The sequence below is a fragment of the Brassica napus genome, chromosome C7 (assembly GCF_020379485.1).
Source record: "Brassica napus cultivar Da-Ae chromosome C7, Da-Ae, whole genome shotgun sequence".
In the NCBI taxonomy this organism is placed as follows: Eukaryota; Viridiplantae; Streptophyta; class Magnoliopsida; order Brassicales; family Brassicaceae; genus Brassica; species Brassica napus.
In genome coordinates, this window is record NC_063450.1 from 47,912,007 (window position 1) to 47,971,086 (window position 59,080).

At 34.6% G+C, this 59,080-nt stretch overlaps 5 protein-coding genes, 2 long non-coding RNA genes and 3 pseudogenes across 10 annotated transcripts; 6 read left to right on the top strand and 4 right to left on the bottom strand.

Annotated features, from left to right (window-relative positions):
- The first annotated feature begins 1,066 nt into the window (after nt 1–1,066).
- Nucleotides 1,067–2,432, top strand: LOC106359725 (transcription repressor OFP5-like). Its single transcript, XM_013799371.3, has one exon. It carries the CDS (start codon nt 1,390–1,392, stop codon nt 2,365–2,367), a length of 978 nt encoding a protein of 325 aa, XP_013654825.3. The 5' UTR covers nt 1,067–1,389; the 3' UTR covers nt 2,368–2,432.
- Nucleotides 2,433–3,381: 949 nt separating this feature from the next.
- Nucleotides 3,382–5,696, top strand: LOC111207556 (annotated as a pseudogene).
- A 3,908-nt stretch (nt 5,697–9,604) lies between these two features.
- Nucleotides 9,605–11,366, bottom strand: LOC111208118. The gene is made up of 3 exons (XM_048764318.1): nt 11,126–11,366; nt 10,953–11,041; nt 9,605–9,847 (listed from the first exon to the last, which is right to left on the bottom strand). The coding sequence occupies exons 1-3, from the start codon at nt 11,364–11,366 to the stop codon at nt 9,605–9,607; spliced, it is 573 nt and encodes a 190-aa protein (XP_048620275.1).
- Nucleotides 11,367–13,262: 1,896 nt separating this feature from the next.
- On the bottom strand, nt 13,263–15,731 carry LOC111197727 (heat stress transcription factor A-4a). 3 transcript variants are annotated; one of them, XM_022707009.2, is made up of 3 exons: nt 14,926–15,731; nt 14,468–14,728; nt 13,263–14,384 (listed from the first exon to the last, which is right to left on the bottom strand). In XM_022707009.2, the coding sequence occupies exons 2-3, from the start codon at nt 14,690–14,692 to the stop codon at nt 13,428–13,430; spliced, it is 1,182 nt and encodes a 393-aa protein (XP_022562730.1). In that variant the 5' UTR covers nt 14,693–14,728; nt 14,926–15,731; the 3' UTR covers nt 13,263–13,427. The 3 variants fall into 3 exon arrangements, with proteins under 3 accessions (XP_022562730.1, XP_048618911.1, XP_048618910.1); XM_048762954.1 differs by having other exon boundaries at nt 14,468–15,182; nt 15,259–15,306; XM_048762953.1 differs by having other exon boundaries at nt 14,468–15,731.
- A 1,629-nt stretch (nt 15,732–17,360) lies between these two features.
- LOC111208298 (BES1/BZR1 homolog protein 3-like) lies at nt 17,361–19,879 on the top strand. 2 transcript variants are annotated; one of them, XM_048762955.1, is made up of 3 exons: nt 17,361–17,592; nt 17,692–17,946; nt 18,986–19,879. In XM_048762955.1, exons 2-3 carry the CDS (start codon nt 17,731–17,733, stop codon nt 19,598–19,600), a joined length of 831 nt encoding a protein of 276 aa, XP_048618912.1. In that variant the 5' UTR covers nt 17,361–17,592; nt 17,692–17,730; the 3' UTR covers nt 19,601–19,879. The 2 variants fall into 2 exon arrangements, with proteins under 2 accessions (XP_048618912.1, XP_022563034.1); XM_022707313.2 differs by having other exon boundaries at nt 17,371–17,946.
- Nucleotides 19,880–30,826: 10,947 nt separating this feature from the next.
- On the top strand, nt 30,827–37,696 carry LOC111208119 (annotated as a pseudogene).
- Nucleotides 37,697–43,929: 6,233 nt separating this feature from the next.
- LOC106402364 (aquaporin NIP1-2) lies at nt 43,930–46,346 on the top strand. Its single transcript, XM_048762956.1, has 5 exons — nt 43,930–44,253; nt 44,408–44,632; nt 45,039–45,257; nt 45,764–45,825; nt 45,929–46,346. The coding sequence occupies exons 1-5, from the start codon at nt 44,083–44,085 to the stop codon at nt 46,146–46,148; spliced, it is 897 nt and encodes a 298-aa protein (XP_048618913.1). The 5' UTR covers nt 43,930–44,082; the 3' UTR covers nt 46,149–46,346.
- A 165-nt stretch (nt 46,347–46,511) lies between these two features.
- Nucleotides 46,512–47,646, bottom strand: LOC106402365. The gene is made up of 2 exons (XR_001280656.3): nt 47,128–47,646; nt 46,512–46,977 (listed from the first exon to the last, which is right to left on the bottom strand). It is a non-coding gene; the product is annotated as an uncharacterized LOC106402365 (long non-coding RNA).
- Nucleotides 47,647–49,355: 1,709 nt separating this feature from the next.
- Nucleotides 49,356–52,668, bottom strand: LOC106405143. Its single transcript, XR_001281274.3, has 5 exons — nt 52,147–52,668; nt 51,825–52,020; nt 51,282–51,379; nt 51,064–51,139; nt 49,356–50,969 (listed from the first exon to the last, which is right to left on the bottom strand). It is a non-coding gene; the product is annotated as an uncharacterized LOC106405143 (long non-coding RNA).
- A 414-nt stretch (nt 52,669–53,082) lies between these two features.
- LOC106405608 lies at nt 53,083–58,880 on the top strand (annotated as a pseudogene).
- The last annotated feature ends 200 nt before the right edge of the window (nt 58,881–59,080 follow it).

Below are 59,080 nucleotides of genomic sequence, written 5' to 3' on the forward strand. Positions count from 1 at the left end.
TTGAAGTCTTAAATGTTTGTACAAAATCAGTCAAAGAAATTTGGGAAACTATGTGTTAATTGATAATTATATCAATTAAAGTAAAATTAATTTACAACATTTATTCTTCTTTATCAATATAACAACAAAGGGTTCGTCTCGCTATCAACAAGTTTGAAATAGTCGTGAAATAATAACGTCTTGTCCCTTTAATAATATGGTAGGTCTCCAAAAGACATAAAAAATAATCTGAAATTAAAGTTTGATATCTCATACACAATTTTGTTATTTTTGTAGTGAGAAAGATAATATTTATGAACCAAAAATGTTATTAGCTTAACTAGAATAATACAATAGGCAAAGTTTAAATCACAAAATCAAATGACGTTCAAAAGAAAACTAATATTAAATATTATAATTTTTAAGTCTACATGATTTAGTAAAAAGTATATTTTTTAAAGGTATGAAATGGGGGATTTTCTAATATCCCTTTTCAGATGGGAAAGTAGAAGAGCCTGAAATAAGCAAATTTGATAATGCTTCAATGTCAAGTCTTTACAATATAAGAGAAACAAAAAACTTATTTAAATAATAATAAAAACCTTTAAATATCCCCATTTTGATGGGTATATGACAATAGAAGAAACAAAAAATAAAAGTCAACAAAATTAAATTAAAATCATGGACAAGTTGGTGTGGATGACACAAACCATACCTCAAGGTAGGTGATATATCCTTATGGAGAGATTTTAGCTGTTCTTCAAAATCAGGACCACACATCAACTTCACTAAATCTTTAACTTCCAGATAACTCTAAATTTTATAACTTTACCATCTTCATGATTATAATATCTCTTAGTCTAGGACCAGGAGAGAGCAGGACCAGTACCAATCATATTGTTATATCGGTCGGGCTGATTTTATACCGGTTTTGCTAAATGACTAGAGATGTAATCATGTGAATGTAACAATTGTTTAGCCAAATGAATCCATGAGCTAAGAGCTCCATCTTAAGACAGCTAGTACAAACTAAAAGATAGGATGATTCTTGTGGTTCTTGGGTTTGTCACGTTACTCAGAAAGAAGAGAAAGAGAGAGGGAGCCCAAGTCTTTGACATCAATGAAGTTTGGTTTTTTTGATAGATAAAAACTGGTCCCCTACATTGGTATTAGTTCCATAACATACCCAGAGATTACAAAACCAATACTTAGGCTAAAGGTGGTCACATGATTCTTCAGGCGACTTTGGTTCTCTTTTTTTTCCAAACTGCAACTCGCATTTACCCGTTAAGACAACATCTTTTTCATCTCCCTATTAAACACATAGGCCTAACCATATAACAACATTAACGTCTAGATACATCCCTTTACATTTTTCTCATTTGTTTTCAGATTCTTATATCATTTGGGATGATGAAATGGGGAAAAAAGAAACCTGTTTCTTCTTCTTCTTCTTCTTCTCCAGGGTTGTCTCGTGCTCATCATGTTTCTTGGTTTTCAAAGCTGACTGGTTCTTCTGACTTAAAACTTGCAAAAGAGAAGAAGAAGCAAGATGATGATGAAGCTAGCCAGAAGATGTCTTCAAAATCTTCCTTGGGTTCTACTAAACGTCGAAATGATACTCATGAGAGTAGCAAAAGGTTTCAAAGAGTATCAGCAGAAAAGGAGAACGCTACAACAAGATCAGCAAATATGGAGTCAAATGAGAAGTTTGAAGAGATTATGAGCAGTGTGAGGAAGAAAGTAAGAGATTTCCAAAGAGAGACAATGGATGGAGACAAAGAAACTGTGATCATGACGCCAAGAATTCAGGTGAACAGAGATAGGCAGCAGAGATGTGAGAGACGTGATCAAAAACTTCTCGAACAAAAGCCAAAGAGACCAGAACAGAACACAGAGGTTAAAGTGAAGAAACCAGCGAGAAGGACAGGTACAAGTAACAGTAGAGAGACTCTTGTGGCTCACCAGTGGCAGCATCTCAAGGAAACAAAACTAAGAGAAGTGAAGCTGAAGGCTGACAAACAGAGGAAATCTATGTACCTAAGAAGGGAGCTAGGGACAAAAGAAAACAGCAAGGTTAGAGTCTTTTCACCAAGATCATCTGAAAAATGCAGAGTCAAAGCTATTGAAGACTTGAAGAAGGCTAAACAGAGAGCAAAGGAGCAGGAGATGGAGAATGAAAGCTTTGCAGTAGTGAAATGCTCGAGCGATCCTCAGAAGGACTTTAGAGATTCAATGATTGAGATGATCATGGAGAATGGTATCAATCGCCCTGAAGAACTCAAAGAGCTTCTGGTTTGTTATCTAAGACTTAATAGTGATGAGTATCATGATATGATCATAAATGTTTTTCAGCAGGTGCATAATGATTTATTTATGTTGGTGTAGAATAGTAATATAAAGATCTATGGATGATTAATTATTCTGATTTGTTAAATGTTTTACACTTTCTACTATGCAACTGTGCTATTTCATACTTCTTGGTTATAACGTAAACTGATAGCAAGTCGTTTAGTGGTTTATTAGTCCTCCACCAGCTAAGAACTCATGAACAGCACCGTCGACTTCAGTCATGCTACATCCAGGCTTCTTGCTTACTCTTTGTGCTCTCACCTCCATAACAGTATCCCATCTTCCACTAGAGGCATACAAGTTTGACATCTGAACATGACCTGAAGTCTCCCCTGGATTCAGCTCCAGAAGAAACAGAGGGACTATATAAAATCGTGATGCCTTAAATGACATGTTCCTTTACTTAGAGTAATTTTATTGCAAAGGTTCTTAACATTGAGTATCTCACAAAGATTAAAACAGACAATTATATTTCAACGAATGAGGTTTTAAATGGTGAGATACTCACTGAAAAGCATCTCAAAATATATAGTGCTAAGAATATTTGCAATGGAAGTGTTCTTATGCTCAGGACCAATAAAACGCAAAAAAATAATTACCGGTTTTAAGCATAAATGCATGAGCTTGTTCAATCACCGACACAGATTTGCATGCCAACATCAGGTTTGTGCATAGAGGTTTGCTGTTTTACTCTTTATTCAGTCTTTGAATAATTAACTTTTAGTCTTGTCCCATCTTTTAATCTTTTGGTTTAGTATTTTTTAATCAAACGATACTCAAACTACAAAAAATTGAAAGTTATATCAATTTATATAATTACATCAATAACAAAGAAAACATTTATTATTTATAATTTTTTTTTCTTTTTTTTAATCTGTTGACGTACTAATTCTTTTTAGGGCTTCTTTTAAACGGGTATATATACGCATATTGGATAAAACTATCATATAATAATATAAATACAATAAGCTTTGGTAAGAATATTTAACGAGAGAATTTGCATTGCCGTCGTCGTTATAGCCAGCAACCAATCAAACATCACAAGTCGACATGGACAAAGGAGAGATTCCAGAGAACGCCAACGAGCGTAAGCAATATCAAATCCAATCTTTCAGTTTCTTTTTATTTCTTTTGCTTGAGCTAATCATGGATTCTTTATTCCATGTTTTAACCTAATAATTGCTTTATTGTTCTTTGTTATGCATGGTGATAATAGATTGCCCAGGTCCCTAGCCGAAACTGCTGGAAAATCAGAATCTTGCGCAGGTTGCCCTAATCAACAAGCATGTGCCACTGGCACTGCTCCTACGGGACCTGATCCAGGTTCAAATCTTACTTGTGACAATTAGAACTCTTGTTTGATGCTAATGTGATAATTAAGCGCCTCATGGTGATATTTTTTTTTTCTTCCAGATTTGGTTGCCATAGCTGAAAGAATGGCTACCGTGAAGCACAAGATACTGGTTCTTTCTTGCAAAGGAGGGGTTGGTAAGAGCACATTTAGATATATGCGGGCCAAGCATGCCAAAAATGTTAGGCCTCGAAGGGCAACGGGTTCACAAGAACAACTTCGGATGGTCCCCGGTTTACGTGAACGACAACCTCGGTGTCGTGTCAATATCTCTCATGCACTCCGAGTCTGATGATGAGCCTGCCATCTGGAGAGGTCCACGCAAGAACGATCTCATCAAACAGTTTCTAAAAGAAGTCCACTGGGGAGATCATATTGATTACCTTGTGGTTGATACCCCACCAGGCACCTCAGACGAACACATCACCCTCGTCCAATGTCTTTTAGACACTGGAATCGATGGTGCTATCATCGTTACAACTCCCCAGGAAGTAGCCATGGCCGACGTTAGAAAGGGAGTGAACTTTTGCAAGAAAATTGGGGTCAGTGTGCTAGGAGTAGTGGAGAACATGAGTGGTTTAACTCAACCGTTGAGTGATGTCAAGTTCATGAAGCTGACGACAGAGACCGGCTCTTCCGTTGACGTGACGCAAGACATGATCTCTTGTATACGAGAGAATGCACCAGAGCTTCTAGATGGTGTCTTTGCATGGAGCCAAGTGTTTGACAGCAGCGGAGGAGGTGCTGAGAGAATGTGTGAGGAGATGGGAGTGCCGTTTCTAGGGAAAGTTCCTTTGGATCCACAGCTTGGCAGAGCAGCTGAGCGAGGTAAGTCATGCTTTGAGGCTAACAAGTGTTCTGTCAGCGCGCCTGCGCTTAAGAGCATCATAGAGAAAGTTGTTGCTTCCATAAAGATGAAGGAAGACCTGAGTGGAGGAGAGAACAAAGAGACCCCATAAATCGATGTGACAGCAGCGTTTGAGCAGCCTTTGTTTGTGTTTATTAAGTTTTTAGGCATTACTTCACATGTCGAACAAGATTTTTGAACCACAACGTCTAAGATAAAACAAACAGATGAAAGACAGAAATAACTGAAACAAGAATAAGATTTAACCGAAATCGAATCTAAATAGGTATGTACTGAAGAAAATCTAACTAAAGTACATCATCTCAACATGAACCGACACATATGTTAGGTAATTCTTTGTAAAACTTGATCCTAGATAGGTGGTCTATATATATATCGAAAATAAATTGGACAACAACTCAACAAGATGTGTATTATACTAACTAAGATTGTGAAACCCGTTATGTGAAACACCTAGCCAGAAAGTATTCAGACTTATCTCGATAATTTTTGCGTGCTTCACAGATTTCACAATTTTGGTTTGATATCCAAATTTATCTCTAATAGTTTACATTTGCATCCGTAATGCATGTGTACAGGCTTGTATCTTCTTTAATCGCATATTTGTTAGCCGCAAGCCTGCAACCATCAATCACTTTGCATTACATGTTATTACAGTATGAAAATAGTTATCAGTCTCTTTTTTATATTGTAATTTCAGTCTGTTTTTTAATAAAGAAAGCATGCAAGGTTTCGTTTCTTGATTATTTCAGTACGAAATTCAGGCCTAACAATGCTACACTCATATGCATGGCCATTACCCAACACAAGCCAGCCCTGCAGCAATTTGTAACAAACCCTGCAAAGTATTGTAATTTTACCTGTCTAACAACACCTTACCTATGAAATTTAACGACCACTTAACAACGATCGTTTATGAGGACTTTACAACGAAAGAAAAACTCTACAAATGTCTAAGAATTATGATTCATTGTCGTAATACCCAGCTAATGACAAATGTAGCTGTCGTTTTTTTTAACGCTAGATATATTATGCTATTACTCGGAGATATATGACAGACAATTTTACATTCCTTCGAATTTTTTATAAGTTGTTCCTCCATTAATTTGCATAATTCCATTTTTTCTACGAATCGAAACCTAGACATCCTGGTGTAGAAACATTAATGAACTTTGGTCAAACCAGTGGACCAATAGAGCTTCCACGTGTAGTTGTCGTGCATGTTTTCTTGTAGTAATATCACGAGAGGTAAAAGATTAATTCTAAAATATGATTAAATTGCACACTTAATCATAATCGTACTAAACAAAAATTCAATAAATCGAAAAGGACGCCATTCAGTTTAATTTAAATTTAAACAAGCAGAAGGAAACGATAAATAAATACTTCAAAGGGAAACATAGACTAGACAAAAAAAAAAGATAAGAGCGAGCGAATATTTGGACATTTATTTATATTACTCATCTGTTTTCCTCATACGTTTGGTCTTGGGAGGATATCCTACCTACAACATGTAATCTGAAATGAAACATTTTGAGTATTTGGACATGTATATACATTTTCTTCTGTTGAGAATCTATATCATTAAGAAAAGAAACTTGCCTCGTCATGGTACTTGGATATTTTATATTGCCTTTGCCGGTGAGGAAAGGATTGAGTATGCGAAAGCATTCTGTGCTCCTGTTTGACAACGAGTAGAAAGAGAAAGAGTTAAACAGGTTGTTGCTCAAATGGTTAGACAATCTATTGATACAGAGGAAGCAGAGGGAGAGGATGCGTACTTCCTGTATATGTTCTTTACTTGAGAGATGCTTCTTGAAAGCATCCAGGCTTTTGCGATCACAGTAGCACAATTTGCAACAAAACATTCCGGTAGATGCTGGAACAACCCTTTCACTTTCACTGCACTTGTGAAGAATGTTTCTTTTTGTCTCTGAAACTGGGGAGGAAAAAAATAAAATGAGTAGTGGAAGATGAGAGAACAAACCTGAAAGTAAGCTATCCCAGAGCCACTCCGAAGAAGTGAGCAGGACAGGCATTTCAAAAGGCCTAGCTGAGTAAGCCAAAAAACAGTTGTAGTTACTCCTTTGTAGATCCACGCAAATAAGTGATGAACGGTACTTGCTGGAAGCCACTTCATCCGATATGATCATAATTGAAGCCGGAGCAGGATTATCAACTTTCCATGCCCTAAAATCTGTTGTCATGCGACTGTATTCGACCCCTGTTTCAACAAAAGGAAATAGTTTCAGTGTGGATATAGTTGACACTACAAGAAAACATCGGTATTCTGACGGACATTCCGACGGAAAATGAAATCCTCGGAATTTCCCTCGGAATTTCCTCGGAATATACCGACGGAATTCCGAGGAAACATCAATCCGTCGGAATATTCCGAGGACATTCCGACGAACTAGTGATCGATCGATGCGTTTTTGGACATATACCCATCGATCGATCACATTGTTACGCTTTGGTCCATCATAGTGATCGATCGATGCGTTTTTGGACATAAATACATCGATCGATCCGTTTATAAAAAAACATTCGAGATTTTGAAACCCCAAACACTAGTTCCTCAGAATTTCCTCGGAATATTCCGAGGAAATTCCGAGGAACACTTGATATCCTTGATCGATCGATGGGATAATCTCATCGATCGATCACATTGTTACGCTTTGGTCCATCATAGTGATCGATCGATGCGTTTTTGGACATAAATACATCGATCGATCCGTTTATAAAAAAACATTCGAGATTTTGAAACCCCAAACACTAGTTCCTCAGAATTTCCTCGGAATATTCCGAGGAAATTCCGAGGAACACTTGATATCCTTGATCGATCGATGGGATAATCTCATCGATCGATCACATTGTTACGCTTTGGTCCATCTTAGTGATCGATCGATGCGTTTTTGGACATAAATACATCGATCGATCCGTTTATAAAAAAACATTCGAGATTTTGAAACCCCAAACACTAGTTCCTCAGAATTTCCTCGGAATATTCCGAGGAAATTCTGAGGAAGAAAAGGGTTTCCTCGGAATTCCCTCGGAATATTCCGAGGAAATTCCGAGGAAATAGGGTTTTTAAACCGAAAACAACGTTTTGCGGTTTGAATAACACCTATATAACCCTTATTAAGTGTCTTACGTTCATTATGAAGTCAAAAATTTGTTCATTACCCTATAATAAACACTTTTCCGATTGTATGAACGAAATCCCCACAACATAAGAGAAACACTTATACACTTTAATGAACGGTAAAGGGAATACTTACAATTCGTTTTGAAATTTGTTATTTCATGGTTTATGCTCATCTATACAAAGAATCTTCAATGGTATGCATTACAATTGTATAAGAAATGAAATACGGCAAAAAAAATTGATGTTTTGAAACCCCAAACACTAGTTCCTCGGTATTTCCTCGGAATATTCCGAGGAAATTCCGAGGAACAATATAAATTAATAGAAATACATGCACAGGATATTCTTTTTCCTCGAATTAATGAAAATATTCCGAGGAAATTCCGACGGATATTTAAGTGGCCGTCGGAATTTCCTCGGAATATTTTCATTTAACCGGGCAAACAAGCCGCCAAATATTTCGCGAAAATTGAAATTGAAAATACTGAGGGAATTCCGACGGAAAATATCCGTCAGACCCAAGGTTTTATAAACTCGAACCGCATCTTCTTCCCCATTTCTCTCTTCTTCCCCATTTCTCTCTTCTTCCTCTCCGGCGATCTCTCTCTCCTTCCGGCGTTCTCCACCTTCTCTCGCGACGATCTCTCCGGCGAATCCTTTCCATTCCTTTACAAATCATGTAAGGACCTTATCCCACTCTCTTAGGTCCTATTTGTTAGGTTTTTAAGTAGATTTGATGATTTTAGAAGTTTTTTGATAGATTTTTGTTAGGGTGATTGGGTAGGATTGTGATTTGTTGTGTAATAGGTTTAGAATTGTGATTTGGTTGTGTTGAATTGATTTAGAATTTTTTTTATAAATTGTTTATTATTTTTGTATTTACAAAACTTTATATAAATTCGATTTTACAAAACGTTTTTGTATATAAATTTGATTTTTGGATTTATAAAAGATGATTTCATATTTATAAAAATATTTATATTTATTAAAACTAATTTTGTATTTATAAAACATTTTTTGATTTATAAACACTTTTTTATTTTTGTATTTATAAAAACTATTTTTAATATACAAAACGTTCTTTGTATATAAATTCGTTTTTTGGATTTATAAAAGATGATTTCATATTTTAAAATTAATTTTGTATTTATAAAACATTTTTTGATTTATAAACACTATTTTATTATTTTTTGTATTTATAAATACTATTTTGTATTTATAAAAAGATGATTTCATATCTATAAAAATATTTATATTTATTAAAACTAATTTTGTATTTATAAAACATTTTTTTATTTATAAACACTATTTTATTATTTTTTGTATTTATAAAAAGATGATTTCATATTTATAAAAATATTTATATTTATTAAAACTAATTTTGTATTTATAAAACATTTTTTTATTTATAAAAACTATTTTATTATTTTTTGTATTTTAAATATGTTTTCTATTTCAATTTTAATTTTATATTTTTGAATTTCAATTTAAAAAAATAAATTTATAATTTTTTTTTTGAATTTTGGAAATATTCCGAGGAAGTGTATCCCTCGGAATATTCCGAGTACATATTCCTCGGAATATTCCGAGGAATTTCTATTCCTCGGAATATTCCGAGGAATTTCCGACGAAAAAAGTCCTCGGAATATTCCGAGGAAATTCATTTCCTCGGAATTCCGTCGGAAATTTCCGAGGGATTTCCGAGGAAAGATGAATTTCCGAGGAGTTATTTCCGAGGATTTTTTTCGTCGGTATGTCGTCGGAATAGCGTTATTCCGGCGACGATTTTTCCCTCAGTATGCCGTTGTTTTCTTGTAGTGTGAAAATTATACAACAGGGAAACGTGACTAACAGGGAAGGGTATGTGCAAAAGACTCCGGTGGAAGAGAGCGCAAGAAGGTGGTGATCAGGGGTTTGTTTTTTGGTTGGCATAGGCAGTGATAGAGACAGGACCCGAGTAGCCTAGTTCCTTGAACGCCCTTTCTATACTTGGACGGACCCGAGCATCATACCCCTCAGGAATCGGGCAGTCATTCACGTTCCACAACACCAGTATTTTAGCTGTGGCGTGTTCAGGCGTGGCCGGGTAGTTCCTTGCCCACGTCTTCGTCACACATAACAGTTGTGTGTCCGGAGGCTTTATAGCCTCCTGCCGAGTTGTTGCTCAGATTATGAAACAAATTATTGAGAGAGATATATATAGAGAGAGAGGATGCTTTGCTTACTTCCAGTCCATGCTTATAACTGGAGAAATGATTCCTCGATGTCTTCAGGCTTTGGCAATCGAAATTGCACGATTTGCAATAAAACATGGCAGCAGATGATAATCCACCCGCCGCCACAAGTAGTGGTGCGCCTCCTTCTTCTAGTAATTGCTCCCAGCGCCAATTTGCTTTATAGAGCAGGAATAACTCCTTACAACTCTTAATTGAATAAGCCAGAAAAAGGTGGTATCTAGTGCGCTGTTGTAGGCGGGCCAGATCCCAGGAGAATTCACCTTCCACCCTGGGTTTTAAATGTCGAATGGCGACTCTTGGCGTTAGGAGGGTCGACACTCGCCACACGCCATGGCTTTTTATGGCGATCGCCATGTGTATCCAAAAGCCAAATTACAGTCAGCTTCTACCCCTAATTAAAGCATATATTTCAGAAACCAAAACACCTTATTCATTGATAAAATAAATGTAGAAAACATAAAACACCAAATGAAAACACATATTCAAAGCATAATACCAAAGCAAAACACCAATTCAAAGCAAAACCCGAAATCTAAAACAAAACAAGATAACAAAAAAATGATATACGTAATGAACATCAACTTAAAATCCTATGAACCCTATGTCAAAGAGAGATTTGCATAAATAAAGAAGAGTTACTGCCCGTGTATCTAGCAGAGAAAGCAAGAACTTAGAAAAACGATAGGGTCATGTTACTATTATATAGTACTATTGTTGAAGTAATTAGGGTTTTAGATGGATTAGGGCTTTCTGTTTAGTATATTTAGGGTATAGTACTATTTTACTTAACCATTGTGGATTTAGAAACCAAAATTCTGTTAAACCAACTTGGTTTGTTTCTCAACAACGAAGCGACGCTATGGTCGACACCCAGTAAATAAGAAAAGCGAGCAAAGGCGGTCGACATGTGTACCTCGCAGTCGCATGGCCATGAGGGGTTCTGGCGTTTTGGAGATCGCCACAGGTCGCCACTAGCCATGGCGTTCAAAGCGGTCGCCATTTAAAACCAAGTTCCACCTGATCGGATATGATCATCATTGTAGCCGGAGGTGGATTTTGACCTCGCCATTCCACCATATCCTGATACATGACTGAGCGCGTGCTATCTGTGAATATATGGATGAATTACATAAAATTTCTAGTATATGATTTTTTTGTTATAATATACTAACCATCAGAGAAAGACTAACCGGATTTGGTATGTGCAACAGCGACTCCAGTGGAAGAAAGCCCTCGCAGGACGTGGCAAGGGGTTTGGTTTTGGTCGCCATATGCAGTGATGGAGACAGGACCAGTGTAGCCTAGTTTATTGAACGCCCTTTCTATTCTTGGACGGACCCGACGAGCATCATACCCCTCCGGAATCGGACAGTCCTTCATGTCCCACCACATCTCTATTTTAGCTGTCTTCGCCGCAGCGTTCCCCGACATCCTCTCTAACAAATCTCACACGCAAGTCCTCCCTACGTAGTACTAGGGCTTCTTTTTATGTACACCAAACTAATGCGCCTAATAAAACATAGTATTGGTGGGGGCTTGCTTACCAAATACGGATTTTTTATCTCTCATTTATATCAGGGAAAATATCAGTGTTTTTAAAACCGGACCGGCTAGCGAACAAAAGTTTTTTTGGGTCATGGGTCATTGTGGTTCGACCGAATCTGAATCGGGTTCGATCGGGTTTACTTAGATTAAACTAAAGTTAATGATATTTTATAAATAATACGCATATTTTAAAAAAAATAGATCATATCAAATAAAATGTTTAAATAGCCATAATATGTAGAAAAACTTAAAAACAACAATTAAAATCTAAAATCAATATGAAAATCATATTTAAATTTTATTCGCAAATCTTATCACTCTACATCTTCATCACCTTTTAAAAAAATTATATACTCATTAGGTAAAAGTTATATTTTGAAATACAAATTTTAGAAAAGAAAAATGTTTCAATTATTTAAAATCTTCAAAACAAGTGATCATGAAATAAAAAAAAATTTAAAAAGTGAGAAGTAGACAAAAACAATATCTTCACGTGAATATTAAACTTTGTGAATCTTGTAATTTATGAGTTGTAGAGAAGACAAAAGAAAAAGACGAGAGACGATACTTTATTAATCTTTGATAAATCTTATTTTTACTTAAAAAGAAAAAAAAGTAATTGTTTCATTAACAAAATTTTTGGCTTATATACGAACCGGGGGTTTGGCCGGTTCATTGGGTCGCCGGTTCTCGGGTTTTTGACGGTTCGATAGGGATTTTTAACTGGTTCGATTTTAGTTGGGTTTTAGCATTAACCCAACCCGAATTATTTTTGGTTCATGGTTCAACCCGGTCTGACCGCCGGACCGGGTTTAAAAACACTGGAAAATAGGAAATATAGAATAAAAATTCAATATTATTGTCCTAATATGATGATACCATTGTCTCATTTGTATAACTAGGGTTGGTCCTTCCGATTCGTGTATTTCGTCTAATATTTACTTTTACTTGAAAGAGTTTGGTTAGAAATAATTACTTTTGTGATTACTCTGTTTTATTTTTATCATTCATTCAGATTATCGTATATTCAGTTTCAAATTAACTTAATTTCATAATTCGATTATTGAGATTAATTAATGGAGTTATGTTACGTTTTGTTTTGGTAGTGTAGATTTTTTTAATTTATTTGTTTTATTTTAGGTCATCTGTTTCTATTCTGTTTCTCTATGTTTTTGTTATGTTGTTTTGTATTGCATCTTTTGTTCGGATATTTTCATAGTTGTATTAATTTACGCTTGAAGATTTTTGTGGAATTCATAACATCATCTTTCTAAAAAAAAATTACGTTTATTTTGATTACAAAAACTTTAATCTCTTGTTTTTATCATGAAAACAATATCTTCATTTTGTTCTTCTGTTTATTGGTTATATTTGTTATATCTTGTTATATTCTGTTTTTACAATTAATTTTAAAATGTTCTCTATCAAAATGAAATATATTCGACTATAATTTGGATTATTAATATTTATACTGAAATTATTTTAAATAGAAAATATTTCATAGCCAAATAAAATAAATTCAAGACTTGCAACATTTGGAAAACATTCAGATTGTAAAACCAAGATTGTAAAACTTGGCATGTCAAGCTCTTGGAAAACATTCAGTTTTATCTTTGATATTTATATTTTTCAAGTGTTTCACGAATTTACAATTTTGGTTTGAATGCAACAAAATGTGCATGTCCATTGCGCAACACATTCCATGCCTTGTAACATTTTGCTTTACATCTTTTTCTGCAATATGTTTTAGGTTAAATTTCTATGGTCCTCCTGCAAGATTAATGTTATAGAGTAGTCTCCTGACATGAACTCACAGGACATACATGTGATGATGAAAGACAGACCCAAATGCTTATAACCGAAAACAAAGAAACCAACCTATAGCACAAGAAACTAAAAAAAAAAACAGTCTAAAGTAGAGAGATCCTTGACATATCAACATCTCTATCAAGAAGTCAGATGTCCAAGCTGCTCTGTAATTGTATTTACATTCCTCGAGTTCCACCAACATTTCTCACTCCGATCTTCAGCTTTCTCTGACTGAACTTCCCGTTGCTCGGTTGAGCCAGGGTTCTCTGTCAAAAGCTGCTGCCAGAAGACGTCATTTGCTCCAACTGCTGGAGGAGAAGGATCAGGAGGAACAACGTTCTGTTCTTTTGAAACATCAGGCTCAGAGTTCATGTCGATGGTCCTTGGAGAAGGAGGAGATTTAAGACGTATATCGATACTTAGCTGAATGCAAGAAAGAGGAGGGCTTTCAGGACAAGTAGATGATTCATCCACATCAAGTGTCATCATGTTTCTCGTTGATTGTTGTGCCATACTCTCGCAAGAATCCGACACAAGATTCTCCCAAATCGCTATCGATGACTCCAACCGTTCCACCTGACACTCCGTTGCATCGTGTGAAGAAGTGCTCGTGGAACCTTCCTCTCTCACAGCACCACATGTCTGGTGGTTCTCCTCCAACATCGTCTCTAATCCAACCCTAGGGAACCTTCTTTTCCTCTCGTTTGCTTCGGGCAGACACGGAGATAGATTCAGAGCAAGCTCTGGCTTCTCAAGTACCTGAGAGACAGACGAAACCATTGTCCTCTGACGCTTCTCCATGTGATGTAACTGGTCTTTGAGTTTCTTAACTTGCTGCTCAAACAACTCTCGTTCCTCCTCGTGTTTATGTAACTCTTCAAGCAACACTTGTTTCTCCGTAGTCAGTCTCTCGATCTGACTGTTCATTCTCTGCCGCTCCGAATCGGTCAAAGGGTTTTGCTGAGATTGGAGATTAGGTAGAGAGTGGCTGTGAACAGGTTTGCGTCTATGAATGTTCTTCATAAGATGAGGTTGGCCTCTCACGAAATCGTCATTAGCAAACTCCCATTGCTCTGGATCAGCTTTTCTAAAACCCTTTTGAAAAAAAAAAAAGCATTCAACTAAAAATAAAGATGATTGTATATCAATCAAGAAACAGAGCATAACTAAACACTTACGTAAGTGTTAAGCTGTCGGATAAAGCTTGAGAAGTTGTTGTGTTTGAAGAATTTTGGAAGGAGGTCTCTGGAGAACTCTGGAGGATTCCAGACGATGAAACTCTTGTTGCTCTGACTCCACGAGACGATTGAATCCGATGAGGAATCGTCGACCATCTCGTACGTTTTGGTGAGGAAAGGTGGGAGTGAGGTTGATGATGAACCTCCATGGCTACTCTCATCCATCTCTAGACACACTTCCAAATCTCGTCGCTGTGGATACTACACAAAGATCAGAACTTTCGATTCAGCAACTCCAGAAACAGAGTGGTCCCTCCAAAAAAAACAGAGTGGTCCCTCCAAAAAAAAACAGAGTAATCCCTCTGTTTTGCAATGAAGCTAATCGAACTGAAGCTTCTCAGAAACTCAAACCCTCTAAAATTCAACGAATCTTGATCCCTTTTTGTATTAAATCTCACCTAATCAGATCAAAGAAGAGGCAAAAAAGACAATTTTGATTCTTCTCGAAACCTCTCTGTTTCTCGAACCCTTGTGGGTGGTATTTAATCAGACAGGGAGTTTAGAAACAGCAGTAAGTTGTCTTGTTATTGCATCTCTCTCTCTGGCATTATTGATGCGGAAAAATCAAAGATATATCAGAAGACTCTAGTGGATGGAGGCAGAGAAGACCGAAGAAAAGTAAACGAGTAGATTGACCCGGTGGTTTGATATAACCCTGAGAAGGAAGAATCGTCAAAGCTTTTTTGATCGATAAACGCGTAAACAGTCTCTCCAGCAAAACTAACGCTTACATGAAATGATTCCAAAAAGGTTTGATGAAGTGCGTACGAATCCGACCACAACACCCAAGTTTGCAAAGATTGGGTTTGGTGGAATTTTTATTTTTATTTTTATTTTTATTAACAAATCTTTTTTATGAAAGTGCCCCATGAGACTATGTGAGAGCTGTTTTTAGATGGAGTACTATTTAATTATTATAAATATGTTAAAGTTAGTCAACGAAATGTTATTCATGCAGATCTTGTTTGTGTGTGTTACAAGCATTTATGACCGTAGGAAATTTCGTTGTTATCTTTTGGTATTTATAACTTTAGAAAGTATTTTGATTTTTTTTTTGAGGGCACAAAATCGAAAAGTCTTGTTTGAATATTCAAATGTGATAGCATTTGGTAACCATTGTTTGAATATTCAGCTTCCAAGGCATTTCTTCCTAATTGTCTTGGTAACCGAAAACCATTACATATAATCTTAACCGTAACCCTATTTAGTTATAAGTTCTACTCCAGTTATAAACTTTCTTCTCTGGCTTTCTATTATATAAGTGCGTACGTGCCTAGTTCACTGACCCGTATGTCTTGATGTCTTTGCTATATCCCAAAAAAAAATATCTGCATTCGTGGTTTCAGTCGTGGAAACACCGTATCCTATTGATTAAAGTTTAAATATTTTTACATCCAGGTATGGGGTTGGAATTTTAAGTTGTGCAATTTCTTGCAAATTACGTATTATTAGAGGTCCAAGTTTTAATTCTCAAAAGAAAGGCTTATAAAAGATCTTCAACATGTTGCAAGTAAATCCGGTCAAATTTGAATCTTCATAAGACGGTTCAGGTGATTCAGTTAGACATAGATCCTTATAAGGCATGTAGTTTTGTCGGTTATCGAACCATCTATGTAATATTTTTCATAATTGTAATATCATAATAAATCAGCGTTAAAAAAAAAAGACAAACGATACTGATCCCTAAAAAGACAATAAGAAAATTATACATTCAGTAAACTGATAAAGCTCAGTACTTTTTTGTGTGGAAAGCTCAGTACTTTTTTTGTGTGCAAAGCTCAGTACTTATAAAATCACATATTTATCTATATATTATCTACTATGTGTATTGATAGTCGACATGAAAGAGCAATCACATAACTAAAAAGGTTGAAGCATGCAACTATCTTGTGTTCATTTTTTTCATATTATAACTTATACAGAAAATTATGATATGAAAAATGTATACAGGAAATTGCCAAAATAAACTTATACATGAAATTAATAAAACTGTGTTGATAAGGATAAAATACTTTTCAACTTTGGGGTTGGAGCTGGGTGCAGTGTCTCATTCATATATATTATTAACTCGTGTATACACATACATGTATTACAACTTCTTACATTTTACATAACGTATGTATAGTTGATAATTCATAAACATGTAACACGTATATGTTAATATAGCAATAACTAATGGAGTAAGTCTTAGTTCTTACCACCAGACGTAGTAGATTAGTGGTTATATGTATTGGGTTTTTTTTTTTTTTTTTTTTTTTTTTTTTGAAAAAGGGCTTTTTTTATATGTATTGGTGTTGTTGGGTTCCTAGTTCAAAATCTGGTAAATTGAGTGTTTTGTACTGTCTTTAGTACTATAGAAGCTAACTCTATGCCTGAAAAAGATTAAAACTTAAGGTTCAAACTTCTCTTCGTTTTTAAAAAATTGTTAACATATAATAAAGTAACTAATGGAAAAATAGCAAACGAGTTATGACTCGTGAGCAATGACAAGTCGATAGGAAGCAGATCGGGAGCATCACGTGACCCACTCGATTTAACGGTCATGATTGAACATAAAACCCATTTATGGTCCCCCTACAAAACGAAAGGTAACCTGTCATATTCCTCAAGATGCCGTAATCTCTGCCACGTATCTTGGATTCACAAAGTAGTTGAGCTAAAATCTAGATCAGTAACATAATAATGTTACATATTCGTAGTGCCTCTTTAGACATGGATAGGCCATAGTTGATAACTGCCGTCACTGGATAAGAATAACGTCAAAACGATATATCAGTTAGATTTGTTTCAAAAACAGACATAATAATGTTATAAAAGCAACATCATATTGATATTCTTGCCCATTTTATTTCTTAATTTTGAAGCATGGAACTGTTCAACCAAAAAAAAAAAAAAAACAATTCTTCTTTGTATACAAACCGGCGTCGTTTAAGGTCAACCATATAATAATCTCCATTCTCACTTTATTTAAAAAGCCTGAGCACGTGTAAACAACACTTAAGGGGGGTTATACTTGTAAATTAAAATACACATTTATGGTAATTTCGACTTTTTCTCCACCCCTGGTAAGTGCTTGTTAATTTATTACTCACAACAAGAAGAAAAAAGCGCCAAAGTTAGTTTTCTTATCCGGCGAGTTTTCTCTCTCTCTCTCTCTCTATCAGGTATCAGCTAACAATCACAAGAAGAAGAAGTAAAGGTCGATGACTTCGGGGACTAGAACGCCGACGTGGAAAGAGAGAGAGAACAACAAACGGCGAGAGCGGCGGAGACGTGCGATTGCGGCAAAGATATTCGCGGGGCTTAGGATACATGGGAACTTCAAGCTACCTAAACACTGCGATAACAACGAAGTTCTTAAAGCTTTATGCAACGAAGCTGGTTGGACCGTCGAAGACGACGGAACTACTTACCGGAAGGTAATCCAACAAAACTCTATCCTCTCATCTTTCAGTGAAACTATGAATAGATCTGAGCTTTCGATTTGACAGAACAAAATGTTTTCTGTATTATAAAAATCGGACGGCTGTGAATTAATATTGGCCGGTTTAGTTGTGAATGCAAACGTCAGATACCGTTCTGGTGAACTGAAACAAAAGCATGAATGTTGTCGTAAGTAAGATTCGCTGATGCTTAAACACTCTCTGTTCACATTCAGATCAGAATATTAAAATGTAATGACTAGTTTACCCTAAGCTAGTTACAATGTCTAACAAGAATTTGTCTAGGGTGTTATCGTCATTTGGACCATCTACTCGTTTTGTTTCAAGCAGTAGCTTTTTCTTTTTTTGGCTATAAATTTTCATTTTCTGTTTTTGTTTGGTCCCCTTTTGCTTTAATTAAAAACTTTAGTACAACGATCGAGGAAGACTTTTTGCCCTTTCCAGCTGGCGACTCTTTCTCTGAAATTTCTGTTTTTCTTTCTTTTTTTGCTTACGTTCACATTTACATTTAGTTACATTGACATTAAAAATAAGTTAATTAACCTTCCAAGAAACTATCCATTTTCACATAATAACGGACCTCGCACGAGTGTTTATTTGTTGTTTGTTAAATACTTAAAACTAAATAAATGTCGTAATTCTTGTTGAATAAGTCAATGGGTGAGACTGGGAAAATGATTTCTCTTTTGCCAACATCTAATGATGATGTTTGGGTTTTGCTTGTATGGGGGAAGAATAAAATGGAATGATTCATTGTTTGACTATAAAATGCCAAAAAAATCATTATTCTTTTCTTTCTTAGTTGCATTTGGATTTTCAACTTATCAATGATGGTGTCATCTTGTTCGTGCTCACCAGCTTGTGCACTAGTAAAGATTGTTCTTAAACAAACAAAATCATTGTTCTTTACTTTCTTTCTTTATTTTTTGGTACATATGGAGTTTCAATTATCAATTATTATGTCATTTTTGTTCGTTTCTAACCAGCTTTTGCATCTTTGTAAACTCTTTTGTAGGGATGCAAACCAACGGATCGAATGGAACTCATGAATGGTTCCACTTCAGCGAGTCCATGCTCATCGTACCAACCTAGCCCTCGTGGATCCTACAATCCAAGCCCTTCATCTTCCTCATTCCCTAGTCCTACAAACCCATTTGGTGATGCTAACTCACTTATCCCTTGGCTCAAAAACCTCTCTTCAAAGTCACCTTCCAAGCTTCCTTTCTTCAATGGAAACTCTATAAGCGCTCCCGTGACTCCACCATTGGCTCGAAGCCCTACTTATGATCAAGTTACAATCCCTGACTCTGGATGGCTCTCTGGAATGCAAACCCCACAGAGCGGACCATCTTCTCCTACTTTCAGCTTGGTTTCGAGAAACCCATTTTTCGACAAAGAGGCTTTTAAAATGGGAGATAGTAGTTCACCAATGTGGACTCCTGGACAAAGTGGAAACTGCTCTCCAGCTATTCCTGCTGGTGTTGATCAAAATTCTGATGTACCAATGGCTGATGGAATGGCGGCAGAGTTTGCGTTTGGAATGGTGAAGCCTTGGGAAGGAGAAAGGATACATGGAGAATGCGTTTCAGATGATTTAGAACTTACACTTGGAAACTCAAGAACCAGATGATGGTTTCGAAGAAGTATCAACGGCGTTTGCTATCTATCAACCTTCTTATCAAATTAACTCATCTCTTACTTTCCTTTTCATCTTTTGTCTGTTTTCTTTTTAATTCAGTGTGATGATAAAAGGTGATTGAGAGAAAAAGATACATTTCGAACTCTTTTTTCTTGTGGTCTTTTGACTGAAGTTGTAGTTAAATTTTATTTCATCTCTCCATGTTTTTTTAATTATTTGTAGAAGTCGATTTGAGATTGGGAATGTTGTTATTATAGTGGAAAATTCATACTTCCTCTGTTCTAAAAGATAGAATTTTAAATATTTTCACAAATATTAAGAAAAATTATTAAGCTGCCATAATAAATGTATCGTTTTCTGTAATTTTTAATTTTCAATAATTTTTAACTAATAGTAATTCAATAAAGTCAATTAATTTTTTTGAAATTTACAATTTTTTCATAGAAAACACCAAAAATACATCTTTCTGAAACAATTTTTTTTTAAAAAAATCTATAATTAAGGAAAAGTATAAAATATTGAAGCCAAATTGGACTCTTATAACCATTTTGAACGCGGGTTACGTTGAAATCTTTGTACTTTTGCATGTAAAAGATACCAGAAAACTAGATTACGTTGAAAGGACCAAAGATATGTCCAGGAAGTCGTATGTTAAGTAACGTAACCCAGTGGAAAAGTCAACGAAAAGTGATGACCACATGTGCCTGATATTTTTATTTAACGGGACAATATGATTTTGGAATAAGTACATTAACTTCAACTTAACTGCACTTGTAATATTTGACTATTGAGAGTTGTACTTGGATAGAAATTTTATGATTCTGTCACTGAATTGCTTAGTGGATCCTATTTGATGCACAAATATTCTAAATGGGCTAATATGGTCCATATGGTCCATATTTAGATGCAATTATATTCATCCCCTTCTTGCGACCTAGACCGGACCCCTCTTCCCGACCGAAAGCAAACCCTTTATAAGTTCTCCACCTAATTGCTTACACTCTTTGGTACGTCATGTTTCATGTTTCATGTTTCATGTTTCATGTTTATAATCATTACTTGATATTGTCACTTCATTGCTATAATAATTTATTTTATATCGTCAAACTCCATGTGCAAGGTTGTATTTAGAACCGCTAGGATACTTCCGATCTTCTTCTTGGTCGGCTCAGTTTCCAAGTTGTGATCTATTTGGTTCGGTGGAAACACAATGGTAAACACCGTCAGCAACCTCACCACTCTCTATCTCAGATTAACCCCGTGATACGTAATGGATTAAGAAATACGATTATATCTTTTTTTTCTACTTCTATAGGAAACAACCACGAGGGATTTACTGAAGTTGTTGCTCTGATATTCCTAAAGATAACATACTCTGAATTTATGTTTTCTTAACACCTCTCTGAATTTATATTATAAAGTAGTTTTTGAGGCATATAAGAGCATGATTATCCCTAAAGTGGGTTTAAAGGTTTCTTAATTTTTTTTGTCTGAGAAAAAAAAAATCAAAAAGAAACCAATCGCGGGCCGCCATGTGTCAGTGGGACCCACGAACAGTACATGAAACCAACAAAAATTGATCCTTATTTGATCACTTTTGTTACCTGTTTTTTCTGAGTTGTGGGGTCCACCACTGTTTTTTTTGTAAAACCTACCTTAGAAACCAGCGATGAACATCGTATAAGGGTTTTGTATTTCACCAGTCTCATTCTTTTATAGTTTTGATATTGCAAATATTTTTTATATAATAAATTTCACATCTCAATAAAAAAATGTATATTACCATCATACAATACAATACAATAACTAAAAGCCAAATATCCTGGGTGTTCAGGTTGTCCACGTTGGACTCAAAAATCAACCAGTAAAAAATTGACATATCAGCTTCACTCTCAGGTAATTCCCTGATTTTTGTCCACGTCACCCACTCTCGACCATTCGACTTCTTCTTCTCTCTCATCAGAATCACCTGCGAGGAATGGATCTCTTTCCTCTTTCGAGAGATTCTGCTTTTACCAACGTGGAGACAAAAAGAAGAACGCAGTCCACACACACCTACCACCAACTTACACTAGAGCGAAAGAGAGAAAGAAACAAACTCTGAGGCGAACGAACAATTTTCGTTCAAATTTCTGAGGGCGAGAGAGAGAATCCTCCATTGTTACGATCGATCATGCCTCCATTGGAACAAGTGCGAACGATAAGCGCTTCAACGGCGATAATCTCCACAGTACATTTCTTCCTCTCTCCCGCTCCGTTTTTTCTTAGATTAGGGATTCGTTAGCTGCTAGGTCGATAGATTTTGTGTTGACGCCTGATTTTGCTATTGTTCTGAACCATTTCAAGATTCGTGTGTGGAGATATCTTTTCGATTTATAGCATGTTGTTATGTGGTTTCTTCACATATCCATGAACGCTCTCTCATATTTAACTAAATCCTGCTCCAATTATAAATTGTGTAAAACAGTAATCATCACTGGATTCTTGCTCTTCTTGATCGGTTTCTGCTCCCTAATCATGATCTCCCAAACTCTATCATACCTCAATTTCTCTGCTCTTGGCCCAATAGTTCACGGCGAGGTCAAGCTTGACAACATTCTCTTTGATGAAATATTATCTGCCAAGATATCGGATTTTGGAGCTCCAATTGGGCTATTCCTGCGAAGGTATGCGTTCTATTTTTACTTTCTAATAGCCACACTTTTTCTACTTGCAGAAAACCTTGATACAAAGTACCATTGCCACACATAGACTTAGTTTTTTTTTTTTGTGTTGCTAGAAGCAACTGCCACTTCACCAAGCTGAGTTCGATCACTTCTGATTTCATTACCTGTCCATAAACCTGTTTTTAAAATGAGTAGTATTTTAAAATTGTGATGTTGATTATAATCCACTAATACACCGTCAACCCTTTCAAAACAAGGTCTTTTAAAATGTCTCCTTTTGCGTCTAATTGTCTGAAAAATGTTGCAGTTTGAATAGGGTTTTATCATTTCCATGGTTTCCCCATGTAAATTAATCTACTAAAGATTAGCCATATTGTGATCTAAACTATTTTTTCATCCTCGGATGCTGAAGATTACAATGTAGGCCAAATTGGCCAACAAGTCCACAGTGGTGCACCAGGTATGTCCATTCCTTACCTTACTTCACTTTCTCTACCAGTTATGTTTTGGTATTTACGGTTTATTGGATTCGTGTCGGCAGCACGAGGAAAATCTCATCACATTCATGATCCGATGAAAGAGGTTAGGAGGAGATAGTTCCTCCAGGCACAAACCCTTCAGGCTTTTCATGTCATGGCTACTTCCCACACTAAAGTCTGAGCCAATCAAAGCAGTGGAACCAGTACGAGGCCCCAATACCTCTCACGGACACGAAGCTGTGCCTCATCTTGCGGGACCCTTAGGTGTGTCGGAAAAATAAGAAAAAGAGGCGTAGGAAAACGTATATAACACACCCGTGTCTTTACTCTCTCTGACATGAGATGTCACTAGAACATTTGTTCATGGTAACAACTTAGAGTCAACATCGAGAGAGACAGAGGATTGGAGGAAATGACGGCTGCTCGGGTCTTGGTGGGATCTCGAATTATAGTCCAAAGTCACTTTTCCTACCGGAAAAAAGTAATAGCTTTACACCCACGTTTTAGGGTTTTAAATTAGCGTTTCAGTTCTCTGATCCATGTTGTTTCCGTATCTCAGCTGGTGGAGAAATTGGAGCAGCACAGCTCTTGTCACCTCCTCTATTTGTTTTTTACAAAATGATCCTTTAAATTTTTTTATCTCTATTATGAAATTCTTCAATTTTAGAGAAAAATATAGAGGAATACATTGAATATGGTCTAAGACATGACCGACGTAAATGATCGACGTTGAGATTTCAGCTTTTATGATTCTTACTATTCCAATGTTCCAATATAATTTGAATATTCCCTTTGTTTTATAATATAATGGTTTAAAAGTATTTTTTGTTTCACTATATAAATTGTTTTTATATTTCAATGTAACTTTATACTTATTGGATATTGTGTGGCCAATTAAATTATGTAAATTACTGTGTAATTGATTAAATTTATATATATAAATAGAATTATATTTTTATTTACATAATAGTTTGTAAAGAAATATTTAGTGTAAATAATATCATAATTTTATAAAATACTAAAATAAATTGGGCTGGTTTTCAACTTTCACAAATAAAAACTTTTATTTGTAAACTTAGAAAATAATATATCAAGAATATTCTTTTTAGGAGAGAAAATAGAAAAATACATCGGAGACAAATCCATCTCTATTATGAAATTTTTCTATTTAAGAGAAAAAAAATAGAGGAATACATTGGAGATGGTCTAAGGCATGGCCGACGTAAATGATCGACGTTGAGATTTTAGCATTTCTAATTTTTAATATTCTAATGTTTCAATATAATTTGAATATTCCCTTTGTTTTATAATATATTGGTTTAAATGTATTTTTTGGATATTGTGTGGGCAATTAAATTATATAAATTACTGTGTAATTGATTAAATTTATATATTAAATGACAATTTTATAAAATAATAACTTTTAAATATTACATATTTTAATTAAAACTAGAGGATATACGCTTCAGATAGAGTATCCACGTAGTCGAAAATAATCGGCTAATGAGAAACTATATTTTTGCCATGTCACGTCCTATATTTGTTTTTACAAAATGATCATTTAACTTTTTATTTAAACAATTATAACCGAAAATATTTTTTTAGTGAAAATATATTATTTATATAAATATAATTATATTTTTTATTTACATAATAGTTTGTAAAGAAATAGTTAGTTTAAATAATATCATAATTTTATAAAATACTAAAATAAATTGGGATTATGAAAATAGAAAAATAATTATAACCAAAAATATTTTTTAGTGAAAATATATTATTTATATAAATATAATTATATTTTTTATTTACATAATAATTCGTAAAAAAAATATTTAGTGTAAATAATATCATAATTTTATAAAATACTAAAATAAATTGGGTTGGTTTTCAACTTTTACAAATAAAAAATATTATTTGTAAACTTAGAAAAGAATATATCAATAATATTCATTTTCAGGAGAGAAAATAGAAAAATACATCGGAGACAAATCCATCTCTATTATGAAATTCCTCGATTTTAGAGAAAAAAATAGAGGAATACATTGGAGATGGCCTAGGGCATGGCCGACGTAAATGATCGACGTTGAGATTTCAGCTTTTATGATTCTTACTATTCTAATGTTTTAATTTGAATATTCCATTTGCTTTATAATATTATGGTTTAAAAGTATTTTTTGTTCACTATATAAATTATTTTTATATTTCAATGTAACTTTATACTTATTATATATTGTGTGGTCAATTAAATTATGTAAATTACTGTGTAATTTATAAAATTTATATATTAAATGACAGTTTTCTAAAGTAATAACTTTTAAATATTACAGATTTTAATTAAAACAGTAGGATATAAGCCTCAGATAGAGTATCCACGTAGGCGAAAATAATCGGCCAATAAGAAACTATATTTTTGCCTTGTCATCTCCTCTATTTGTTTTTACAAAATGATCCTTTAACTTTTAACTTAGACAATTATAACCGAAAATATTTTTTTAGTGAAATATATTATTTATATAAATATAATTATATTTTTATTTACATAATAGTTTGTAAAGAAATATTTAGTGAAAATAATATCATAATTTTATAAAATACTAAAATAAATTGGGCTGGTTTTCAACTTTCACAAATAAAAACTTTTATTTGTAAACTTAGAAAATAATATATCAAGAATATTCTTTTTAGGAGAGAAAATAGAAAAATACATCGGAGACAAATCCATCTCTATTATGAAATTTTTCTATTTTAGAGAAAAAAAATAGAGGAATACATTGGAGATGGTATAAGGCATGGCCGACGTAAATGATCGACGTTGAGATTTCAGCTTTTCTAATTCTTAATATTCTAATGTTTCAATATAATTTGAATATTCCCTTTGTTTTATAATATATTGGTTTAAAAGTATTTTTTGTTTCACTAAATAAATTGTCTTTATATTTCAATGTAACTTTATATTTATTGGATATTGTGTGGGCAATTAAATTATATAAATTATTGTGTAATTGATTAAATTTATATATTAAATGACAATTTTCTAAAGTAATAACTTTTAAATATTACTGATTTTAATTAAAACTGATTACATTTTGAAACAGATAGAGTAATCTATAAACTAGCTCTATATAGATACAATGACAAAATTGTAAAGTGGCATTACCTTGAATTTCTCTGATTCTGTGCATTCCTAATTGGAAAGAGATAATCTACATCTAATATTATGTTACTCTTAGTATGTTAGAAATGGTCGAACCGTAAACCAATTAAGGATGATGTAAGGAAAAAATAAAGATGTATTTCCAGTTATCACAAATATAGAATCAATTGACAACAACTTAATTATGTTCAGCGTATGACAACAGAGAAAAGTTTCAATACCTTCTAATATTATAATATCTCACTATATTAGTGGCTAAATCAGTTTTTTCTAGCACAAATACTCATCCCATTCTTGGAGTTTAAGCTTTTCTATCTGATGATATTAGTAGTTTGATAAAAAAAAAAAAAAACGGTTGAACTGTATATTGTAATTGGAGAAACATAACAAACAAAAATCAACAGAAAACTTTTAAGGTATATGAAACAAAAACTGAAAATAGCAATTCTCTGCAATTAAAGAATAATGCAATAAAATTGTAAAAATATAAAATAAAACAAAAAATATACACAAAAAGAAAGATTTAGTGAAATAAAATCATAATATAATTTCCATAATTGATAGTACTCAACTACACTAAAAAGTCTAAATTTACAACATACACAGTTTTATTTACCTCCTTAAACCTATTATCTAATTAAAATGATTCTAAAAAAAGTGCTAGCATGAAGAGTTAGAAAATATACGATAAAATATAATACATAACGTTAAAAATACATTATCACTGATCACTAAAAAATCATGTTAGTAGTAATAAAAATGAAATGACAACACATTTATTAAAATCGTAGAACGGCACGCAACAAAGTGTTATTTTAATATACAAACTACAAATTAATATGCTCAACGCAAACACACATAAAAATGAGACATCATATTTTGATATATTTAAATAAATAATTTTAAATATATTATATTTTTGATAATTTTAAAATTACTTGAAAAGAAATTAAATTATTAAAAAATTAATATACAAATAAAACTAAAGCAATATTTTGTAACGTCAAAATAATAAATTAATAAAAAAATATATTATGTTAATAAAATAGATTTTAGATTTTAAAGACTTCTAATTCATGTAATATTACAAAATTCAAAATCTGTTTATTACAATTAATATTTTACCATTAGATATATTAAAATAATATTCTAGATTGATATTCAATTGTCAGTTTTCAACTATCACACGTAAAAAATATATTATTAAGTACACTTTTTTTTTGGAAAAGGGGTTTTATATTCTAAGTAGGTTATTGGAGTAGTTTTTCTTTTCGTGAATTTATTCGAGATGAGATTCCGATCTTTTAAACTAAGATAATTTATGTTCTATACATAATTATATTTTTTTTACATAACTTTAAAATCTCGGACTTGATTCTTCGTATTTTATTAGTTAATTATGTTACATACAATAGAAATACCTATTTCAAACTAAAAATATAAAAGAAAAATCAAATTTAAAAATTAGTTATATGTAATTTAATATGCAAAAATTCACATACAAATAAAAATGATAATTGTAACAAATTTAAATATATTATCTGCGCGTAGCACGAAGAAATGATCTAGTAAATCTAATATATAGGACTTCTTTTTCATTGATCCTTCTTTTATATGATATATTTTTGCTTTTAATATTAATACATGTAAATATACATATAACAAATAACTGATATACATATTTTTATAGATACATTGTTGTATATGAAAACTTCAGATTATTTATAAATTATTTTCCAAATTCAGTCACAAGATCATATATCTGTTGAAATCTTTTATGGACAGGCGTCCTGAACCCCTATCACACACGCACACATATATAAGTATCTGATTATATTAAAGGGTAATCAAAACTCATTTTTTTTATAAATTGAAATATTTGTATGCCTATCAAATTAAAGCACCAAATGTCAACTCTTTTTTTCTCTCTCTAAAACCAACAAGAAGGAATCAAAACCAAACACAACCTTGGATTCAGGATCATAGGTTTTCATTTTTAGCAATTTTAATTTAGATTGTGGATTTTCTAAACATGTATTGGCCAAAATTAGTGTATGCTCTAATTCTTTGTGTGTATAAATAAACCCACTTTTCAACTAATTCACACCAAAATAAATAAAAAATAAGAAGGATCAATCATATTCCCTGAAGAAGAGAAAATGAAGGCGTTTGTGATATTAATGTTGGTGATTTGTGCTGCTGTGATTGTGGAGCAATCAGATGCTAAAAAAATCCATAAATATATAATTATCGACAAATGCCGCCTTTTTAATCTTCCCCCGGGATGTCAGATTCCTCATGGACCTCCTGTCCCTGCCAACAAATACCGTCGTGGTTGCTCTGCAATTTTTCGGTGCCGAGGCGGGACATAAATCTCACAGGATTTCTTTTTGATTGATCCTTCTTTTATATGATATCTTTTTGTTTTTAATATTAATACATATATATATATATATATAACAAATAACTGATATACATAATTTTATAAATACATTGTTGTATATGAGAACTTCTGATCATTTATAAATTAATTTTCCAAATTCAGTCACAAGATCATATATCTTTTGAAATGTTTTATGGACAGGCGTCCTAAACCCCTATCACACACACGCACATATATAAGTATCTGATTATATTGAAGGGTAATCAAAACTCTTTTTTTTTTTTTTTTTTTTGAACACAACTTTCATTAAAAACTTAAAGTCTCGGACTACAAGAATTCATAGAGCTACATACATAAAACCATACAACACAAACGATAGATTTAGAGAAACCTCTAAGATAAAGAGACAGCGAATTCATAGCAAAGCTTGAATGCGTCAAATTAACGGCAGAGCCGAAAGGTTGAAATTTAGTCACATTGAAAAGTGACGTTGATATCCAATCCGCACCTCAGAATATCGTCGAAACGAGATCCGCTGCATCTTCAGGCCCCGAACGGACCGCTCCACAAGATAGCAAGACGGTTATAGACTTGGAAATACACCTTCGCACATGGGCAGAAGGGGAAACACTTCTTCGAGAGAAGGCAGGTGATGATGATGATGATGATGGTGATGAGTATGGTGATGAAGATGACAACGAGTCCAGTGAACCCACCGGTAAAAAGACAACTAGTATTCTCTTCAGGAAAGAGAGGTATGACATTGTAAGCATATTGGTTTCGGTAAACAACCCGATGAACCCATCGGAATTCTTTAGCAAAATGGCCAAGTAGACCAGCCTACCCCATAAACAAATGGGCTTTGAAACTATGCTGTGAAACTGAATGAAATTTAGAAGGCTCACCAGGCCCAATCTACAAGCAAATAGGCCCATCTCACAGGCTTGAGCGATGCTGTTCCGTTGACGTTGACAGGAACTCAGGTCCGGAAAGGGAGCAGCGACGGTTGAGCGGAACAGATGAGGGGGTGAGTGTTGGTGCTGATCTCCGGTCTTTTGAAATCAATCTAAGTCGCCGCGGAGAGGTTCGTCGGAGCAGATCTCCTCCTCGATGAGACAACAAACAAGCAGACACCATAACTAGCGGGGACGGCAGTAGATCTGAACGGTGCTTCATAGATCTAGGGTTTTGAGATGTGACTACCTCGAAGGTTAAGGCTTTTCCGGCTGTTAAACCAGAGTTGCAGTTGCAGAGCATTGGTGAGTCACGGTGGTTGTGGCTGACAGTAACAGAGGAATAGTGGGGAACCCCCCCCCCCCCCCCAGAAAATAACGAATCCGGTGGAAAGCGATCCGAAAGGCTTAACCACGTCGTCCCTGCTCACCTTGAGAGACGGTCTCAACGGAGAACCGTCGACGACGTGAGAGACGATGAGAGCACGAAAAGGAGCGATGAAGATAACTGTGAAACGGGAGCTGATTCTCACAGATCTGAGCCCAACAAGACACAGAACGGTAAGCGTGATGCGGTGAGCCGAAGAGGAAACCGAGAACATAGACCGGGAGCCCCCGGGAAACGAAACAGTCACAATGTTCTCCGACCAAGACAAGGAGACAGACGAAACCAGAGAGCTTGAACGGATAGAAGATAAGAGGAGAGAGAGACGTAGAGTTTGAGAGGGCCGACGCCGGCGAGCCATGACTCCATCGGCGTCGGAGAGGGGACGAGCAAACGGCGCCTCGATAACTGGGACTGGGAGAGTCTTTGCTAGGGCGAACAAATTAAACTATGAAAAATTTAATTGATTTGATTAAAGCTAAAACTCCTTTTTTTATAAATTGAAATATTTGTATGCCTGTCAAATTAAAGCACCAAATGTCAACTCTTTTTTTTTTCTCTAAAACCAACAAAATACTAATATTCCAAGAGTAAACTGCAGTGTCACAAACTTATTTAGGAACACTGTTGTATTTGATGACATCAAACCGAGCTTTATCTTACGGATCATACTCGATTTGTTTTGTCCTACCTCAAGTTTCTCAAGGGTCGTTATGAAGAGATGGCTTAGAGTCTCTTTTTTTTAAAAAAGTTTGGTGCATGATTAGGAACAAATATCCCAAACTTCTCTGGATTGGTCTATCTAACTCTAAACAGTTTTTAACCTATAAGTCTCGTAAGTAGCATAGCGAAACGGCAAATTTCTACCAATCTAAATGAACACGCCAAAACAACCTACATTCTCACTTATTCAAAAAAAAAAAAAGATTTAGAACATCTAATTGATGCAACAATATCTAATAAAATTATTGCATCAATTTATATTAGTAACCCACGCATATAATCTTTTTTAATGCCTAATAATTTGTAAACATTAGCGGGAATGTCTTCAGACATTGTAGTCACATCGTTGTTATTAGATTACCATATAAATTGCATAGAGGCAAAGTTCTAAATGGTGAGAACAAAATATGAAATGCTTCAAGGACAGTAAGAAAGATAGATAGAAATACATTGGGTGCAGAAAAGTTGTATGAGATGGAGGAGATTCCTTTGTCTTGGTCATGTGCTTGGTCATAAAATGGCTATGAAACAGGATGATATGAAACTGGTTTACTTGGGAACAGTGTGGATGGTAGTCACGAGGATGAAGAAGAAGAAGAAGAAGAAGATGGAGATAAGATTAGTGAAGTTAATCATGCCAAAGCCGTAGCAAAAGCTTTTGGTAAATCTTCCAATAGAAAGAAGGCTTCTATATCGATGGAGGTTGATGAGGTAGCTGATGGTTTGAAAGAGCTCAACATGGATAACTATGATGAAGAGGATGATGGTATGTTCAGTTTTTGTTGCCTCTTTGGTACAGAACAGAGTTTTTCCACATTGAAAGTTGCCTTTCTTTTTGTTGCTGGGTTGGACTTAGACATTCAATTCTTCAGCTCTGGGCTTTGGGATCTTTATTATCCAAGTAATGAGTTGGATCCTACTCGTTTTCTGTAGGTGTAAATGTCTAGTATTGGGGGATCATGTGAAAGCTATGTGACCAGGTTTATGTGTACGAGGAATCATCGAATGGCTCACCGAACATGTATGTTCATCATCACATAGTTATACCGGAGTTTCCATTGTGTACTGCTTGGATTTATTGTCTTCTCAGAGGAGGCGAAAAAGGTTAGATTTATTCTTCATTCTTGCTATGGAGGAAATATCACTCTTACCATGCTGTTGTTTGCGTTGGTATTGGCAGGGAACTTTGTAGCTATTGGATCAAAGGAAACACCGACAATAGAGATATGGGATCTTGACGTTGTATTTAAACTATCTTTGTATTTATGTTGTTTAATCTGATCAACAATGAGAGTACTGATGATAAGGTTATTTTAATGATGTAGATGGACGAGGTGCTACCTTGTGTACAACTAGGAGGAACAGAGGAGATGAAGATTAGTAAGGAAAAGAAGAATAAGAAAGGTAAGAGCAAGAAAGAAAAGATTAAGAAGCAGGTGTGACTCATCAAACTCGTCTGTAATTCTATGGCAATGTAAGATTACTATGGAACATCACACAAAAGAGATAAGAACATGACTCATACATAGTGCTAATTCTGAGATATATATCCTAATGGTTTACTGTTTTGTTTGGCTCACAGGTTCAAGCGGTTGCTTGGAACCATTATGCTCCAGAAGTGCTTCTCAGTTGGTCGTTTGATCAGACTGTTGTATTGGTAACTCCTTTCTTCCATGTTCTATCTCGCATGTTCCAATTTTTTTATCATTAACATGAGTTTGTATATTATTGTTGCAGAAAGACGGAAGACAACCTTCACACTCGGGTTTCAAATGGTCTGTCATGACTGATGTTGAAAGCTTAGCCTGGAATCCCCACAGTGAACATTCCTCTGTGGTGAGAGCTTCACTTCCCTTTGCTCTTATTATAGACAATCTGGTGTTATGTCATTTTAAAACATTTTCTTACCAACTGTTCCTCTTAGGTAAGTATTGAGGATGGAACCATGAAAGTTTTTGATATACGCGCCGCACAGTCAGGTTTTAGATTCTGACTTAAGACTAAGGAGTCTCCTCCATCTCATGCAACATTTCCGCACCCAATGTACTTCTATATCTCTCTCTTACTGTCCTTAAGCATTTCATATTTTGTTTTTGTAATCAGTTCTCACTTTTTTATGATCTGTGATTAACAGCTTTTGGCTACGGGTTCGATGGATAAAACGATAAAACTTTGGGGCCTTACGAACAATGAGCGTTCATGCATTTATTCACACAAACCAAAAGTGGTAAGAACCAATCGAACATAAAATATATATGTTTTACTCATGTATTCTTTTTTTTTTATCATCGACTTTTACAGACTCATACTGAATCTGTAAACCACATCGGGAGATCTACATCCATGTGAACAACGAAAGACGGTTGTGTCGTTGCACTGCGTGCGAGGCTATCCGCCTTGGTATTTTGCGTTCTTGGTACATAGTTAATCTCTGATCGGAGGAAACTTGCCATGTATTCCTTAACCATTCTGATTTTGTCAACAGGGAGCTGTATTCTCCATTTCCTTCTCAGTGGATAACCCTTTCTTGCTCGCTATCGGTGGCTCAAAGGGAAAGTTACATGTGAGTAGATAGATTAACACAAAGAAACTGATACATGGGGTATCAAGGACCAAAATTCACTTGGTGCAACAAAAGAGAAGAAAGTCTAATCTGTAAAAAATTGGATCGGGTTTTGATAAATGAAGAATGGCTAAATTCATCAAAAGCGTACTGTGTATTTGAGCCAGGGGAATGCTCAGATCACTTGCGATGTAGGATTCAGCTTGAAGTGAATGAAGAGAAGAAGAGGAAACCATTTAAGTTCTCAAATCCAATTGCAAAGATGCCAGAGTTCATACCTCTAGTGGAAAGGCATTGGAGAGAGAATGAAGCTTTGGTCCATTCCACTTCTGCAATGTTTAGACTGACAAAACAGCTCAAGGCCTTGAAGCAGCCTTTGAGAACGCTGAGTAAGGAGAAGCTGGGGGACTTACCAAAACGAGCTCGAGAAGCTTATATAGAGCTATGTGCTAAGCAGAAAGCTACACTAGAGAGACCAAATCAAGATGCTATACGCGAAGAAGTGAAAGCATATGATAAGTGGAAAAGACTAGCAGATTTGGAGGAAGAGTTTTACAAACAGAGGGCAAAACTGCATTGGCTAGAGGTTGGCGATGGCAATAATAGATCTTTCTACAATGCAATAAAGGTCAGAGAAGTGAGAAATAGTATTCAAGAAATAATGAGGTCTGATGGAACTATTGCAAAGACTGATGCAGAGATTAAGGTGGAAGCAGAGAGATTTTTTACTGAGTTTATGACTACAATACCGGATGATTTTGAAGGAGCAACAATGGAGAGGTTGAGAGAATTATTGGGGTTTCAATGCAGCAGTATGGATTGTGGAAAGTTGGAAAAGGAAGTAACAAGAGAAGAGATTAAGGAGGTCTTATTCCACATGTCGGGAAGTAAGTCACCAGGACCTGATGGGTACACGGCTGAGTTCTTTAAGGAGGCATGGTCAGTCATTGGAGATGATGTCACCATAGCAGTCCAGTCTTTCTTCATCAAGGGATTTCTGCCGAAGGGATTAAACTCAACTATATTAGCGCTGATACCAAAGAAAGAAGAGGCAAAGGTAATGAAAGATTACCGCCCCATATCCTGTTGTAATGTGTTATATAAGGGGACATCGAAGATTATAGCAAACATGCTGAAGGAGATCCTGCCTCAATGTATCTCGAGTAATCAGTCAACATTTATAAAAGAGAGACTTCTGATGGAAAATGTGTTGCTGGCAACAGAGATAGTGAAGGATTATCACAAAGAGACAATATCTCCAAGATGTGCTACGATGATTGATATATCCAAGGCGTTTGACTCAGTACAATGGCCTTTTCTTCTCAACACATTAAAAGCTCTTGGACTGCCTGAGAAGTTTATTCACTGGATCACTCTCTGTGTTACAACGGTTTCCTTCTCTATCCAAGTGAACGGAGAACTAGCGGGATACTTTCAAAGTCGGAGGGGATTGAGGCAGGGATGTTCTCTCTCACCATACCTATTTGTTATATGTATGAATGTCCTCTCGAAAATGCTTGATGATGCAGCAGCGAAAGGACTTGTAGGATATCATCCTAAATGCAAAAACATAAGTCTTACACACTTATGTTTTGCTGATGATTTGATGGTATTTGTCGAGGGAACGAAGAGATCAGTTGAGGGGATCCTAAAGGTATTTGAGGAGTTTGATAAAATGTCAGGGCTAAAGATCAGTTTAGAGAAGTCCACTCTCTTCATGGCAGGATTCACAGCTCAAAAGCAGGAGGAAATCTTGAATCATTTCCCTTTTGAAGCAGGAAAGCTCGCTGTTAGATATTTGGGACTTCCATTATTGACAAAATGCATGACGGTAACAGATTTTCTTCCTTTGGTAGAGAAGATTAGGAAGAGAATTGGATCGTGGAAAGGGCGCTTTCTATCATATGCTGGAAGAGTTCAACTGATCAATTCAGTCATTGCTAGCCTTACAAACTTTTGGATGACAGTCTTTAGACTACCTAGTGGGTGCATAAAGGAAATTGAAAGGTTATGTTCTGCTTTCTTGTGGTCAGGGCAGGAGCTAAACAGCAAAAAAACAAAGATTGCCTGGACAGAGGTCGTTAAAATGAAAAAGGAAGGAGGTATGGGAATTAGATCTTTGAGGGAAATGAATATAGTAAGTGTGCTGAAGCTTGTTTGGAGAATTCTTTCAGCTAACTCGCTATGGGTCAAGTGGATACATGTGTATCTCATACGGAAAGAATCGTTCTGGACAGTTAGAGAAGCGTCTGTAGGTTCTTGGATGTGGAAGAAGATCTTGAAATATAGAGAAATTGCAAAGAAGTTATATAAGGTTGAAGTGGGTAATGGAAGAAGAGCTTCTTTCTGGCATGAGAGGTGGTATAATCTTGGCTGTTTGAATGATCTTTTAGAGAACAGAGGGTATATTGATATGGGTATAGCTGTAGATGCAAAGGTGGCTGACTGCAGAAACCATAGAAGGAGGAACCACATAATTCAGGTTCTAAATGATATAGAAGAGGAAATTGTGAAAATAAAAGAGAAAATGGTACAAGGAGAAGAGGATCTCTCACTATGGAAAAATGGCAGTGGAAAGTTTAAGAAATGGTTTTCTACTAGTGAAACGTGGCAGATCACTAGGGAGAAGCATAGAGAGAATGAATGGCATAAGGCAATATGGTTCAAGAATGCAACACCAAAATTCTCGTTTTTGGTTTGGCTAGCAGTTCGAGATAGATTGTCAACGGGAAGCCGTATGAAGAATTGGAATGGGAATGTGGATCTGTCATGTATCTTCTGCCAAGAGCCATTAGAAACGCTCGGACATCTCTTCTTTGAGTGCTCATATTCAAAACAAATATGGGAAGAGCTAGTGAAAGGTGTGCTTGGATCCCAATACACAGAGTGCTGGTCAGAGATTCTGCAGTTCCTCATGAGCTCGGGCCAGAATAAACTTCAATTATACACTGTGAGATATGCTTTCCAAGTAACAGTCCATAGCATCTGGAGGGAGAGAAATAGAAGAAGGCATGGAGAGACAGCTTCTCCAACAGCTCTTTTGACAAAGATGATTGATAAAACTGTGAGAAATAAATTTTCCATTATGAAGAAGATGAAGGATAATGGCCTAGAAGGAGGGTTGAGATTCTGGTTTGCCACTAGACAAAGATAGAGCAATGAGAAGTTACAGAAGCAAAGTATTTTGTTAGCAAAGTTTTGTATAGAAGAAAGTAAAAAAGGAAGCACTGGTAATAAGGGTACTTTTTTGAATTCAATTTAACATTCAATTCAAAAGAAACTGATACAAATTCACTTTTTATTAGAGAATATAAGTACTTATCTTGTGTTTATATTTGCAGGTTTGGGATACACTTATTAGACGATCGATAATATCTCTCGCAAATATGGGAGCAATCAATCTTGAAAAAAGCCACAAGGATCACTTGCTTCTTTATATCTGAGATAATTGTCGTTATATTCTTTCACAATTATGCCAGCGCCTCCTTTTTAACTTATCAAGAAGATCTAAGTTTGTAAAATCACATTTTTTTACATAGGAACTAAGTTCACTTCTTGCGTTATAAAATGATGAAAATTAGGAAAAAGTCCAAGGTTAAAAGTCCACCTCTGCGGTCACCCCACACGAGTTCGATTCCACTAAGTAGCGTTGCTTCATGTTGTAGAATGTAGCTATAGATTGGGGACTGGTGACAAACAAAAATGACGAAAACTAGCATTTCCAGTTGTGTTTGAAAGAATTTTACTGCTACTACGTATTGAATTTTGGCAAAGTGAAATTATAAATTGAAGATACGGTATACTGATTTTATGTAGGGTAGTGGAATACATTTAAAAGTAGTTTGACATCTTAAAATTAAACGGAGATATTAGGACCTATGCATCTAGCCTAGCAATCGCTACTAGATGAATTCATATGACGGATTGATTGTTGTGGAGGTACGTATACATGACGTTTCTTTTGTGACTCTTCGAAAAACTAGTCATGCTACATTAAAATCCAAACTCTAGACCATAGAGCATACTTGGATTTGACTCTGGCAGTTGAAGAACCCCACGAATAAATTACGGAACCGTGATTAAGTTATAAACGACTTCTACGACAGTACGTAATTAATTTCAACACAGAATCATAAACAGCAATGTCTAGTAAATAAGTCGTTGTCTGCCACAAAACTCATGAAATCTTAACTAACCCCTTTTATGTTTCTGGCTATAGAGTCAAAAAGCCTAAGATCTTCACAGGATTAAAGCATTTAGAGCACCATTAACGGTAAGTCTCTCACCATCAATCTCTTAACTGTTTTATATTAAAAAGTACAAGTAACCACTCAGGATGAGGCAAGTGGAGAGATCATCTCTCATATCTTCTTCAAAGTCTCATCATGAAAAAACGTTCTATTTACCATATCTCTTCTTTCTTCGTTAAATTTCATTAGACCATGGTTATCTCCAGTCTCTTAATTAGGATTCTTATCTTCGGTTAAAAGACGGTTTTTAACTTTTCTTAGTTTTTAACGAAGAAAAAATTAAGAACCGTCACTTAAAAAAAAGATATAAGAACCGTTTCTTAACCGAAAAGTGTAAAAAAACAATAAAAACAAAAAAAATGTTAAATCATGAGTTAAGAATCCCGGCTAAGAGACCGGAGTTAATCATGCCCTTACTTTTAATATGAGAGACTCCTTCTCGTACTTCCACTAATCACGATCTTAGTAACTAATAGTATGTGCCCGCTCTTAGTAACTAATAGTATGTGCCCGTAGCAATTAAAGCCGGTTATTATATTGTGTTGGTTAGTCAAATTTAGCATATATGAATCAGTACTTTTAACTCTTAAGGAAGAGAGTGATCCAACAATGTACATATGCATATTTATTTATTTTGGTAAAATATGCATATATTTATTTTATTGTGAGCTTATCACTTATCTAACTATGTTTCTGATTTTGTCGTTCTGGGTTTTTAGCTAAAAATGTATACAAATTACAAAGTCATAATATCTTCAGATATATATAAAATTGATAGCATAATTGTTTTCATATTCCTTTGGTGAGTTTTTTATTACCTTAAAGTTTAAACCGAAACTCGTAATTTTTTTCAAACCCGACGCCATAACATATAAAGTATTGATTACTCGAAGTCTCGAACATACAACTTCTAGGTGATCTATAAACTTCACTTTGTGTATTTTTGCAGTTGAGTTAACAAGACATAGTATTTATGTGACGGGGTCTAATCAATTAATAATCCGTCTAATAAATAAATACTAGCTTTTTAAAATAGTCCATTTTATTCTAAAACCAAATGTATAGTCATGTGGGAATGGGATCTCCGTTGAAGGTAAATGTAAATAGTGGGAGGTTAAAGATTCTGCATGCGCACTGAAAAATACTATAACCATAGTCACTTTTAAAGTACACATTTTCATTATGCTCATCATAAAATTCATAATTATGATAAAGTCTTTGTTATTGTTAAGTTTTTTTTTTATAATAATAATACTATTTAACTGAAACTTTCAAACTCGATGGACGACGCAATAGTCAAAGTCTCGATTTAAAAGAAACTTGTGCATTATGTCAATGACAATATTATTAGTTATCTTCTCGACCAATAACTTTAGATGGTGATATGAGTAACATTATTACTATTATTGAAATGTTTGTGACATAATTATCATGAAATCACCACGACATTGTGCATTCAATAGATTCATCCCTTTTTCTAGCTTTCTTCACTTATAATTCCGTTGATCTGACGATATTCACTCGTTCCATCTTTATGAAATTTCTTTCTAGACATTGTATGCCAATCAAATGAATCAATCTATATTATTTTCTTAATTGAGATAGTTTCGTTATGAAACGTTTTACTTATAATCTTATCATATGCTAAAATAAAATAAATGCATGGAGTTATTAGAGCACCTCTAATGGTAGAGGTACTCACTTTAGTTTCTTAATGATAAAAAATATTAATACTTTAATAATGGTTTAGTTTTTTTATTTTAATTTTTGAATTTTATAAAAAAAGTTATTCAATTAAAAAAGGACATCTGTACTGAAGAGTCTAAAACGTTCCAAAAATATTTTCTGCAAGAACTTATTCTGTTACAAATATTTTCTTCTTGATTTTTTTGATTTTTTAAAAATTGGTTAGAACCCATCAATAATCTGTCGATGGAGGTGCTCCTAGTGGTGAAAAGAATACCAGTTTCTGTCGAAAATGGTTGTTAACGTTTTTTAATTGACACTGTAATTAGTAGGCCTGAGACTTTTATCCGAGATCCGTATTCGATCCGAGATCCGATCCGGATCCGATCCAAAAATCTGGATATCCGGAGAGGCTGAATCCGGATCCGGATAGTAAAATGTTAGATCTGTCAAAGCCGAATCCGGATCCGGATATCTTGATTTTTTAGTCCGGATATCCGGATCCGTAAATTTTATTAATAATTATTTCAAAAATAGTAATATCTATATATAAAAACTAATTTATTTAATAAATTTTCATTTTTATAATACTATATATAAATTTTATGTAAATTTTGTAATATTATACATAGAAATAATTAAAAACATTATATATCTTTTTTATTTTTAAATTATTGTTAATATTTTATATATATTAATATTATTTTTTATTTATTTTAAGGATCCAAATCCGGATCCGGATATCCGCCGGATATTATAATTTTTAAAAGGATATCCGACACCCGGATATCCGCGAACCCCGGATCCGGATAAGGATAGTAAAATTACGGATCCGGATAAGGATAGTAAAATTACGGATCCGCCGGATAAGGATCCGGATCCGGATATCTTAAAATTGTCCGGATACCCGATCCGTCCCAGGCCTAGTAATTAGGCCTAGGCAAAACAACATAAACCGAATAACCTAACCGAAATAGAAATACCCAAAATTGAAACCGGATCAAAACCTTCAAATACCCGAATGAAGGCCATCAACAAATTTAGTAAAGGTTTTTTTAAAAAAATTAGAGATTTATGTTTACATAAATTATTTTTTAATTCTAAGGGATTATAGCTAGCTTTTCATATGTATGTCTAGGACAGGTTTTGCTACTATACTATCCCAACAACTTAAGGACCCTCAATCTTAAGTTTCTTGCTTCTCCCTTTCTCATAAGGAAATATGTGTTGGGGCCTGAAGTTTATCACCTTATGGCTCCAATCTTGGGGTATTTGTTTATGGTTGATTATCTTCCTTTTATAGTTTCAATTTTTTTGCTTATACTATGTGGTTTAGTTACTTTCAACGTTTAAAAAAAAGAAAGAAGAAATTTAGCATATCTTGAATGATTTAGTTACTAAACATGTGACTAAATTTAAAACGAACTAATAATACTAAAACTGATTTCCCGTGATCCGTGGCTCATGACCATTATTATATAACAAGTTTGTATTCTGGAGTTTTAAGTCACCCTTCCCTTCCCATAGGAACACAATGAGTCCAACAATCGAAAAGTCAAAAAATATCTCATATGATTTATCCATACAAAATTCAATGTATGTCCGAAGAATTTAAATCCGGGAGAAATCACAGACGCATAAAAAATAACAATGGATGTTCTCACATACAAATACAATGAAATATTCTCATTTATTCAATCGTGTATCTTAGTTTTCTTGTCACCGTAGGCATACGTCTCCAGCTTTTTGGCACATGGGGAGCTAAGCTTAAAAATTATTGATGTATATGTGATGATTTGAACCAGTCTATCACATATATATATACATTGAAGCACGGGTTGGGAGACAAGAAGTATAGATTGGTGCAAATTCATGAAAATGTTTCTAAGATTTTAGTTAAATCCAAAGTTGTGAACTGTATATAAGAGTCTTTTTGGTATATAGCACATATTTCATTCTTTTTTTTTTGGTAAAAAGCACATATTTCATTCTTATAGTTAGTCACATGTTACGACGGATAAGACCGTAACATAGAATTGGAAATTGAATTCTGAGGTGAAATTCGATATGGTCTGGTCCGAACATAGAAGTTATGCCGGCATCTAGACTCAAAAATAACTTTTAACTTTTGTAATAACTAGTTAGCAAAAAAAAAAAAAAACTTTGTAATAACTCTTGTACTGTTTGTTTTATATCAACCATGCGTCCATATTTTCGGTTGGTAGTTGAAGACTTGAAGAGGCCTTCATCAATTCCATCAAGTGACATTTGTTTAATTTCTCTTTTTTTTGTAACACTTTTGTTTAATTTCTCATAGATGTTTTTTTATCATAAAGTTTGTATGTCCAAAATGTATTTTTAATGGGTCTATATGCTACGATCAAATATGGGTGTCTCAACATCCAACAACTTCTGATCGGAGAAATGAGCAGTGTATCGGAAATCGGAGCATCCAATGTTTTGCTATTCCAAAATCCAAACTGGAGCTTTTTTCTTATAAATTAGATAATTTAGATTCATATTGACTTTTATACATAATTTTAGACATATGCATAATATTTTATAATTATGTAATAATAAAAGAGATGTGATATATATTTCCTTTTTTTTTTTTGAAAAAAAACAAAATTAAACCAGAGTGTATTAAAGGCACATACCTAATCATCGGGTGAAAAGTGCAGTCTACAAATACATCTTCTTCCGAATATTCAATACATCTTCTTCCGAATATTCAAATGGACTGAAAAACAGTAATCCATATCTATGTAAGGTGATTTAGTTTCACATGACAAGTAGATCGAATCTAAAATGTGATGACGTCCTAAACTTTTTTCTTTACCACTCGACCACAAGTTACCAATCTATATTTCCCTGTTCTGAAAACACCTATAATGAAGAATGCGATTGTCTTTTATAAAAAAAAAAACTCTATAAGTATCAACAAAATTATTCTTAAGCTGTTATATGACATTTCATAAATTTTTATACGGATTTATATCAAAATTTGGATTCAGATATTTAATTATTATTATATCTAGTTATAGCACTACAACATGCAAGACATTAAATTTCATATATAAGTTTTTGAAAAATAACTAGGAAAAATGATAATTTATGGAAAGTTCCTATACAATAATTTTTTTTTTTGTGCAACCCTATCCAATAATTTAAAACTCGATTACCTGGCATAACTTTATCGCTCGGAAACATGGATAAATGCCACATCAATGCTATGACGATCACATTAACCACATGATGTGGATAAAAAGTAAATGATTTTCTTTTTCAACTTATGGAAATAATATGCTTTTACGGATAAGATCAGATATATTCACTATGATCCGTACCAAAAGAATAGTTTTCTCTCTCATCTATGTTCTCTCTCGTATCCTTCGCAGAGAGGAGATTGAGAAAGCTTTGTTGTCTGTTTTTACGGTGGTTTCCTTCGCCGTCGTTCAAGCCTCTCACCGGTTTCGGTCTCATCCGACCGGTTTTGGTCTCCGGCATCGCATCTGTCATGATGGATGGTCGGCTTTTGTCTCCGTCGTTCTCACCTTCCTCTCCAGTGAAGAACGGCTGGCTCCTGTTTCCGCGTCGCACTTTCCTTTGTGTTGACGGCGGCTTTTCCCCGGGTTCATCCCGATTTTGTTTCAGTCTACAGTTCTTATGGTTCCTCGTTGCAATCGACTCTCCTTTAATCTCCCGTCGTCTGATCTTTCTCCCCTCGTCAGAGGTTGTTTCATCTTCGCGCTTTCGTTTATCTTTAAAGGTGACCGAACTGCATGCCGGAAAGTTGATGGTTGATTGATCGATTGAAGACGATTGGTTTCTTTTCCGAGCCGTAGACCTGCAAAGCGTCTGGGTTTTTGTGAAGGCTGCTCTCCGATGATGGAGCTCATGCGATTAAACCGCTGGCGTTATGGCTCTTCAATTTGCTAAAATTGTCCGACGGTCTCTTCTTCTCTGGTATCCTGTTTCCGGTGTGTCCGGTGGATCTACGGGAAGTTGCTCCGGTGACGATTTTCTTGTCGTGAAGATCGGTGGCGTTACAATTTTTGGGCACGTGTCTCTCCATCGCTGACAATGTAACGCGTGGATGTGTTCGGGTTGATTCACCTTCTTCATTTTGGGCATTTTTTGTCTGGTTTCTTTTTGGGCTTTATTTCTAGCCATGTTGGGTTTTCTGTTGCTCTTGGTTGGGCCTCTTTGTATTTGCTGGTCTCTTGCCTTTGTGTTTTTATAATACAAGATGATTAAGTGAAAAAAAAAAATCAGATATATTCACTTTTTTGCTAGTATAGGAATTATATACCAAGAATTTAGAGAATAAGATTACTTTACGAAAGTATAAGAGAAATTATGTAAAAGTATATTTACAGATATTAAAACTTACACGTAAACATAAATAACAACAGATTCATGAATTAAAGTAACAAAAGAAATATAGGAAAATAGCGATATTATTTTAAAATATTATATACAAAAATGTAATATAGTCAGAAATATTTGTTTATTTTGTCAAAAATTCCAAGAAATATGTTAAGATTTTTTTTTAAATTATAGAGGAATTTCGACGCATTAAGATTTTTTTTTTCTTAACTTAAAGATCAGACATATATCAAAAGCACAAAATATAATAGCGGAAAGGTTTACACGTGGTAGCAGGAGTTTTTGTTCTGCTATCCGATTTTAAGTTTTAGGTTTTTAAACCATGTTTATCTCTGATTAAAACTGAATTTCTTAATGCAAGGACCCCACCAAAACCTTTAAAACCAATCACAAAAGTAAGCAAATAAGGATCGATCTTTCTCTGTTTCTTTGACTGTTCGCAGGTTCCACTGACACGTGGTATTCCGCGATTGGTTAGACTTTTAATTAAATTTTTCTTTTTTTTCAGATTAAAAAAAAAACAAAATAACTTACTTATGGTTCCGTGCCTGCCTTGAACATGTTCTCAGTTATTGTTGTCAAAAAAAAAATGTTAAGTTCTTACTAAGGCAAAGTAATAATGGTCAAAAAGATACATGTGCAATAGTTTCCTACTAAACATAACATACCATCGGTTATTAATTTAATAAAATGTGAAAAGTCCAACCTCTTTCTCTCTCCCTGACGATTTGTCAATAAATTGGAGATAATCGCCACCAAACTCTTTCACACAAGTCGTAACGGTCCTTCAAAGATTTTGTTTTTCTTTTCTTCTTTGGTTCTGAAAGAGAAAAAATTACGTAATGGCGGAGATCTCGGGAAACGGCCATGGTGACTCCAAAGAAGGAGCAGTGATGGTGAACATCAACCAAGAAGTTGAACTTCAACAACAACAAAAAGAAGCTATTCATACCACAAAATCCATGAAGAAACAAGACTCTGTCCTCTCGTTCTCTGTCCCTTTCTTACAAAAGGTGTTCACTTCTGTTACTCTCAATCCCCAAACAACAAAAAACAAAAAAAACCTTTCACCGATTTTTCTGGTGTTTAGACTCTCTTCGATGAAGATTTCTTCTGTTCAATGAAACTACTCTGTTTCTTATTTTGTTGCAATTGCTCTGTTTTCAGTTGATGGCGGAGATTCTTGGAACGTACTTTTTGATATTCGCCGGTTGTGCATCGGTGGCTGTAAACGCCCAACACGACAAAGCCGTGACTCTTCCGGGGATCGCCATCGTTTGGGGACTCACCGTCATGGTTCTTGTTTACTCTCTCGGTCACATCTCGGGCGCTCATTTCAATCCGGCGGTCACGATTGCGTTCGCATCTTGCGGCCGTTTCCCTCTCAAACAGGTCAACACATACACACAATATATAACACCTATCAAGTTTTGTTTTTATGTGTCATTTTGAGTTTGATGAACAAACTAGAACCTTGACGTTTTGTGTTTGATAACTCTAGCTTAGCTGTCTTCTTGATTGTATTGCACGCAACTAATTTTAATAATAAAGATTTTTTCCCTAGCCAATAAAGTTTTTATTGTAGATTGCAATTTTATTTTTATATCTTTCAAAATTTAATTTCTGAGAAATAGTTTTGTCAGACAAGTTTTTTAAAAGAATTTATCCGTATTAGATCAATCATTTACTAAATTCCATATTCAGCTCAAGGGAGGAATTATTTAAAGCCGATTTACCTTTAATGCGACATTAAACCACATTTTCTAAAGTTTATCTATATGATTCTTTGATATTTTAGGTTCCGGCTTATGTGATATCACAAGTGATCGGATCGACGCTTGCGGCGGCGACGCTGCGGCTTTTGTTCGGACTTGATCAGAATGTTTGCAGCGGGAAACATGATGTGTTCGTCGGAACATTACCGTCGGGATCCGATTTGCAGTCGTTTGTGATCGAGTTTATAATCACTTTCTACCTAATGTTCATCATTTCCGGAGTTGCAACCGACAATAGAGCGGTTAGTATTTCAAAATCTTCTTATACTGCATGGAAAGTCTACAGTATTTCAACAAAATTATATATAGTCAAATGATTTAAATTTGATGGCTGTTTGTTGGGGATTCTTGCTATTTTAGCATGTTCGTTTTAACTTTAGCTAATGTTATAGCTTTTCAGTTTAGTTATAAAGATCAAGTTTATGTTAAATTGTAAAGTCTGCTTTTCAGCAAAAAAAAATATAGAGCTAATATTTTGTTTCCATTTTACCTTTTAAGGTTTTTAATGAAAAGTGGACTACGTACACTAATTTATAGTTTTATCTTTGATTTTAAATTTTTACTACTAGGAAAACAAGTTTACTATATTTTTCTTGACCAAAGCCTTTTCCTAGTTCTCGATCGTATATTTAATTATTAATTTGTGTTGTTATGATTACCTCAGCAATATTTATGATAAAGTAATTAATATTGGACCCGTTAACAAAATAAAAGTGATTAATAATATTAGACCCATATGACAAATCAGATTGGAGAACTTGCCGGACTAGCAGTGGGGTCGACGGTGCTACTTAACGTGATTATTGCCGGGTAATTATTTTTACTTATAAAATCTTTTTATTTTACCGTTATGTATATATTTTCTTCTTCTATTTTTGACAAAAACTTAAATTGATATATGGTTTTTTATCAGACCGGTATCAGGAGCTTCGATGAATCCAGGAAGAAGTTTGGGACCTGCAATGGTATACAATTGCTACAAAGGAATTTGGATATACATAGCGTCTCCAATTCTTGGTGCGGTTGCGGGTGCATGGGTTTATAACACGGTTAGATATACCGATAAACCGTTGCGTGAAATAACCAAAAGCGGCTCGTTTTTAAAGTCCGCGCGAAATGGTAGCTCTCGTTAAGAAAACAAAGTCATGGCTACGTTAAGTTAGTCATTCGGAGGTTATGTTGTATTATCAATTAGAAGTAATGACTGTTTTGGTAATTGTGTTTCTTTAAATGGATAACTACCACTAAAAGTTTTAAGGACGTATGGTATGTAACGAATATATAAAATTAATTTACCAAAAAAGAATATATAAAATTATGAGTTTTAAACTTTTTAGCATATAATCCGCTATCTTGCGTAAATTTACAAAAACAATCATCACCAAAACAAAATACAAGTCAACCTTTTACGTAATCAAACCTTTGCTGGTGTAGGGATTGTAAAATCGGCATATAGCCGTGTACCGATTTGAACATTTAAAACCCCCATGAAAATATGAAACGGAAGTTTTTTTTTTTTTTTTTATCACTTTGAAATTTATTAAACAAGTTCATAATCTATAATAAAGACCCAAGAGAAGGGCTAGACTGAAAAGGTCCAACGATGCAAACAGTTGGCCCAAACGCAAAAGAAAGAGGAGGCCCATGAGTAGCGGCCCAAAGTTTTTCAAGGCAACAACTGCCTTTGCGGTAAAGACGACACGAGAGAAAGCTCGAAACACGCGTCAAGCTCTGGAAGAGAAAAGAACACGTGCCGCTTGAGTCAATCCACCGCTTCAACGCCGACGACAATTCTTCCCCGGAACTCCGACCACCGGAAGACGAAAACGTCCAACGACGAAGGGAGACAGCTCATAGAAGAGCACCCGTTGAGAACGGAATCGAAGCCGACATCAGTTAACAAACCACCACTTCGATAAAGAGGAATCGAGCGCTGCGATCGATCTAAGAGATCAGATTCACCTGTAAATAAAAGCAGTCACCTTTATAGATAAAGAGTAGCTCGAAGGTGAAAGAGCCCAATAAAGGCAAGGAGATAATAATCAGATCCTTAGATGGAGAGACAATCGAAACCGAAGGAAAGCATATTGAAGCGGAGGCGAAGAGAAGAACCAAAAACAGAGGAACCAGTATGAAACAGTTCCAAACTCGCTAACAACACCGCCGCAAAGGATGGTGAGATACGAGACAGAAGCCGAAGAAGACGGTGCTAAGGAAGCCACCGCTTCCCGGAGGCAAGAGCCGGCGAAGTCGACGCTAATTTAGCCATCACTTCCCGGAGTCAAAAGCTGGTGAAGACAGTGTTTATGGGAACCCCCGCTTCTCAGAGACAACCATCTGATCTATTGATCAGACAAACAAAAAGTTTTGATAACTCTCATCATCACCTCCGTGAAAGATATTAGAGAGAGAACGGAGGGATGAGAGAGAAACCCCCACCAGGAGATATCTCTATGGAAACGGAAGTTCAAGCCCTAAGAAACTTACATTAACACATTATCATTTTACCATGACAAATATATAGATGTACTAGGGTCGGCGCGGGCTACGCCCGAGTTTTTTGTTTTAATTTTAATTTTAATTATATATTTAGTATGTTTATTTAATATATAAATTTTAGAATCTATTATAAAAATATAAATAGCTATAGACAAATATAAAATAATTTTAAATCATTCATTACTTTTGGCTTACACAATTTTAAAATTTTAGTATCCAATTTTTTTTTTTTTTGAAATTATATATAAGGTGAAGAGCAAAATGAACAAAAATGAATTAAATTCTAGTTATAGTATTTAATTGGTTAAATTGTAGACATGTGTTATTTCACTTAAAATAAAAAGGGTCGGTCCGCGCGTGGATTATATATTTCAATTTGTTAATATATTATTTTTTATATATTTTTGTTTATTACTTTTCTTATATGTTATTTGATATTTATAATATATTTTATTACAATATTAGTAGGTAAAGATAACATAAATACTCATTATTTTAAGTAAAACTAAATTATATCTCTTATTCAAAGAAATTCATAAAAAAGTAAATAAACTGCATTATTTATTTACATGCTAAATGTCCTCAATATATTCATCTCATGTATGTTTTTTAGTGTGTTACTTCCCCACATTGGTGAAGATTTATAACTTAAAATTGTGATAAAAATTGGTAATGAATACATTTTTGAGTGACTTACACAGACAATTGTTATAACTTTTATTTTAAGAAAAATTTGAAAAGTTTTGTGTTTATGAAATTTAAAGAGTTCCACTAACTCTTTCTTCCATTTTTTTTAACTTCTTCAATTATTTTATTGTTTACTCCGTATAGTTATATACTTATATATCTCATGTAGTTCTTTGTTCATGTTACTCGAACCAATACGATGGAAGCACATATATATGAATAATATTGAGATTTCTCATTTCAAATTTAAGCAAGCTATACCTTCGTTTTAGTAGTTAGCCTTTACGATACTACTTGATCAAGTAAAAGAAAATAACCAAAGTTATGATTCAGGTGACCTTTTACGTATATACCCAGTCATGCCTACTGAAATTCTACAACTCTCTGCTTTCTATCCATTTTTCAGCTTCCATGTCTCTGTTAGGCATTTCTTCAAGAAAATTCAAATTTTTTATCAACTCCAATACCAGCCTAGCTCTGTCCAATCTATTCCATTATCATAACTACAAAACAGTCACCAACCACCATATTTCTTCTTCTCAAACTAAGAAACAATGTTGTAATTTCTTGTTCAATCTCAAACTGTCAAGGCACATATGATGGTATAGAGAAGAAGAAGAAGTATGAATCTTAGTCCATGACTGCTGGTCTTCTTGCACGCATCAATTAAAAAACGTGTGAAACAGATGGATTAGCAAGATTTGCGGGCTATGAACTCCAGGATGCTTAGCTTGCATAAGATCCCTCTTTTGAGGATTTTTCAGCTTCTTTGGCACTTAATTAAAGACCATGTATGCATTCTACAAAACCTTACAATCAACATAAACTTGCATCTAAAATAAGCATTATCAATCCTAAAACAGTCTTATTTCACTCTAGGTTGATGATTCCCAATTTATCAATGGCAGGGCCGGCTCAACATTGTTAGGGGCCCTAGGGCAAAAAAAATTTTTTTTACTCTTTAAAATTTATATGTGGATAATGTTTAAAATATTTTTAAAATTTAATCAGTAATATTTTGTATATTTGTAATGAAAATAAAACTATATACATATCAAATAATTTTAGGCCCTTTTCAATTTTATTTATTTTATTTATTATATTTATATATATAAATATATAGATTTATAAAAAAAATGGACCCCTTAGTTATTATTATACGGGGGGACACGGGCTTGGGCCCGGGGCGGTCTCACCACTTGTCCCCCCTTGTGAGCCGGCCATGATCAATGGAAAGACCAGTAAACACACAAAACAAGAGAGAGTTACACATAAAGACACATTCTGTCTTTTCTTTACCTGCAAAGACACATTCAGTATTTGACACACTTTTTGTGTACGGATGCCACAGTTGTGGACGAAAAAGTCCTTTGTTAGAGAAACAAGCAAGGATGTTTGGTTTAGAATGAAAGAAAAAAAAACTAAATAGTCACTTATTTGTTTGAGGAAGTAGGTTTATCGGTTAGTGAGTCTATTTTAAGCCCTTGGATGAGATGCTAATAAACCATATCCAATGGATGAAAAAATGACAGTACAAAAACTTAAATTGTTGATAGTGACTCATCAAGATTTGAGTTTTTTTTTAACATAAGTAATACTAGCTTTCTTTTCTTCTTCTTCAACGAACTTAAAGTTATTTACGAAAGTGTGTGAATCTTTCAAATGTTTTTTTGAGTTTGTTTTTGGTTTTCTCGATTTTGATTCTAACAGTGCAGGGAAAGCGTTGAGAAGTCAAAGGTGGTCAAGGGATGTGTGGATATGGTTTATGTGGATTGGGGTTTATGATTTGGGGAAGTGTAGATAAGAAAGCATAGATAGGGGAGTGCGTACATGTTGTATAATTGTGGATATAAATCGAAAAATTGTAACATTATATAGAGACACGGAGAGACGTGGACAATGATGGTGTGGTCAGTGACGACATAGACATGGAAATTGCGTATCCACGACTAAGTATCCACCAAATCCTAAAAATATAACCCAACCACAGTTCATGTATCCAACAATACGTATCCACACATCTGTGTCCTTACCCAACATTGCATCCACAACCAAACCCCCCCCCCCACATGCGCTTGTGTGTCCACGGATATGTAGCCACGCCCTAATAACCTCAGAAACAACAAACAATGGATATCAGATGGAGGAGACAACGAGATTCGTGTTTGGTCTTGGATGTTAGATAGAAGAGCCAGAGAGATTGGGTTTTGGTGTTGGGAAGATCCAGCAAGAAGACATAGGAAGAACACGCCGACCTCTGATGAACACAACGGTCTCGGAAAAACAGACTGTCTCTGAAAGTGATGGAGAGGACGACGGTACTCTAGTTCAAATGTAATTGTCAAAGATGATAGATGAATCTGAGACGTGTGTTTGGAATTATGTCAAGAGAAAGGGGATCTGAGAATTTTAAGTTATGGATGCAAAATAAAAAAAAAATGTTTCTATAATTTATTATTTACTCAAACACTGGATGTCGAGTTCAAGGGCAAATTAGACAAAATGATTTGGGAAAGTGTCTTCCAAACTCAATGTGTCTGAAAACTCAAAATGTGTCTTTGAAGGTAAATTTCTCACAAAACAAACAGTCCACAAGCATGTTCTGCCTCAGATTTAAAAATATATAAATTACTATGGAACTTAGAAAAACAGCTGAGAAATTGTACCTTAAGCATGACAATCGATGAAAGTCAAAAAGTCAAGCAATCATCCCCACAATTGCCGCTGCTACCTCTGTTATTCAAAAATTGTTGTTGACTTCGCAACTCCTTATTTTGAAAGGTGAAAATGCCACAAGAGTTTAGCTGAAAATAACATAACCTCACTAACACTATTGATAAGAAACTCTTCAATCAGGCGTACCAGAACAGATTTTATTTGGCTAGTAATGCACAGAACATCCCATAATTAAAGACTGCCAACCTCTCTTCCGCCCCACCTGTATTTAGTTATGCAAAAATATCAACTCTGAATCGAATTTGTTATATATGAGCACAATTCTTGTTTTTTTTTTGCAACAGATAGCTCATCGGCTCCATCCAGCATGTTTTCGTGTAAAGACTTTAAGCTGCTTCACTTACCAGTCTGTTTTCTAATATCTCAGGTACACATAAAGAAGGATTCTAACCCTCAATTCGTGATGCTGTTGTGTAGGGGAGTACTTGCAGTAACCCATGACCTGAAAAATACAAAACACATATCTTGATGGTCAAAGCACTGCAGGAGCTTTTGCTGCAGAAAGCATATGAATAAAAAAAGTTTAGAGACTCCCTTTTGACTGAATGTATAAATCATCGATCTGGAACAAAACGTATAAGATTAAAAGAACCAAACGAAAATAATAGATAGAGTATATGTCTCTTGGAATGAAATAGATGATGCATATGCTAAAAGATGAGAACCCAATTAACTCAAAATCCATTATTATCACCACCGATGAACCTCTCGAATTTTGCAGGGAAAGATTGGCTTGCATGAACGTAGATATGGGGTGAGGTTGTTGTTTTTCTTAAAAAAATACTTTGACAAATGCAAGATATTCGTTTTCCATATCCCTCTCTGATATTTATCGAGTCAAACTTAAACTTAAACTTATACACAATGAGAGTATCAGAGATATTTACCTTTGTTCCAAACTCATGACTGATATTTGGGATGTCGTCTTCTGCTATAGTTGTCATCACTGCAACGACACGTTTCTCTGCCACAATGGCTAACACTGGCTCCGTCAAAGTAATGATCCCGAGTCGTCAGAAACCAAACTGTGATATCGAGTCGTCGGAAACCAGACTAAGAGGATTTGGAACAATCTTGTTTCACCTTAGAATAAAATGCGATTGAAACGGGGAGAGCAATCAGAAGAGCTCAACGTTTTGGAGTTGACAACGAATTCATCAGAATAAATATTGAATATTAAAAGAGATTTACAATGAGCGATGCACCTACAGGGAGAAGACCGCGAGATGATATCATTACAGTAAGCGATACACCAAATCTTCGGAAACCAATTTATAGCTATGAGGAATTGTGGGGATGTGTTAAAGGTGTTAATGACGTTTAATCAATAATCTCGCAACGTTTCAGAGGATAAGAACCGAAAACGAAACAACGATGTTTAATATAGGGATTGTTCACGACGATTCGTCTAACTCAACCCTCCTGAAACTCCATTGTGGGTGAAGATCGTCAGAGATCAAAGTAGAAGATGAACCCTAAAACTGGATATCGCTTGCGCTAAGAAAATATTAGTCTCTCTAACGGGTTTACCTTTTGACTTTTGCAAAACTAAATAAGAAAGAGCCCACTAAATATTCAAGAAAAAGCCCATTTTAATTTGATTATGTTTAAATGATACGGTGTGTTTTGTTTGGCTGGTGTCACAACTCCAGAGCTCGACTTTTCTAGGTGGAATCCTATGTGGCGCAAAAAGGAGAGATCAAAATACTACTTTATAATAGATAGATAGATAGATTCAATAAATCTTTGTTGCTTATCAGAAAAAAACATAATTTGATACTTGTCCAAAATTTTCGCCGTACTCTATCCCGTCGCAACTACCCAACTCGGCGACGATAAAACCGTCTAATGCGTCACAATTATTAGAAAATTTTCTCACCGTCCAATTTGTTTTTTTTTTTTTTTGAAACACACCGTTCAATTTGGTTTGGTTTGTGGTTATGCTATTTAAAGTTTTGTATATATACATGTATATATTTGTAATTACGATAAAAACTGTTGTCACAAAATGATAGTGTGTTTAAAAAAAAAAAAGAGCTCAGAGGTTTGGATTTTCATTTCACATTTCTAGATCTTTTAAAATGTTGAAAACGGTATAATTTTGATAACTATACACGGTTATATACGTGTTGTAAATCTATATAATAAAAGTTATACTTACAATTGACTCTATAACGAAAGGTTTGCTTACATTTTATTTTTGTAATAATGACTCTTTCTGTACATCTAAGCGAAGTGACGGTTTTATTTGAAAAAACTATAACAACCTTGACCAGGACTTACGTATGGTTGTATGAATTTTTTCGATCTCTTCCTCTCTTTTTTTTATGCGAAATATTCGATCTTCATATTCAGGAGGATAATGAACTCAGTTATGGAAGCCCACAAACTTTTCTTTTAAAAGCAATATTTTCCAAAATTACTATTTAGAACTCGTCAAAAGAAGCACAAAATACGGAGTTGCTAACATTGCCAAGTGTGCAATACATTGTCCAGAGCTTGACAATCGACTAAGTGTAACTTTGTCCACAAAACGCCAACGCTAACCTCGCTATTGTTCGCCACATCTGAACTCTATAACCATTCGCCACATATAATAACTTGTTACATCCAAACCATCGTCATATTTTCCTCATGCAACATCTCTCCTGTCTTGTAAGACCATAGCACAGAACAAGGCTTTTTAGTCGTTACGCGATGGCGTCAAGTGATAAGGCTCCGGTGGCGTGTCCAGCAGGCATCGGAGAATGTAAGGAGCCAATGGGAGATCCTACGAAGACAACTACGGCGATACTAGAAAAAGGAACGGCTATGATGCAGTCTATGAAACCAATCAAGCAAATGAGTCTCCACATGTGTTCCTTCGCTTGCTATAGCCACGCCGTCAGATAGAAGTTCATATCTATGGTCACCGTGTAAACCAAGACTTTCTCCAATGTGCTGTCTACGAATCCAGTTCCTCTAAGGCTCATCTCATAGGTACACATAAACATTGATTATACGTATAAATGTCCTGGTTGTAACGTTGAGTTTTGAAGCTTTTGCGTTAGATTATGACTTTAAGATTTATGATGTGTTTCTATTGTATTAAATTAACAGGGATCGAATATATAGTGTCAGAGAAGTTATTCGAAAGCCTCTCATTCCCATGATTATGAGGTTCTTGATTTTTCATTTTGTATACATTTCCGGTATGTTTATTTATTTATATCAAAGAATCAAAAATGATAAAATTGTACGTATTGTTTGTAGATCCAGATGGCTCTTCTAGTAACTCCAAGGATCCCAGAGCTCGTTGCAAAGCCGGAGCTTAAAAATCTTGCCAACTCCTACGGAAAATTTTGGTGTACATGGCAGTTCGATCGCAGAAAGCAACTAGTCGTAAAAAAAACCATATATTATTATTTTTGATCAAAAATCTATATATATAAAGTATTGTTTGCCTCTCTCCTGTGAAGACACCTCAGAGCCACGTCATTAAGTCAAGTGTTCTGGTCTTGACACGTGTCTGTCAACTCCAAACTGATGCATTACAATTAATGGGATAAGTTTAATTTGAACTTGCTAAAAAACCAAGAAGTTTGACTTATGATGGACCATACAACAAGACTTATTTTTAAAGTTGGTATGTACGAAAAGCATTATTTGACTTAGGTTATGACATGTTTCTTCTTCCTCCCGCTGAGAAAAAACTGCGGCGTTACTGTTCTCTGTTAGATTTATTAAACACAATTAATGTTTTCATTAATATCACTGACCCACTCATCCAAGACGTCTCATTCCATACATCTCCTATCTCAAATTGTCGTGGATTTACACCTATAAATAAGTGAGTTTAATTCAGTGAAGATCATCACTTTTTCTTTCTAAATCATTCCGAAGATTTCTACAGTCTTTTTTCGATTGTCGGCAACAGATTATTCTGTGTTGATAGCTACTTGATTAATATGAAACAAATGTTGTTGTAGATTTGCTTGATAATCAGCTAGAGTCCGTTTTCCAGTGATTTATTCCCACCAGATAACCAGTCTCCGATCTAATCGAGGAATATTTCGAGAATCTGGGAATCTGGTTCTTATACGTCGGTTGAAGATTTTGTTATCGGATTTTATGACAGTTCCGGTATCGCCAAGTATAGATCTACCAGCACCGCCGTAAAACTCCATCCCACCACCGTCGCCGGAGAATCCTGAAGCCATTTTTATTCTCTCTCCAAAAGCCGAGAAGAAAGAGAGATTAGATAACTTTAAGAAAACTGGAGAGACTAGGACTTTGTTCTTAACTCTCTCATTAATTTGGCGAGGTTCTTCAATTCGTAGACGTTTACTCCTCCTTAGCTGGCAATGCCATATCTAGACTGTGTTCTTAATTCTCTCATGTCTTGCGATTGATAGACTCTACTATCAGGAATAAAATCTCAGGTCTTCGGGATTATAATCCTAATCTCTCCTCTTAGTTGAAGCAAGTTTGGTAATTTACCTCCTGATGCTTCCTGGTTTGCCAATTTAGCAGATGATTTCTTTCGTGCATTCCATCTCTCGAATCTTTGTCAATCTTCGACAAAACCAAAGTCTGCATGTGTTTTCCAGAATTGACTTTTCCTCTACTTGATTGGGTTTTGATGGGCCTCTTCGTGATTCTATCCAATGGGCTACTAACATAGGCAATTGGTTTCGTTGATATAAAACTCTGGGTTATTATAATACTAGGATTTTTATTTGAAGTCTCAATCGAATCTGCCCCATTGGAGATGTAATATTTTACACTTCTTTATTTTAATTGAATACCAGCTCTCAAATAAATAAATAAAAACTGAAGAGATAAAGACGCATTTGATTTTTCTCAAGGCCTTTCTTTTAAGATGATGGTGACGAAAATATATATTAAAAATAGAGTAAATAGCTTCTTTACGACTGTCCGATCATATATTTTTGTTAACTTTATTGAATAGAGTTATTTAGTAATGTTAAATCAAAGCCCGATTCAAAGAAATACAAATACAAAGTAGTAAATGCCAGTTTTGTATTTGCAATTTGCAATTTCTTTTATTAATAAACATTATTTCTTTTGAACAATATTTTTTTTTTACTGAAGCGAACAATAGTTTCCTATTAAGTTCTGTATTTATTACAGAAAACAAATTAAATAATGCATTTTCATTTAATCTATACACTGTGTACTGTCTGTAAATGTTTTGAAAATCTTCGTGACAGAAGAAACTTAATTTTGATCCATTAATTTGTCTTAAAAAACATCAGTATTCATTTAACTTTTAGTAAATCCTTAAAACCCTAAAAATAAGAGAAAATAACAAAAACATGCCACTTGGGTTTCAATTCAAATAGCACCAGACTTTCACGTGCAAGTGCGATAGTTTCAGTCTCTTACTTTTTTCTTACCTCTTCCAATAAAACACAAACATTATTTTTTTTTAAACACAACTTTAGTAAGTAAACTATTTTTTTTTTGTGTTCCAAACAAAAAAAACTATTAGCGCCAAACTTATGAGTTTATATGGTCCTAAACAGGTTGTTGCCCTTTAAGAATAAGATAACAAACGATCTCTGGCAATCTTTATGTGAGCTTCCAAATAGGGCTGTTAAATATTTCTTATAAATCACTGGAAGAATATGAAACTTAGGGCTGAGACTTAAATTGCATGTTAATTTTGAACTCAAGTGGTTTTCCAAATAAAGTTAAAAATTTCATGTTAATTTAACCTCCGAGTTAATACTTACAGTACTAAAAACATTCCAAGAAAGTTTAAAATCGTCTACCTATCATACCACCACTAAAAACTCACTATTAATTTTGCAGAGCCACATACAAAAACCAAAAAGAATTGTCATATTAACCCAAACAACATTTAAAAGACAAAATATAAGGATCAGTTCACGGACTCAAGCTTCTTACTTTAAAAGGGCCAAACACTAAAATTGAGATATAACAAATAAATTATTTAGATGTTAATATATAATAAATCACTGACATTAACTAAATGTGATTTTTTTAAATACTTAAATAAAAAAATTCAACTGAGAATGATATAATAACTCAATCATGGTAATATCATAGAAGCAAAAAATCAAACAAAAATTATTTACAAATTAACTAACCAGTAACTTAAATTAATAAAATAGTATATCTCATACGCACCTTTTGAAAATGTGAACCTAAAACATAAATTACAAAATTATATAAAAAAATAATAACATAGATCACAAGTAAAGTATATCCCGTCCATAGAGCGGGCCGACCCTAGTAAACTATATTTTCATGTAGAGCAATTTTCGGTAAAGTCTTATGAAACATTCATGTTGGCTCCCAAATTTGAATGTATTAATATATATATATGTTTTACGGTCCCAAATTATAAAGGAAGACTTTATAGTAAAATTTTGTAGTAATAAATATTTCAGGACAGCCTCTCTCATAGTATGAGTTTCAATTAGGGTTTTTTGTTTGTTTTAAGGGATAGATTACCACTAGGTGTACCATCATTAATGGTGTCGCCACAAGATGTGAATCTCGGGAGGATAAAACCGGAACTTGTGAAAAAGAGAGTGAAGAACATGGGATCTCGACGGAATCGTTGAAGCCGTCACGGGAAGGGATTTGCGGACCGGAGAAAAAGAATATGGTTGCTGATTATTGGGTTCGGTTTAGGAAAGGCTTTGCGCTTGATGTCGTTGAGACAGATATGAAGAAAACAGCTCCCTTCCCGTGACTTTCTCTTGTTTAGGTTTTGTTTCCCTGATGAATTTCGAGATATTATAAGTTCGTAAGCTTATAGTACGTGTTTTGATATAGGGATAATTAGAAAAATGAGACACTTTCATCTTAGATTTGTTCCAATAAGACTTGTAGAGGATTATTTAGGTAAATAAGATTTATATTCTCTTTAATACCATTATACCCTTATAATTAACCAAATTAACCTTAATTAAAATTTAAATTAATTCGTAATTGATTTCAATTTTAATTAAAAAAAAAAACCATAAAAGGATTAAAAACTTGTTTACCCTAATATTTTTTCACTTCTCTTCTTCTCCGCCGTTTTTCTTCTTCTCCGCCGTGTACCTTCAAACCTTCAACCCTTTCAATGTCAATTTAGGGTAAGCGGAGAATCCTTATTTTTTTCATCGTAAATCATCAATTTTTTTGTCTCTAATCTCATTTTTATCTTTCTTCTCTTTGTTCTCGGATACAATTCAGCGAATTGGGGATTTATTCTTTGGTTTGTCAGACGGTCCTCTTCTCTCTCTACGGTTTCGTCGGACGGTAATCTTCTCTCACTACAGGTTTCGTCGGACGGTCCCTTCACAGTTTGATGTAAGATCTGGTCTAAACCACATTGCAGATCAGGCCTGACATCGAAAGGATCGAGAAATGGGTGTTACGCATTGCTTTTGATGATGAGAAGAATCCTTATCTACCGAAGGTTTTCTAACAGAGCCATCTTTGGAAAATTCTTCCCTAAGGTTCTACTTCATTCTTTGCCTGAACTGTCTTTGATCTTTGCTCTGATATGTACATATAATGAGCAGAGCGCTGCTAGAGCTACTGTGCCAGGAGGTCCAAGTGTACCATGTAGTACAGCGAAGGCTGTGGAATGGGACGCTGCTTGGTCACAGAACCTTGACCTGTCGGGTCGTGCGGCTCTTGGAGTTCATGTTGCAGCTTATGAGGAAGATAAAGCCGAAGATACCCGTCCTAAGAAGCTACAGGCAGAGAAAACTGCAGAAGGCATTGTTTGAGGATTAAACAAGGTTTATAACGAATGTTTGCATCGCACATTTCTCTTATTTTCTCAAAAGACAATACTTTATCATCTTCCGTAGGGTCAATAAGTGCCAATAAGTTGTCTCTTTAACTGAATTGTGTTAGGAGTTTCTGAGGATGTACCTAAGTTTCTGGTGATTTTCTATTTGTTTTCCTGAATATGAATCTTTCTTCTGTTACAAAGTTTCAACTTTTTTTTTTTCTGTATGATGTATCGTTCAACTGTGTTCAGTCTAGATTTGTTTCATTTCAGTTTTGACTTTTGAGAAATTAAGTTTTGGGAATTCATACACCTTTGAATTGTTCAAACTAGATTTTGGTTCATTTCTTCTCTATGTTCTTTAATTGGGTTTAAAAGGTC

Excerpts from the sequence above, each read along its gene's own strand:
- LOC106359725 (XM_013799371.3), top strand. The coding sequence starts at position 1,390 with ATGATGAAATGGGGAAAAAAGAAACCTGTTTCTTCTTCTTCTTCTTCT.
- LOC111208118 (XM_048764318.1), bottom strand. The coding sequence starts at position 11,366 with ATGTCGGGGAACGCTGCGGCGAAGACAGCTAAAATAGAGATGTGGTGG. Across the intron at positions 11,042-11,125 it reads TGTTGCACATACCAAATCCG|ATAGCACGCGCTCAGTCATG; the intron begins GTTAGTCTTTCT and ends ATATATTCACAG. Across the intron at positions 9,848-10,952 it reads TGATGATCATATCCGATCAG|GAGGCTATAAAGCCTCCGGA; the intron begins GTGGAACTTGGT and ends ACAACTCGGCAG.
- LOC111197727 (XM_022707009.2), bottom strand. The coding sequence starts at position 14,692 with ATGGATGAGAGTAGCCATGGAGGTTCATCATCAACCTCACTCCCACCT. Across the intron at positions 14,385-14,467 it reads TCCGACAGCTTAACACTTAC|GGTTTTAGAAAAGCTGATCC; the intron begins GTAAGTGTTTAG and ends TTTTTTCAAAAG.
- LOC111208298 (XM_048762955.1), top strand. The coding sequence starts at position 17,731 with ATGACTTCGGGGACTAGAACGCCGACGTGGAAAGAGAGAGAGAACAAC. Across the intron at positions 17,947-18,985 it reads ACGGAACTACTTACCGGAAG|GGATGCAAACCAACGGATCG; the intron begins GTAATCCAACAA and ends ACTCTTTTGTAG.
- LOC106402364 (XM_048762956.1), top strand. The coding sequence starts at position 44,083 with ATGGCGGAGATCTCGGGAAACGGCCATGGTGACTCCAAAGAAGGAGCA. Across the intron at positions 45,258-45,763 it reads TTGCAACCGACAATAGAGCG|ATTGGAGAACTTGCCGGACT; the intron begins GTTAGTATTTCA and ends ATGACAAATCAG. Across the intron at positions 45,826-45,928 it reads CTTAACGTGATTATTGCCGG|ACCGGTATCAGGAGCTTCGA; the intron begins GTAATTATTTTT and ends GTTTTTTATCAG.